The 69,694-nt window shown below is 52.2% G+C and overlaps 1 protein-coding gene and 1 pseudogene across 5 annotated transcripts; one reads left to right on the top strand and one right to left on the bottom strand.

Annotated features, from left to right (window-relative positions):
* The first annotated feature begins 29,575 nt into the window (after positions 1-29,575).
* LOC144987927 (uncharacterized) lies at positions 29,576-61,997 on the top strand. 4 transcript variants are annotated; one of them, XM_078937733.1, is made up of 4 exons: positions 29,576-30,900; positions 30,989-31,090; positions 59,506-60,087; positions 61,102-61,997. In XM_078937733.1, the coding sequence occupies exons 1-4, from the start codon at positions 30,769-30,771 to the stop codon at positions 61,936-61,938; spliced, it is 1,653 nt and encodes a 550-aa protein (XP_078793859.1). In that variant the 5' UTR covers positions 29,576-30,768; the 3' UTR covers positions 61,939-61,997. The 4 variants fall into 4 exon arrangements, 2 of the variants coding, with proteins under 2 accessions (XP_078793859.1, XP_078793860.1); XR_013651615.1 differs by lacking the exon at positions 61,102-61,997 and adding an exon at positions 36,048-36,106 and having other exon boundaries at positions 29,576-33,969; positions 59,506-59,645; XM_078937734.1 differs by lacking the exons at positions 29,576-30,900; positions 30,989-31,090 and adding an exon at positions 33,355-33,969.
* Positions 34,308-35,704, bottom strand: LOC144987928 (serine/threonine-protein kinase pim-3 pseudogene; annotated as a pseudogene). The gene has a single exon (XR_013651616.1). The product of XR_013651616.1 is annotated as a serine/threonine-protein kinase pim-3 pseudogene (transcript).
* Positions 61,998-69,694: the final 7,697 nt, after the last annotated feature.

Here is a 69,694-nt window from a genome sequence, read left to right as displayed (position 1 = left end):
ATAAGTCTCGTCTAGACAGGAAAGCCTGCAGATGGCTGAACTGCATGTGCAGACCAATGAATTGTCAAAATGAAAAACCATGAATGTAAGCAGAAAAATGTCGATTTGGTTCCAGGCATTGTTGAAGCTAAAACTTTTATTATCAATTTATATTTAATTAAAGAGTGAAAAGAATCTCCAAGTTTGAGGAAATTTGAAAATTGTCTGCATTTACCTCAGAAGAAGAAAAATTTTAAAATTTTATAATATTTGGCTTTGACTGTTGTTGTGTTTTCAGTGATATCTTGACCTGTGCAGGGCTACAGATTCTTTATATCAGGTGTGTTCATTGCGTCAATTGATCGCTAAGGATGTGATGGTGGACTGCGGGCCATCAAAGTGAAATAAACAAAAAATAAAAATATAATAAAAAGAAAGCCGTCAGTGAATCATCATCCTCTGCATGAAATATGTCACTTGATTGACATTCAAAAAGGCCAATCGAATGTCCTCTGAAACATACGTCACTGTGTTTAACAACACTGCACACTTTCCTTTTCTCTTTCTTTCTTCCGCCGGTGCACAGTGGGGCTTCTGCCGGCCCTGCTGTGCGGGTCCCCAGCAGAGGGCCACTCCGACCCGTCGGGGCTGGACTGCATGTGTCCTCAATGGGACGCCCCATCTGACCCAGCTGTCCTGCCACGGCGCCTGCTGCCGGGTCCCCGGTTCCCGCCCGAGGTATCAGAGCCCACCCAGGTAGCAGTGTTTTGTCCGGGAGCATGCATTTCTCGAGTGCTGCCCACGGAGCAGGGGCCGCTGTTCACTTAGCCGTAGTTAACCCAGCCGTGCTTTAGAAATGTCATGCCCTCACCCACACACACACAAACAATAATACAGTTTACAGCGGCGCATGAGAAGCGTTTGTCGCTGCTTTCTGTTTTCATAATAAAATTTCTTATCTGTTCTAATTATGAATTACTACAACATAAATATTAATACATACAACACATAGGTTTGTGTACTCTTACTGTGTAGTTTTTGAGTTATTATTACATAAACATAGTATTTTTGAATGAAGAGTTGGTAGAAGTTGTCATCTTTGAAGTTGCATAAACTGATTTTGTCACCCCAAAAGTAGCTTGCATGCCAAAACAGTGTGGGCACCCCTTCTTTATATCAACCTATTTGTTAATGTGCCCAGGTTGGGAGAATATGCGATAGAATGAGGTAAGACCATTTAAAAAGAAATGGAAGGAAAAAGCTTTTGGAAAAGGCCCACAACCTGAGTAACCTGACAGCATGTTGACAGGGAGTATTATAGTAACTTGGCATCAAGGCATAGCAGCTTGGCGTTACAAGAGGTGACTGCACTGGCAGGCTGTGACCAAGTATGGTAGGACTTTGCTTAACGTAACTAAACTCAGCTTGAACGAACAAGTTTTGGCCTCGACACAGCTTGATGTGAATACATGAAAATGACTCGATGAATTGAAAGCTGAACTGCTCAACACTAGGGAACTGCTGCACATACGGGCAGTTACTAGATCATAATCTGACAGAAAACTCACAGAGAACAGGAACCTCAACACAGAGTGGTAGGTCTAACAGGAACAAAACCTGGTGTCAGTCCTGAACCAGGGTGCCAGCTCTGACACTATTTGATGAAAGTAAGTTTGTTGTATGTCCCCCTCTTTTTGTTCACCTCATCTACTGTAGAACTTCATGGAAGAGGCAGAAAATCCCATTCAACCCACAAGAGGCTGACTCTGCAGGACAGCAGGGGTCTGCCACAGGTTGGACAGTTCCGTAAAGTCTTCTCAGGAAGACACTGGGTTGAAATTGCCACCAGACATTGAGATTTGAACCTTGGTTCTCAGATGGGACCCCAAACATAATACCAAGAGGGCTATAATTGTTTGTTTTTATTCCCAACCTAGAGCGATGACTATATGAGTTAATGTAAACTTAACAGGTTTTCTTTCCTCCATAGGCATATCCCGTCTATCCATCTGTCCATCTTATGCTAATTTTTGTTTTGGGTCATGAGGGCAACATCTAAGAGATGCAGGCCTTCCTCTTCCAGACCTCTCTCCTCCAGACCTCCCTAATGTAGATTTCCCTCATCCAGACTTCCCTCATCTAGACGACTCTCCTCTAGACCTTCCTCATCCACACCTCCCTCATCTAGACCTCCTTTATCCAGATTTTCTTAATCCAGACCTCCTTTATCCAGTCCTCCCTCATCAAGACCTCTCTCACCCAGAGTTCCCTCATCTAGACCACCTTTATCCAGAGGTCCCTCATCTTGACCTCCCTCATCTAGGCATCCTTTATCCAGATTTTCTTAATCCAGACCTCCTTTATCCAGTCCTCCCTCATCAAGATCTCTCTCATCCAGACCTCCCTCATCTAGACCACCTTTATCCAGAGGTCCCTCATCTAGACCTCCCTCATCTAGGCATCCTTTATTCAGATTTCCTTTATCCAGAGATCCTTTATCCAGTCCTCCCTCATCAAGACCTCTCTCATCCAGACTTCCCTCATCTAGACCACCCTTATCCAGAGGTCCCTCATCTAGACCTCCGTCTTCTAGGCATTCTTTATCTAAATCTTTTTCATTCAGACTTCCTTCATCCAGCCATCCTTCATCTATTCCTCATTTATTTAGACCTCCCTCATCTAGACCTCTTTCATCTAGACCTCCCTTATCCACACCTCCCTCATCTACAGTAGACCTCCTATATCCAGACCTTCTTCATTCATATCTCCTTTATCCTGTCCTCCCTCATCCAGACCTATTTTCTACAATGATGCTGAGGCTTTGCCAGGCCCTTCAGAGATGCAATTCCTCCAGCATTTACCGACTCTGCTGGCCCATGTAACTCCTCATGGACAAAGTGACATTGCCATCTTCAATGCCCTCCATGATGTGGAGGAGTACTAGCCCCACATTCCATCTGGATGTCTCTAGTTTTGCACCCTTTCTCCAAGGGAGGGCAGAGCCCCAGCATGAAGGGAAAACACTTCTGCCTGAGGCTGTGGCAAAACTCCAGCTCAGTGTCTCTGCAGTGACACCTGGGTGTGTGCATTGCCACGTCAGGAGGAAAGACCTGCCAGTTCAACTGGTTTTTAACAATCTTTGTGTACATAAATGAGGAGGCATACTCTCACAAATGAACTTAGTCATGAAAGGAGAATTTTAAAATTCACACTCTGCCTACCTACTATGGTCCACATTGGTTTCCTTTGTGTCTATTATCTTAAAATGTTCTCTTTTTTATCGTGTTACTCGAAATATCTCATAACCAGATGACAGTAGTTGCCTGTATTCCCTCTAGGACCACCATTGTACTCTGCAAGAACACATCAGTCTCATCCTTAAAAAATCTTGGCTCTCTTATTTACAGTTTTATCTCTTTTTAGAAAAAGAAGGAGAGATTCTGAAATCTTTCAGAACGGCTGATTACAGGTTAGCTTCCATGATGGAGTGATGATTATATATTTATGGGCCAAATATTTCTGGGTGTGAGGAACACAAGAAGGAAGAGGAGGCCAAAGAAGATGTTTGAGAGCTCTCATCGGCTTTTCATTTACTTTGTTCTGTGTGTTGATCTATGGCACCCATAATCTGTTGTTGAGAATCTTTGAAATATTCATGTGGTCACCTTTCCCCCCTGTTTTCCATTTTCTTAAATGGTTACTTCATGTATTTTACACTGGGACAATAGTGCACAAGAGAGCATGAACAAAACAACCATGCTTTCCTTTGTCAGTCAACGGGACTCCAGTACTTCCATTACTACAATGGCAATCAAAGAGGGAGCCAAATGGGAAGCCCTTGTGTCGATACTCCCATGGTGCAGTTTAAAATCCCCGTGAATGTAGCATCCAGATATCTGCGACTGTGCAGAGGAGATGGAGCTAAACAGCTTCCAACTGTTCTCTTTCATTAGAAACTTATTAGACCTGAAAGGGAAAGTTGGAGAGTGAGCCATAAAGAAAAAGAAAACGCCTCAGGCAGCAGCTGAATATCCTGTCATTCTGTCAAGGGCACAGTGCTGTTTGTAGAAGACGCTGAAGATTCCAGACTGCGGCGTGGAACTTGTTTTACTTGCGTGTTGTCAAAGTAGTGAAGGCTGCTATATCATTTATAATTCAGAAGCTGTTTCTTCTGTGTCAGAGCTCACAGTTGCAACAACTGCAGAAAAAAGCACCAAGAGGTTAGTAGGAAAAGTCAACTGGATATTTCAGAACTAGTAGACATAGTTTTACACAGATCCCACAAATCCAGGGCCATTGAAAACAGGGAGGTGCTGAGAGAAGAGGAGGTACTCAGGGAAAAAAAACATACTCTATAATCTGTGCTGGCTGCAGCACAGCCCATGGCTCAGACTATGCCATGTGACTCCAGCTACAAGGGTGAACAACACAAAAGACTGTTTAACTCGTTTTTTAGTCTGCTGAGCCAAAGCCCAGGCAAGCAGTGACACAGCAAGAGGGCACACCCGATTCAGACTGCAATGCAGACGAAGAAGGAAGAGGAGGCATGACTACAGGTGCACAATGAGACCAGGAACTGTCACTCTGGGGTTTAAACTGACTCTCTATGAAGCTAACATGATGAATAACAAAATGCCACAAGATTCTCTCAGGGGATTCCTGCATTCCCAGAGAGACACATTTCTTCAGCCAATCAGATTTCTGCTTTTAAGCATGTCAAATCATCCACATTTCATTCAATTTCTGTACTAAAATTTCAGCTCCGAGTTCTGACTTTTGACTGCCGGCACAGTTTTGACTTTTTAAGTTTAGCTTCAATGCAGATGATACTCTATTGTGTTTAGCAACGGGACAGATCTATAATTTCAGCCAAGTCATCCAGTATGTCCTCATACTTTTTCATATTTTAGGGTGTATTCAGACTGGACATGTTTGGTAAAGTGAGCCAAACCACTAACCCCCAACCTTGTTAAGTAAGACAAAAAACAAAAACAAAGTAAGAACCATAGCTTGTTTTCCTTTGCAGGCTCATTTCAGTCCTGCATTCGGTTGCATTGCTCCTGGTATCTATCTTTATCAGGAGAAACATCAAAGATGAGGAGGACATGGTTTTATTTTAGGTCAGCCTGAGTATGTGCACATCATGCAGCATGCAGGCTTAGCCTCACCTCTCACTGACAAGAATCTTAGAGTAAACACCTCTTAGACCTGTTTGCCTTTTTCCTTGATAAACATGGAAAAAAACACACGAGCGAGCGCTTCTGCATGTTTATAAATAAACACAGCCTTATGGACTCAAGTTCATCAGGAAAATTGCTTCTGATTAATTTATTTTGCTAAATTACCTGAAGTTAATGCATAACTGCTCTAATTATGGCATCAATATGCCAACAGTGAACAAGGTTAGGTTATTTTTTTATAAGAGCTGCAGCACTGTATTTATCTTACAGCCCTATAATTAATTTGAATGTATTTCATGTGTATAAAAAAGGAAATCAGGAAACATAAACAAGAAACATTGAGATGGCACATATAGGAAATCTTGAGCACAATCCCCATGCAAACTGAGGATTTATGGTTTTGATGAGTAATTCCTGTCATTCTGCAACCTAGTTATATCTTTTGAGTGCACACACTGGAGTTTAATACATTTCTCATCCATCAGGAATACAAAAAATCTTGTGATGCTGCTTCTTGTTACTTGCCTTCAGGCAGAAACTGGGGCTGCTCAGGGAGGAAGAGTGAGCGTTTTTGCTCTGCACTGAAAAACAAACATCACTTTCATGTTTTTATCCCAGAAGTAGGTTGCCCTCTCTAATCTGCCCAGTAACAGTTAGGCCATGTAGAAGTTGGTGAGTGTGCATGAATGTGATGGTCGTGTGCATGCAAGCATTGCATGTGTGAAGTGTGCATGCATGCACGTGCAGCCAACAGTGAGTAGCTATTGGAGGAGGAGGAAGAGGAGCCTAGTGGTAGAAGCTTCAACAAAAGCTAAAGATAGCTCCATGCTTGCAGGCACTCAGTGAAGCCTAGCACTCCCCTGTCAAGGTTTTGCAGACATTCACATGTGTGGAAAGGGCCAACAGTGTTCCAGAAGCTCTTATGTCACAATCCAACATGCAGGATTAAAAGCATGATGACAATTTAAAACATTAACAAAGTACACACGTAAGGTACCAGAGAACACTTGGCTTCAAAATACGCTAAAAACAACCTGGACTTTTTAATAACCTTTTTTTTTTTAACCAATTTTGCTTTGCTAACATGTGAAGGTAGAGGATTTAATAGCAACAAAGCCCAAAGAAAGAAAGAAAGAGGTTTTTTGTTACACAAAAGAATATTCAAATCAAAATCAGTCAAAGAAAAACAAAATAAAAATTCAGCACTAAACAGTCTCCGATGACAGAACACTACATTGTGTGCAGCCCATGTGTTAACAAAAACATCAAGTGCGTGTATGAGCTCGTAAAACCTAAACTCGACTCTCAACCCAGCCACCCAAAGTCTCCTAAAGAAAAGCAGGACATCTTCGGACCCAACCCCTCGTTTCGAAATTTACCTCGTCATCCACACAGCCATCTTAGCCTCCCCAACAGAAAGAAAGAAATAAAGTAAGAAAGAAAGAAAGAAAGCACTCTAACTTGTTTGATTTTAATTTAATGCTTTTGCTTCCTCCTTTACCAGAAAGGATAAAACCCTTTCAAAGCTGCCAGAGTGCTCTGCACTAGTGTTTGGAATGATCAGCATCAACAGTGAAACCTGGTGGGCATGAAGACAGATGAAACATTATGATTGGACTTATTTCGATTTGATGAAATGTAGCCGGTCTGTATTGAGATCTGCCATTTGGAACACAAATTGCTTATGAATTTACTTTTAATTCTGTTTTTTTCACCTGGAAAAAAATATCCTGATAAAAAAAATAATATTTTCCAGAAAGTGAAGTAATGTGGATTCAGATGCAATGAATAAGAAAACATTTAAAAAAAAGTCCCTTACACTAAAAAACACATGGCATTTTTCTGATGATAGACGAAGCATATTAAGAAAATTAAGCTAAACATTTGCATTTCTCAATTATTTTTTCAACTGGTTGTGAATCAGGAGTGTTTTCCTGCTAGGAAATTCGCTGGGCAGGCCTCCCTGAGGTGAGCTCTCAGCAACAAGAAGGGGGGGGGGGGCGATGTGTGTATCCTTGCATGCAGTCCCAGGCACAACTCAGAGGTGAAATTTCTAATTATACTGTTGTATAACTGTTATACTGTTCTGCAGAAAAACAACACAGATATTTTGATTTAATCTAAAAATAACATATTCACAAAAAAAGAACACCAGGAATGCTTCAAAAATAAATAACAACATTTAACTAGAAGATGTTTTTGCAGAACAGGCTTCCAAACTTGATGTCAAACTGGAACACATTTTTTTATTTTTTTTAACTAACTAGTCAGAGAACTGGGATAGTGCACCTTTTATCATTATTGTTATCAAATATAGGGGGTAAAAACAGAAATCTAAAAAAGAATTGATTTGAGCAGCTGGAGAACTGCCTCAGAATCCGAAGCTGCCTTTGCCTGGGGGGTGGGAAACCTGTCACCAAGAAACTGGTCTGACTGAAAATAATTATGTAATGCTAATTACTGAGCCCCTTTCACACAGTAGGAGAAATTCTTGTAGTTTTCTATTTCTTTTGCACCAGTTTTAACCTTTTAATATGTGAACAGATTATTTATCTGTTTAAAAACCCAGATGCCAGCATATTGAGACAGACTCTGGTCTCGTTTCTGTTTTGTTCTGTTTATGCCTCCAGACAACAGCATTATTTTAACCCTGTAAAACCTACTACATCAAAAAAATTGACAAAGAAAAAAATATGTTTTTTAAATGTAAGATGTTTTTCAAACCCATTGATGAAATCCACATATTTCATTTGCAAAAGAGATCAAATATAGTATCAATTATTACATGTTTGGGGATTTGATATGTGTTTGCTCACAGCAATTGTAGTTTAAGATGCAAAACTATTGACATGAGTGATCAGGAAAAAAAGCCCCTTATTTACCCACAGTCTCAAATTGGATCCACATACTTTTAACATGGGGTAACTCTATTACAAAGAATTGATTATCAGTTAAGTTGACAGCAAGTAGACTTTAAAAATGAAAAACTGGTTGGTCAGGGGGGCGGGTCCGGTGCCTGGGTGGGGCGGGCGGGGGCGCTGCTTGGTCCTCTGGGCTTGGGTGTGGGGGTGCGTGTTGGGGGGTTGGGGTGGCGGCCTGGCTTTGCTTGGGGGGTTGGTCCCTTTGCCTGTGCTGGGGGGGGGGGGGGCAGCGGCGCTGGGTGGGCTGCCCATCTGCACCTGGGGCTGGGATCAGCCCTTCCCTGGCTCTGGGACGGGACGGGACAACCCTTTTGGGACCCCCGGTCGCTCTGGGGGTCATAAGCTTCGGCTGCGGAGTCTGGGGTGGAGTGGGGGGCTTGTCGGCCCTGTCCTGTGGGGGGGCATTCTGGGGGGGAGGGGGAGCCCACTATTGGTACGGGACCTTGGGGGGTTGACTGGTCGGGGTCTCCGCTGAGGCAATCGGCGGTTGCCCCGGCCGGTTGGCTGCCTCGGTCCCGTCGAGGCCTGACCAGAGCTCTTCTAGGGCCGGCGCTTGGGGGTGGGGGCCTGGGCTTGCTCCGGGGGGCCGGCGCTTTCTGGCTCCTCTCTCTCTGTGTGGGGTGGGTGGTGCTGGGCCGGGGTGGTCGGCGCCTCCGGGGATGGGGCCCCTGGTCTGGGGGGGCCGGGCCCCTATGCTGGGGGGGGCTGGGGGACGGCTGTTTGACCACCGGGGGACAGTCTACCAGCTGTCCCCAACTTACCCCTTTCCTCATATTACCTCACATTAGGGTGAAGGGGTGGGGGGCTTAGCCTGCAATACGCCTTGGGGGGGGTGGGGGGGGTGGGGTGGGGGGCTACTTGGTAGTGGTCCCCCCCTCCCATGGTTGCTGTATGGAGTGGGCCCCCCCTCTTTCGGTTTTATTTGCACCTTAGACATGTAGGGCCCTTGGTGGTGGGGGGGGGGGGGGGGTGCTTGGACATCACTGCCAGTAAGCAGCAGATGTCCTCCCAGCACCCTACCCGCCAATTTTAACCGCACTTTAGACATTTAGGGCCCCTTGGTGGGGAGGGTGAGGGGACATCACTGTGAGTAATCCAGAGATGTCCCCTCAGTGCCTAACCCGCCAATTTTAACTGCACCCCCCTTAGTACACACACCCCTCCCCCCTCAAAATATACATTCCAACATAAACACACACACACGCACACACAGACCCTCTCAAACACACATACACGCACACACATTTGCAAGGAAGGTGGGACCTAGGACCATCAGTCCCCTACCCCTTTCTTGGTGGGGGGTACGGGGTCCTTGGCAACGGCGGCCGTGTCCCCTGGGTGCCGGTTTCCTGGGCCTGGCAGTGCTCTCTCTTCACGGGGGGGGGGGGGGGGTTCACATTACACCTGAGCCGGGGGTGTCCGTGTCCCTGGGGGATGGGTTCGGGTCCTTGCCCCTGGGTGCTGGGCCCCGCCAAGTCTCCAACTGTGGCCGAGCCTGGTCGGGCCAAGTTAACACCCCTAGTGGGCCCCCTTTCTCCCCGGGGCGCTCCCCTCCTGGGTGGGGGCGGCTGGCCCCTGCCTTGCTCCTCCCTGGACCAACCGTGGGCCGGGTGGGTGGCTGCCTGGAGTGTGGGGCGGGTCTCCCTTGGGGGGTCCTGGCCCCAACCTGGGGTTGGGGCGGGGGGATGCCCGGAACTCCTGGGGGGTGGTGGGTTGCTCGTCTGGGGCTGTGAGCGCCCTTCTCGGGTGGGGCCCTGCGTTGGGCTCTCCCGGCGCGGCGGGGGGCTGCCCTGCTGGTTGGGCTGGGGCGGTGCTCCCTTTCCCTCTGTGCCTCCCTGCTCTCTGCCTCTGGGGGCCTCACGGCGGTCCTGCTGGCCCTGGCCTGGGTGGCGGGCTGGGTCGCCTGGGGGGCGGTTGTTCCCTGCCTACTGCCGTGTGGCGTTGGGGGTTCCGGCTGCCGCTGCTGATGCAGCAGGGGTCTTGGTGTGGGGATGGCTGGGCACTGTCCTTCCTTCTTTTCACATTCCACCGTCCATTTTAGAAAAACATAAACACTCACCTGAGCACACGTGTTAGCTCACCTTTGCACTAACAGTTTACATGATTGAATGACTGAAATATTTCACACTAGTTGGTTTAAAGGCATAAGTATGTGTGTGTGAACACTATCTGTTTTGTGTACATGTTGACATGTGGACGTTTTTTCTTTTCTTTCAGCCAGCCGGTGTGTTGATAACATTTGAATGTGTGTGTGGACAGGCCCCGCCCTTTTTGTACTACATTTGAACCTTACCAAAATGATAAAAAACCATTAAACTTGTTGCTTTATGCTGCTTCATGGTCTTATCCCCCCCCCTCCTTTTATCCCCCTCTTACCCCCCCCCTCTCTCTAACATCCCTCTCTTTTCTTCCCTTCTTTCCTTTTCCGTCTGGTCCAACACTAAAGATTTTCAAACCTGATTGAAATTAATAAAGTTTGGCCTCAATTACAAAAGGGTTTATTCAGACAACCTTCGGTTTGTCTGAAGATTAATAACCCCTCTTGTTAAAGTAAAACATGTCCAACACAAGAGGCCGTCAGGTCTCATCTGCCTGCCCAGCTGTTGGACAGGACAAGTTAAAAAAAAAAAAGAAAAACAATAGTTTTCCTCACCATAAATTTCTGAAAATTTGTTAAACTTTTCCAACCAAAAGTACTTTTAAGAGTTCACGGAAGCAACCATTTTGAAATGACCAGGAAAAGGCCTTCCACTGCCTCTAATGGAATGATGATAAACTACAGGGCAGTAAACAGATCAAGTTACAGTTGCAAGAAAAAGAATGTGAAGATTAGTTGGATTTCTGCATTCATTTGTAATAAAATATGTTCTAATCTTCCTCCAAGTCACATCACCTGATAAGCACAGTTTGCTTAAACTAATTCAACAACAAAAAAGTTAGTTTTTGTGTTTTTATTGAACAAAATGTGTAAGCATTTAAAGTGCAGTAAAATATGTGAACCCGAGGGCAAATGGTTAACTGAAGCTAATTGAAGCTAGAAAGCAATGTGATGAGACTGGGTGTGTTGGTTAAAGTTGCCCTGCACGAATAAAAACACTCAACAGTTTTGAGTTTACTGCTTTCAAGAAGCATTGTTTTACATAACTCATGCCTTGCACAAAAGAGCTCTCAGAAGATATACGATCAAGACTTGTTGAGTTTCATGACGCTGGAAAGCGTTACATGGGAGGACACCATGGAGGAAGCCATTGCTGTCGAAAAAAAACCCCAAACAGTGCTGGATACTTGAAGTTTGCAAAATAGAACCTGGATGTTCCTCAGCACTACTGGCAAAATATCCCGTGGACAGATGAAATGAGTTTTTTGGAGGGAAAACACAACGGTATGTGTGGAGAAGAAAAGGCTCAGCACACCAACGTCAACACCTCATTCCAACTGTGAAATATGGTGGAGAGGGCATCATGGTTTGGGGCTGCTTTGTCTGGCCTGGACGGATTACTATCATCAATTCAAAAATGAATTCCCAAGTTTATCAAACCATTTTGGAGGAAAACCTAAAACTATATGTTTGCCAACTGAAGCTCAACAGAGGATGGATGATGCAACAGGACTGTGACTCCATAGAAGTAAATCAACAGCAGAATGGCTTAGACAGAATAGAGATGTGTGCAGATCTCCAACTACAGGAAATGTATAGTTTAATTTATTACTGCTAAATAAAAGTCAAACAGTCATTAAATCCAAAGGTTCACATATTTTCCCCCCTGCATTTCGACTGTCCAATAAAAACATGAAAACTTACATTTTTGTGTTGTAGTTTAGGCAGGCTGTGTTTATTAGGTGATGTAACTTCAGAAAATGAGAACATATCTTATGACAAATTAATGCAGAAATCCAAGTAATCCTAAAGGATTCACATACTTTTTCTTGCAACTTTATACACAGTGTGTTTTTATGGAAAGTTTGGATCATGCTAATTAGATAGGGGTCTCAGAAAGGCTTACCATATTTTCCACACTATGGGTGCACTAGTATACAAGGTGCACTATCATTGAATGGTCTATTTTTGAACTTACAAGGCGCACCGAAGACAAAGAGTCAGAGATAAGTCCATTAGTTAGTCAGATTTTACCAACTGCATTCACATTAAAGGCCCGTTCACACCGGGACGAATTTCGCCGGATTTTCGCCGACGTTTAACGCCTCGTGACTAAACAAAGGGCACCAATGTGAGTGTGCACACCGACGCGAAAAAACGCCACGCGTCAAAGCGTCAAAAAAAAAAAACGCCTCGGGTTCGCTTTTTTTTTTCGACGCGTCGCATCGAAATCTATTCGACCAATGAGAATGCCGCTTTTGCACACGTGTCTGGAGCTTCTGAAGTTACAGTAAAACACAACTTGGGGGCGCTCAAACACAAAACTGCCTTGCTGAGCACACATACCAGCGAAGAAGATAGACGTCAAGTAGCGTCTACACTGCTGCGAAGAAATAATGACGGACATTAAAAATATCCCCGAACGAAGCACCAGTTGGAGCTACTGATGCTTGAAATATTCATGTTTTCTTTTTATTATTCTGACTAGCGCGTAAATACTTGCTCTCTTCTTCTGAGTGAAAAGCGACTTTAAGAAGCCTAAAGTTGCGCAGCGCCACCTTGTGTACAGGAGTATTTCTGTTTACATTAAGCGCCATCTAATGTCAGGGAATGAAATTGCATGTTCGCTCGGCTCATCGTCATCGAAAATCGCCTGGGTGTGAACACAAAAAACGTGGCGAAAAACTCTGGCGAATAATGCCTGGCGAATATTCGTCCCGGTGTGTACGGGCCTTAACTCTGGAACTTGTTTGTAACACGCTGCATGTTAGTCACATTAGAAGCATTATGCACATTAGCGTATTCATACTAACACTCAAACTTGTTTGCAACTCATAAAAAACATTTTGACAGAGCACTTTTACCTTCTCTTAGAATCGCTTCTACATCAGTAAGCACAACCAGAGTCAGTTCATATCTAAGGCACTCGTGATCATAAGACGCAGTGTCATTTTTTGAAAAAATTAATGCTTTTAAGTGTGCTTAATAGTCTGAAAAATATGGTACAGTAAGTATGATGCCAATGGTTATATTGGGTTAAAAGTTAGCAAACTGTTTTTTTTTTTACTTCTCCAAAGCCACAGTTCAGTGTTTGTCACCACTTTAGTCCATCATACATCTCACATCACCTCTATCTTTAGACTTTACCTTACAGCTGTGGTCCAAACTTAGTCTTAATGAATGGACACTGTCCAAAAGACTAGCAATCATGGCCATGAGGTCTGTCACACAGAGGGGGCAGCAGGGACTCCTTTGATTCACTTTGCTGGTTTGCCTCCAAGGCGTCATGTCTGACGTCACGAAACCTCTGATCATGCTTGAGTGTCCTCAATAGTAATAGTCAGCCTCTTTTAGCATGGCAACCTATCATTATGGAGAGAGACATGTCATAGTAGACTGACACAGCCTCCTCTCTGGGAGGGAAGCACCAAAGACTTCATGGTCTGAGCTGTATGATGACTGCTTTCCAGGTTGGAGTGATTTTTGAATTTGCTTCATGAGGTCTGGGTTAATTTGCCACTGAAAGTGATACTGGAGTTTCAATGACCAGAAAAGCTTCTCAACCAACAAAAGGAAGACAGAGACATGAGGCCCTCAACTGGTTTTGATGTGGAAACAGCAAATAAGGAAACACAAAAGATCACGAACTGAAGAATAATCAATACTGGGTAGACTGGTCTGACTACTAGCTGCAGGTCAGAGAGAATCTGAGCCACAGAAGTTCAGAAGAGAAGTAAAACTGGTAAAGTAATGGAAGTTGGGCAAATGGTTAACATCCAATGCTCAAGCTCATCTGAATACAAACTTAGTTAGAAAAGCCAGCAGCCACATTTCAAAGTAAAGTAAAAGGCTTCTGTGTCTGAAACTGGAATCTGTTTTTACTGGAAAGGGTGTAGAAAGTTCACCATGAATGCTACCTGAGTGCCACGACTCTTCTTTCCATTTAAATCAAGATATGAAACATTAAAAGGATGATTGGCAATATCCTTGAGCTGGAAAATACAAAGCTTATCAAAGCTTTTAAAACAAAATTGTTGTCTGCAAGGGGCATGCTCAGAAATAAGATTTCGCTGTGAATTTTGGGCCTTCTTTTTCCTCAAATCCTCACTGATTAACTGTTTAGGTCTTTCAGGAAAGGCTCATTCCAGTCTAAAGGCCTGTTCACACCGGGACGAATTTCGCCGGCGATTTTCGCCGACGTTTAACGCCTCGTAACTAAACAAAGGGCACCAATGAGAGTGTGCACACCGACGCGAAAAAACGGCACGCGTTAAAGCGTCAAAAAAAAAAAACGCCACGGGTTCGTTTTTTTTTTTCGACGCGTCGCGTCGAAATCTACTCGACCAATGAGAATGGCGCTTTTGCTCACGTGTCTGGAGCTTCTGAAGTTACAGTAAAACACAACTTGGGGGCGCTCAAACACAAAACTGCCTTGCTGAGCACACATACCAGCGAAGAAGACAGACGCCAAGTAGCGTCTACACTGCCGCGAAGCAATAATGACGGACATTCTAAAACATCCCCGAACCAAGCACCAGTTGGAGCTACTGGTGCTTGAAATATTCATGTTTTCTTTGTTTGATTCTGACAAGCGGGTAAATACTTGCTCTCTTTTTCTGAGTGAAAAGCGACTTTAAGAAGCCTAAAGTTGCGCAGCGCCACCTTGTGTACAGGAGTATTTCTGTTTACATTAAGCGCCATCTAATGTCAGGGAATGAAATTGCATGTTCACTCCACTCATCGTCAGCGAAAATCGCCTGGGTGTGAACACAAAAAACGTGGCGAAAAACGCTGGCGAATAACGCCTGGCGAATATTCGTCCCGGTGTGTACGGGCCTTAAAGCTCAGGACTGTAGGGTATGATTAAAATCAGGTGGTTGAAGCAAAACATTGCTTTCAGGTCTCTCCTGAAAAGATCTAAGAACAAACAAAATGATAAGAACCAACTAAATGAACAAAAACATAATTGTCATTCATCTTCTAAACCTTTTTTGGCCCTTTATGGTGTTTTTCTATCCTGGCTACTCGTGGGTAAGGCAGAGTAGACCCTGGACAGGTCGTCAGTCTGACACAGGGCCACAATCACACACCCATGCACACTTGCATTCACACCTAGAGACAATTTAGAGTAACCAATAAGATTAACGAGAAATAAACAATGGACATTTCTTTTTTATTTTTTTTAAAACATAAAAAATGTCTACATAGTTAATTTCTTATTAATCTTATTACATATAGGCCCTGTAATGGTAAGGATGACACTGTCCGGGGCAATAATCAGTATTTCAGTTTTGTCTGAGTCTAGCTGAAGGCAGTTGTCCCTCAGCCACTGCTTTATTTGAGAGAGGCAATTAAGGAGCTAGGTTTGTGGGTCTCAGAGGTCTTGAAGAAACAATACAGCTGGATGTCATCGGCAAAGAGTTGGTAAGAGACATGACTGAACTATTGTATTAACTTTTTATAGGGAGCATATACACTAGGAACTAGAGTGGCTCCAGAAATAAGTCCTGAAGTACCCAACAGGTCAGCTTTTTAGGCCCAGATGTTATGTTGTTTGCAGACACATTGAACTCCTGTCAGCTGAATACGAGGAGAACCCCTATAAGACTGATTGTCAGGATATGTCGAGGACAGGCAAAAGAAGCAAACCCAAGAGTGAAGGAAAATAGTCAATTTAGTTTGTGTAAGTCCTGGTTTGGAGCATGCTGATCTGAAGGAGCATGACAACCTCCCACCAGCAGAGGGAGTAGGTAGTTTCACTCCTGAGTCAAGAGAGGAAATCAGCAGACAGAGCAGGGTGGGGGAACGAGGCCTAGATGCTGAGCGGGAAAAATCGGCAAAAGCTCGGAAGAGGACCTCCACTTTATAAAGTCAATGGGGGATTGTGGGCTTGCAACTGGAATCCAGAAGGATTTGGATGTTGAGGTGAGGCATTGGCGAGGCGATGTAATGGCGACGCAAGGCAATGACGAGACGAAAGCTTGACTATCTATGCAGACTGCGCAGAAAGTTAGTAGGATGGCTGGAAGAAAGAGTAACTGGCGTTCCAGCGATGAGTAAGACACAGGTGGAACTTAAGAAGGGGCAAGACCAGGTGATTGTCATAGAGTGTGATTACTCCAACCGGAAGACTGCAAAAGCTAGTCAGTCGGTCTGAGAATTTTTTACATATGACCGTTGATATGGTGGCTGCCATTTCAACAGCAAGGTGGACAAACTGGGATGTATCTGCAACAACAGAAGTTCCCAAAGCTCAGGTATTGTGGGCATTAAAAGCAATAAACTTCCACTACTCTTACAAATCATCGGAAGACGTTGCTCATCTTTTCCATGCAATGTTTTCTGACAGCCAGAATGCTAGAACATTTGAAAAAATGCAGTTATATGTCCACAAGCAGACTAGCCTCGCATTTTAAGAAGCTGATACTGAAGGACGTGTCTCAACAGACAACATATGTTGTGTTATTTGTTGAAAGTCGTAACAAACATTTGAACTTAACATTCATGTTGAACTGTTGGATGGACTAGCAGTAATTGTATCTCAATCTCTAGGACGCTCATCGGCACCCGATGGAATTAAAAAACGGAGCAATATTCCATACGAGACAGGGATGCGAAATCTCCTGCAACTGTCCATGGACAGGCCACACGTTAATTGGAACGTTTTTGAACTGGTTCAAAAGGAAATGAATAAGCTATTGGACAAGGTGCTTCTCAACATTGGTTCATGTGGTCTACAAATCGTTCACAGCATAATTAGAGATGGAATGAAAGCTACAGACTGGGAAATTGAACACACCCTTACAAGCCTGTACTGCAGCACTGCATATTTCATGTTTGTCAGAAGTCACTGTTTCCAAAATCTCCTAATCATTTTTTTTGTATTTGTTCTCTTTCATATGAAAAATGCCACATGTACATGTCAAAAAACTCAGAAAACATTATTTTCTTTAGAGGGGGACTTTTAAGTTTTGCGATACTTAAGCCTGAGGGCATAAACTGGTCCTATTACCAGCGTGCAATGGTCCGGTTTTCACACATGAAAACTTGGTTTTCCAGATCACTTGAAATTGTGCTGGATCTGTTGCAGTGCGGATGACCAGGAACTTATTAACCTGCTCTAGTCAGCCATGAGGTTCATACCCCATAAAAGACAAAAAAAGACACATTTTCAATTGTAAATGGCTTTTATTATATAGTGTTTTTCTGTCTTCTTCAAAGACCCAATGTGCTTTTTTACAGTCACAGCCTCATTCACACACACATTCACACACTGATGGCGGCTCGGCTGCCGAACACTGGCGCCAACCTTCCACCAGTGGCAAGGTGGGGTTCAGTGTCTTGCAGGGACACTTCGGCACATGTGCTGGCAGAGAATCGAACCAATCTTTGGTCGACCACCTTACCGCTGCACCACAATCGCCCAAATTGTTTTAAGTAAACTTAAAACTATTTGTGCTAAAGATACAATAACTGGGGCTGCACAGTGATTTAGTGCTCTTGGCTAACAGCAAGAAAGCCCTGGTTTGAGTTACTTTTTTCACTCTACTTGTGAGAAAAGTGAAGAATGATTTGGTTTAGATCACGGAGAAAAAAATGTTTGTCCTTTATGAACATGTCCAGACAGAGAGCCATTTCCAGTGGAACAATTCCTTCAAGCAAACCAGGCACAATATCTGGTGGATAATCTGATGTGACATTAAAGTAACTCAGTCTAGCAGATGTAGGACATTGTCTTTTGATGCTACAATGAAGGGATTCTTCAGGGTTTTACACTGCAGCTTTAACATACATGACATAAGGGGTTTTTGTACGCAGTGGAAACACTCCTTCTGCTACTTCATGCGGCTGAACTTCTGCATGATCTCCAACACAAAAGCGGCAAAAGCGTAAGGCAGAAAAACATTCAACAAATCCACCCACTGAATGAGCAACTACTGCAAAAACTGTTCCTTTGACTACTTTGCCTAAACTTGGCACAAAGATCTCATCATCTTCAAGTGTTTTCAGATCTTTCAGAAGGGGCTCCAACACCTTTGGATAGCTGTACTTGGTCACATTGTCTAGCAAAGAATTGCTGGAAAGATGGATGTTAGAGTGGATCTTAAGGTGACAGGAATGTCAGCTTCTTGCGAGATGTTCCAAGATGATTGCAAACTTCAAAGTAATCCACAGTAAATATTAGGGGTATCTTAAGTTCATTTCCACCAAAAAAAACCTGTTCTCTTTTAGAAAGGATCCATCCGAAGATGGTATTCAGCAGAAGCACTCAAGGATTTGCATGATTGTATTTTGAATGTGTTCATTGTTCACCAGTTGAGACAAAATAGGCAAAACTGGGATGGATATACTGGATGGTTTTGTTTTTATCCCTATTGAGTAAGAACTCAACTGGCTCAACACGTGAAAAATACTCCATGATTTGTCAAATTTGTGTCGTCTGTATTGAGTTTTTGAAGGTGTTCTTGCAAAGCAGCACAACATGGGTTTAACAGGAAAAGATTGTTAACAAGTTTTGAAACTTCACAAACTTCAAGAGAACAGCCATGTCTTTGCAATGTTCTCAGGGTAATTTCCTTCATGATCTGTGCCCCTTTATGGAGAAATGGCATCAGCTGACTCAGAAGCGGCCGGAAAAAAACTGAAATGTTGAGAAAGATAATTGCAGAGAATAATTATCATCTGAATGAATAAACCTACCTTATCACTGGATAATACGACTCCATTCCAAGCTGTGTGTCTTTAACGTGTTCTATTCTTCACAGCTGCTGCTTTAAACACAATCTCCCCACAGGCGTTTTTGAATACTTTTTCAGACCAAGCTGGTGTAACGGTGGTTGATATATGTGTGTTTTAAAAGACATGTCTGCAAATTCATCCAAAATAGCCTTTAAGTTAACTTTTATCAGGCCCTTAGCTTCTCTTGCTTCAGCTTGTACATCCGCCATAACAACTTCCGGGTGACCGTTGTCTATCAAACAAAAACAAAAAATTAATTGAAACTTTCACAGTCTCTTTGTTCCATTTTCAATTTAATACATAAATGTGAAAACATTTTTTTTTAAAAAACAATCCTTTTTACTTTGTGGTTCAGAAATTAATCATTAAATAAATCATTCTTTTGTTGCTTTTTCATTGTTGGTCTTAATTTAAAAAAAGAACAAATGTGATACTTAGATTCATATGAACACGCCTGGTTAGCTGTTGAAATTGATTGACAGCTTTATCAGCCAATGATGACATATGTTGACCTGGTACATTAGAAGATTCTCACAATTCACCGCACTAATTTCTCTCACAAATATAGAGGGATTCACAAATAAGAAGCGTTTTGTAAATGCACATTCTGTGATTTGTATGATCTGTGAGTTTGTATTACAGGTGTTCCTCAAAATGATATTTGTGAAACAGTTTGTGAACCAGATTGTGTGAATTTGTGAAACAGTTGATGTAAATTCTGAATTTTCATTACGTGTTTGCAAAAATATATATTAGTGAACGGGAGTGTGTGTTTGTGAAACACTTTGTGTGCATGTCCTAGTTATGATACTAAATTTTTTTCATATGTCTAGACTGTCCCTTTTTGGAGCGACTTGATTACAGTTGTTTTCAGTGGTTCTGGGAAATCACCAGATTTAAAGCCAAGTTCACAATCTGGAGCAAGACCGACTTCAGGATCTTTGAAACATTTTTGAAAAAATTTGGGTAGAGTGTCCAGACACCAGACTTCTAGTTGATAAAACAAATGTTTGCCTTATGTTTTTGTTTTATCTCTAAAGAATTTGGCAAGAGTTTGGTACCCCCCCCCCCCCCCCAGGGAGGCATGCCCCATAGTTTGAGAACATATAACGTGTATAAAGGATAATTTACTTTATACATGTCCTCCCTGCGAGGATACTTTCTAAAATATTTCCCAGACAACAGTGCTCAATATGACTGGCTGAGAGATCCATTTATAGAGATAAGCTTTTCTGCTGTTGCCACTTTGAAAACAAAGAACAGAGCTGGGCTCAATATTGAGCACGACTTCAGAGTTGCAGTAACAAACCAGCAACAACGTTTTGAAAAGATGTGTAGCACAAAGCTGGCACATTGCAGCCATTAACATAACTTTTGGTTTCTTTTTGCTCTTAAGTTCAGAGTTTTTGTCCTAACAAAGTGAACGATCCTTTATTTAACTTTTTTCTAGTCTCTAGCAGCAGGAATGTCTAATGATTTGATTATGGTATTACAGTTTAGCATATTTGACTAATTTTGTCACGTTTTTGTTTCGCGGTGGGGGATCAACATTTTTCCTCCTCCAAAGGGGGAACAAGAGAAAAAGTTTGAGAACCACTAACACAGTAATCTTGGAAATGTTCAGACATTTAAAAAGGAATAAATCAAGAATATGCCCTCTTTTGTGTGTGGGCTCTGTTACATGTTGAGTCAACCCAAAATAATCCACAATGTTAATCAGTGAAAAAAAAAGTTTGTATTTTTTTCCAACCTGAAAAGTAAAGGTTGGAAGTGTGTTGTATTAAGAAAACTTCACAAAGCCAATTTTTTAGTTGTAATTTGATCTTTTACTGCCCCAATGTTGTGAATTCAAATAAAAATATCTCAAAATGTGGCTTTTTTACAGCAATTATAAGGCTAAAAGTAATTGCGATTAAAAATAGAATCATAAGATCAAGGAATTACAGGTCTGGATTAATTAATTGCACAAAAAATTTAATCCCATAACAGAATTAGGTTAAATCCATCCTTCAAGCAGAAAAAGCTATCCTCGATAAAACAAATAATCCCTTACTGACCGGCAACAAAAGCTTCCAGCTGAAGCCGGACTGAACAGTGGTCACTGCAAATAAAAGAGCTCAGATTGATTGAGATTCACTGATTGTGCTAAGAAAGGAGCTTGGAGCTGAAATAAAGCCACATGCAGATATGCATTACAATAGAGAGAGAACATAGAGGCATCTGCAAATGTTGCCTCTCTGTTTCACATTCAGGGACCATCTGGATCATTCAGGAAAAGAAAGCTGCAGCCTTCAGCCAACAGAAATGTCAAGAAACAAAGTCACAGTTTACTCCATCTGCCCTTGTACCGGACACACAAAACGTCCGACATTTTTTTTAAACTTTTTTTTTTAAAGTAAAACACAAAAACTGTTTTTTTTTTAATTATTATTTTGAACTGAGTTGTTGCTCATTGTAAATCCTCTCTGAAAGGATTTCTGCCAGTCATGATGAAACATCAAACAGTCACTGATCAGGAACTCCCCCCTGACGGTCACCCCCATCTGACCTGCAGGAGGACTCAGGTGCTGGTCATCCAATTATCTAATCGTGCAGCAACCGCATGTAAGACATGGGGGGTGGAATTGTTGATGAAAAATGGAATCAATCAAGCATCTAAATCAATATTAAGCTCGGGCCACTCTCCACCAGCTGGGACAGCTAGTTCCTTCATTACAGAATGACTGATTCCACAAGTTTAGCAATTCAGCAGCTTTGGGGGGAAAATATTGCTCCAAATTATGAAAATTATGAGGCTGTGTTTCTCTTTAAATGGATCATTGAATAAAAACTGAAAGCTTATAGATGTGAAAAACAAAACAAAGCAAAACTTCAGATTATCTTTTGATTTATCGTGAAAGCATTCCCAGAGATTTTTTTATTTATGATTATGCCCATTTTTAACCAAAATCAAGGAACTTGTGTCATTCTCTGGGACAAAGTTTCTGTGGCAGGAGTTCGTCAGAAATTCACCTCTGAGTTGTGGGTTGGACTGCTTGCTGGCACTCTCTCCCACTATTACAGCCCTTTACAACCCTAAGTTAACATTAGTGGTGCTACATAAATGGCGAGCAATATCAGAGCTACTCAGTTGTACAATTTTGTGCCAGATGCCAGCTCAGACTAGGAAAACAAAAACAATGTATGTAATTGTCTGCCAGTGAATGCATCAGAATGGGTTGGACAGATGAAACTTTAGCCCACACATCTTAGTTGCTGTTTCACATCAGAGAGCCTTTTCTAACTGTATTTTTTTATGTGCTCCTGATTTGTCCTAATTTTGAAAAAAGAAATACTCAGAGATGCAGTTTCAATCTTCAGTTATTTTGAATATGTCTTCCCCTTAGATAAAAAAGGCTGCAAGAACATGCTAAAAACACAAAAACCTGATTTTTATTGGAGTGGGTACAGAAAAATACAGCAATTAAAAGGAAACTTTAAACTGCTTTCAGTGGCATCATGACTAGTACCGGTAGTTGGTTTACGAGGTGCTGCATATTTTAGCAACTAAAGGTCACGTGAAAATGGGGACTAAAATGGCTTCTGCAAAAAGGAATAATAAAAAATGTACTTTTATTTCGTTGGTTGTCTCTTTCCAATGTTCGTGAAAAAGAAAAAAAACGGCAGAAACGTTAGTTAAGGTTTTTATTTTTGGATAAACCCCGCCTCGCAGCAAGAAGGCCCCGGTTAAAGTCCCAGCTGGGGGACCTGAAATCACCAAGAGGGGACCTTTCTGTGTGGAGTTGGCATGTTCTTCCCATGCATGCGTGGGTTTTCTCCAGGGACTCTGGCTTACTCCCACTGTCCAAAACCTTGCTTTATAGGCTTATCGGTTACTCTAAATTGTACCAAGGTGTGACTATGGCACTGCGACAGACTTGCAACCTGTCCAGAGTGTACCCTGCCTACACCCATGAGTCGCTGAGGTTATGGTAAATGGCGTATACTTACATAGCGCTATTCAACATTCTTCAAAGGCCCAAAGCGCTTTACAGTCACAGACCCATTCACACACACATTCACACACTCTGCTACCGAACACTGGCGCCAACCTTCCACCAGAGGCAAGGTGGGGTTCAGTGTCTTCCCCAAGGACACTTTGACACATGGGCGGGCAAGGCGGGAATTGAACCCGCAAATTTACTATCGGAGGTTGACTGCCCTACCACTGCACCATGGCTGCACAATGTTAGGCTTCAGCATACCCTGAAAGGGACAAAACTGCTTCAGAGAATAGGTAGACTGATCTGGAAAACCCTGAGTCATGCCTTTAGTTAAGCTGCTGCTGTGGGGATGGGGGTGGTGCTTTTAGGATGTACTGGATGGTCTTCCTCACCTTATACACTTAAGATCTTTTCTTCTCATATCTAAATACACACCATTATTTATATATATTCCCCTGTTTTGTCTTTAGATTTTCTTTTGTTGTTTTTGATTTATACAAACAATAGAATAATCCTTGGTTGTGTCCAAATTCCTTCACTACTCACTACTTAGTGCACTATATAGTGTCTTTGCTATTTTGTAGAGTTGTCCAAAATGAACAATTCCAAAATTCAGTGCCCTAGAAACTACTCAGAGTTCTCTGTGAAAAACCAGTGCCCATCGATGCTCTCTAGATTTGCAAATATTTACCAAAATGCATTGCATTTAAACAATTATAGATATGATGACACAGCCTCAGTTTCTTTTTGTTTTTGTTCTCAGTCTTTTGTTTTTGGTGCAGGTTAGCTGAGGCTCCTGGGGGGGGCATTCCAAAAAGCAGGTTATGTGACTTACCATGGTAAGTTTGAGGCTAAGGAAGCGGATAACCTCAGTTTTCGGTTCCAAAAATGGAATTATGTTTCAGGGTATGTCAAGTTGTCATAGCAACTCTTGCTCTGAACATAACCTGGTCTGGAGCAAGTTTAGTTGAAGGTTAGTTGGTTTTTAGAGAGGTAAAGGACCATTTGAAGATGATTTAGTGGATGAAGAAGCTCAGATAATACATTTTCCACCGTGAGAGGGTGATAGATAAGACGCTGTAGAGATAAACTTTTTTACAGTAAACTAACTTAATTATTTGCTTCAGTTAATATAAATCATTTTTTGGAGTTCAGTCAACTTAAAAATAACACGTAGTTATCAGACATTTATTTTACTTTCATTAAAGTTAATTCAATTAAGTAGGTGGAACTGTGGTGCTGCTGTTAGATCAGCACAGCAAGGAATTGTGGGATACCATTACCTTTGCCTGTCTGGACGGATTTGGGTACAAGTGTGGGTTTTTGTCTAAATATGTTTAGTTGTGGCTGTTTTACTGTGTTTCTGCACCATGAGTGAGAGGGAGGGAGAGGAAGATTAGCTAATTTAGCACCAGTAGTGTGACAGCACAGTATAAGAACTCAAGTTACTCTCAGAGTCATGATAATAAAATGCATGTTACATATTATAAATTCACATTATATAATTTCTTTTAATTTTATAAAAATGATAAAATCTGCAGCCTCTAACTTAGACACATGAGAGTTCAAGAAGTACAATGAATTAATATGGAAAATCATGTAATTGAATTGGAGTAATATGACATTTAGTTAGATAAATATGTAAATTTGAGATGCAAAAGAAAATATTGAGTTGGATAGACGTAAGAAATTAGGTTAAATAAATTTAACTCAATTACTTGTTACCAGTTGAACCATTTAAGTTTTATGGGTTGTATATATATATACACATCGCAATGTAATTGGAAATAAGTTTAGAAACTCTTGCGTTTACTTTGTCCGTTCTTTTCCACCAAGCAGAAGCTCTTTCTTTTGCTGATGCAGCTGTATTACTTTTTTGATGGGCGTACAATCTTAAAATCTCTGACTCCGTCTCAAAAGTATCGCGCTCTCTTTTTTTCTCCAGGCGTTTCCATGGTGACTCCAGAAATCGGCGATCCATTGAGAATGTCTTTATGTACTTGCCGTGCATGCGCATTAACCCAGGGTTACCAAGTTAAGCGTAATTACGCAAACTCATATCCGCTCTTTTGAAACCGACATACCCTGAGTAAGCAAGTTCAGGTGGACTTCAGCGAGAGTTCAGGGTTAAAGTCAGGGTATTTTAAACATGCTTCCTGGAATACCCCCCTGGAAGGGTCAGACCCTTTACCTTTCTGTATCTGGTGTGGCACACAGCTGCCTACACTTTAGTTATTTTTTTCAATCTGAGCAACATTCCGATAATTTCTACGAATCTGTACTCAGTGTAGACTTTTTGGAAGTTACCTTCTCAAGTTTGGACATGATTGATAGTTTTACTGAAAGAGTGAAGCAACATTTATACTTCATGACACAAAAGTATGGGATTTACTGTAACTGACACTTTATCAGATCCCAAACTCAAAAAAACCACCAACTGCAACAAGAATAATTTCTAAGTAGTTTTCAAAATTCGGAGGTCGGAAGTCGACTGCCCTACCACTGCACCATGGCTGCCCAAGGTTAGGGTTCAGCATACTCTGAAAGGGACAAAACTGCTTTAGAGAATAGATAAACTGATCTGGAAAACCCTGAGTCATGCCTTTAGTTAAGCTGCTGCTGTGGGGATGGGGGTGGTGCTTTTAGGATGTACTGGGTGGTCTTCCTCACCTTGTACACTTAAGATCTTTTTTTCTCATATCTAAATATACACCATTGAGCCAGTTTAGCTCATGCTGGTTTGCGGCGCCTTCCATCCGTGAAACCAGGGTTCGACTCCAGGCTGCTCCCTGTTCCCTTCTCTACCTCTGCCGGTTCCAAGCCCGGTTTGAGAAGGTTGCGTCAGGAAGGGCATCCGGCGTAAAACATTGCCAAATTTACCATGCGAATTGTTTGCTGTGGCGACCCCTGATGGGAGAAGCCGAAAGTGGAAGATCTAAATATACACCATTATTTCTATATATTCCCTCTTTTGTCTTTACATTTTGTTTTGTTGTTTTTGATTTATACAAACAATAGAATAATCCTTCTACTCACTACTTAGTGCACTATATAGTGTCTTTGCTATTTTGTAGAGTTGTCCAAATTAACAATTCCAAAATGTAGTGCCCTAGAAACTACTCAGAGTTCTTTGTGATAAAACCAGTGCCAATCGACGCTCTCTAGATTTGTGAATATTCACCACAATGCATTGCATTTAAACGATTATAGATATGATGACACAGTCTCAGTTTCTTTTTGTTTTTGTTCTCAGTCTTTTGTTTTTCAGCCCCTTTACCTTTCTGTATCTGGTGTGGCACACAGCTGCCTACACTTTAGTTAATTTGTTGTGTTTTATTTAAGCTTCCCTGTTTCTGTGCTCTGTGTCTCAGTCTGGTCATTTTTCCCCCAGATGATTTTAATTGTTCTGAACAGAAAATTAATTCTCATCAGTCATAGTTGCAGGTAGTTTACACGGTTTCTTTTAGTCAGTTTGACATCTTTAGTTTATTTCTAATAATTCACCATCTGGTTACAAGAACATCTAATACCTTAGGTTGTGATTTTGATAAATCTTTATTGGTCTAAAAGAGCACAGAGAAGGCCCAAATATTACAGATTCCAAATAAACACCATTGTGATTTCAATATTTCTACAAAAATAAAGTCATGTTGACCCTAAAGTGTATTTTTTTTCCCATCTGAGCAACATTCCGGTCACTTCTACGAATAACAGGCTTATCTGTACTCTGTAGTTTTTGGAAGTTACCTTCTCAAGTATGGACAGGATTGATAGTTTTACTGAAAGAGTGAAATAAACATTTAAACTTCATGACACACAAGCACGTGATTTACTGTAACTGACACTTTATCAGATCCCAAACTCAAAACACGCCAACGCAACAAGAATAATTTCTAAGTACTTTCAAAATTGCACAACTTTTTCCAGAAGTTGTGACACAATAACGGAGCCTGAGAGTTTGCCTCTTATGACTAATCTGGAACGGGACATAGGTGGGAAAACACGTTGGGTGTGGTGAGTAGGTAACGGTGCTGAAAAAAGTTTAACATTCACGGAAAAGGCAGGAACCTCTCAACACAGAGAAGGAAATTCCAAAAATGGATCCCAAACCGGTTCCATGTTTCCATTTGCAGTATTGAAACTACAAGTCAATCAGGAAATCTTTGGCTACAGGAATGAGAGAGGATTTCTGGTACAGGTGCTGAAGTGTGTATAGTAAACACAACAGTGTAAATATCTCCAGTTCTGATACAGAGCAACAATTCCTCAAAGGTTTATTTTAAGAGGTCAAACTGACGTAAGAAGATGCAAAACAAAAACGCTTTCAAAATGTTAACACATTTTTTTTTCTTGTTACATTTTTTAAATCAGTCTAAAATTATCAAAGTTATATAAAATAAATAAATAATATTATATCAAAAATGTTGGGCTTATAGGCTGTAGTTGTTTCCCGGACTTCCCTCCCCTGGCCATCCTCTCCAGCTCCTCTGGGGGTCCCCGAGGTGTTCCCAAACCAACCAAGGGACATAGTCTCTCCAGTAGTCTTCCCCAGGGCCTCCACCCAGTGGGCCATGCCCGGAACACCACCCCAGGGAGGCGTCCAGGAGACATTCGTACCATATGCCCGAGCCACCTCAACTGTTTTCTCTTGATGTGGAGGAGCAGCGGCTCTACTCTTAGTGCTTTGCTTTCTGGCTCAGCTCTCTCTTCACCACAATGGACTGGTACAGCGACCACATAACGATGGACGCCGCTCCAATCCCCCTGTCTATCTTACAATCTGACCTTACCTAGTGAACAAGACACCAAGATATTTACTTATCCACTCAGAGAGGGCAAATTACCTTTCTCCGGTCAACTGCCATGGCCTCAGATTTAGTGGTGCTGACACTCATCCCAGCCGCTTAACAATCGACTGCAAACCGCTACAATGCATACTGGAGGTAATGCCTCAAAGAAGCCAACAGGACAACATCATCTACAAAGAGCAGAGGAAATCCTGTGGTCCCCAAACCAGACCCAGTCTGGCCCCTGGCTGCGCCAAGAAATTCTGTCCATAAAGACTATGAACAGAACCAATAATAAAGAGCAGCCCTGCCAAGAGTTCAACACGCACCGGGAACAGGTATGATTTACTGCCGGGTATGCAAACCAAGCTTCTGCTCCAGTCAAACAGAGACCAGACAGCCCTCAGTAAGGCTCCCCGGATCCCATACTCCTAGAGCACTCTCCACATGACACCATAGGGGACACGGTCAAACGCCTTCTCCAAATCCACAAAACACAAATGGACTGGATGAAAGAACTCCCACAAACCCTCCAGCCCCCTAAAGAGGATGTACAGGTAGAGCTGGTCCACCGGCCCATGACCAGGACAAAAACTGCATTGTTGTTATTTACAAGTTTTTAAAACAATTTGTATAGAGCAGGAGTAATATTTGTACAAAAGGTATAACACAGAAAAACCCAAATGATCAAAATATTTAAAACATTTAAAAATAAATATTTAAAGAACAGACAGACATATATTTGACTAAATTACCATAAACCACAATAAAAAATGTGCCTACACATTAAGTTCTTGCTTTTTTTGTTGATTGCTAATGTAAATGTTGTCTACTGCATCAGAATACATATTTGTTCAACTTTCTAAAACAAAAACATAACTTTTTTTTATTAAAGTTAAAAAATAAACTTAAGTCAGGATTTTTTAATTCATAGATCAGGAGGCCATGTACCAGATTTTTACACTCTACATTTGAAAAAGGATGAATTTGCAGAATGCTTTCTGCACAACTTTCACACACAACATGCACACACACACATGAACACACTGGTACACACTCCCATGTGCAGACAATCACACACAAAAACACAATAAAAACATATGCATGCAAACACACACACATATGCACATAAATACATGCATACACACACTCACAACGCATATGCACACACACACATATGCATACAAAAAAGGCACACATGTTGCACACACACACATGCTCAGGTGCAACAACAGGAAACTGTTGTTGCCATGGCATTCCCCTGCACCTCCTCAAATTGCCATGGAAACAGTGAAAATACGACTGCCAGAGCTGTGGTTGAAGTGGGTCAAGAGCATCTGAGGAAAGTCAAGACAAAGTACCTGTGGGGTTTCTGAGGAATCCTCAGGCCAGGAGCTGCAGACCTGCCCCACATCCAGCCCTCCTCCATCACGGAACCAAATTCTTGTGGAGTAATGCCACAGTTGTTCATCCCCTTCGTGACTGGTTTATCTAGTTTGAGTTTGCATGCAACTCTGCCTGACACACCAATTAGGTTGCACAACATTAAAAAAGCTTGAACATTTGTTGTAAAATTACTTCTGGAAAACTAGTTTTGTTTTGAGCAGGTCACAAAACAAAGTGTGTAGTGGTGTGTCTGCCTGTGTGTATTTATTAACGAGATGACAAACCAACTAAGATTCATGGAGTCTTTGATTCATTAACCTACTTTTATAAGCTCTCTTTCAAGGTCACCATCAGAATGACTGACTGAGAAACTGCTGATTGTTGAAGCCTTTAATTGTATTAGCACTAATTCATTGTACAACATAGATTGCCTGTCGATATATTTTAGTTTTCTGGCCATTATGTACCTTCTTTCTAGTCCCCAAGTTGAGGGGTTGTTATAACCCTTGTGCTGTCTTAGGGGAAAAGAAAAGCATGGATTAAAAAAAAAGATAAGGAGGGGGGGTCATTTTAAAAACGCATACCCCCCTTTGGTATTGACCCCAGACAGGTACACCCAGACAGGTACACCGCAATCGAAGAGGGTCGAGTTCCTGAAAAATTTTTTTTGTACGTTTCAGGCACCCTCTATATCCCCGACTGGTAGAGGGCGCCAAACCCCCCTTTTCTTTTTTGTCCCCGTCCAGCAGAGGCCGCCATTTCTCCATTTTAGTTATACCCCCAGACCACCAGGGGTCTTGTTTTCCACCGTTCATTTCTATACCCTGCCTCTAGGGGTCACTAATACCCCATTCTCTTTTATTGCCCTCAGCCACCAGGGGCGCCACTTTTTTAGCAACCACCTTCCTCCCGCTGGTTCGTGGGGTTCGATTGACCCCAAGTTTTTTTTTTTTTTTTTTGTGTGTGGCCACTGAGGGGATTGGCGCTGGCTCATGGGGTGCGATTGACCCCAAGTTTTTTTTTTTCTTTAGCATTCACTCTTCTCTCATGGCCCACCACCGGGGGTCTCGTTTTTCCGGTTCCCTTTCACCCGCTGGCTCATGGGGTGCGATTGACCCCAAGTATTTTTTTTTCTTTAGCATTCACTCTTCTCTCATGGCCCACCACCGGGGGTCTCGCTTTTCCGGTTCCCTTCCACCCGCTGGCTCATGGGGTGCGATTGACCCCAAGTATTTTTTTTTTCTTTAGCATTCACTCTTCTCTCATGGCCCACCACCGGGGGTCTCGCTTTTCCGGTTCCCTTCCACCCGCTGGCTCATGGGGTGCGATTGACCCCAAGTATTTTTTTTTTTCTTTAGCATTCACTCTTCTCTCATGGCCCACCACCGGGGGTCTCGCTTTTCCGGTTCCCTTCCACCCGCTGGCTCATGGGGTGCGATTGACCCCAAGTATTTTTTTTTTCTTTAGCATTCACTTGTCTACATCACCCTTGAGGCTTTTCGAAGTGTACTGTTTGTGTTTACGTTTCTTTTTTTTATGTGATCAAGAAAGGTCAAGAGAAACAAATGAACAAACCTAAATGGTTTTCTGCTGCTTTTTTTTTTTAAAAAAATAACCGGAAGCAATTTCGGCTTCCATAGTTTTCTTCTTCCGGTACTAGCTAGCTAGTTCAAACCAATTTGGTCTCCAGAGAAGATGCTCTGGTTGTTTTTGCTGTCCTGCAGTCTGGTTCTGTCCAATTCCGGACAGACAGTCAACGGTGAGTGGCTCGACCCGTTTGACATGCTAAACTACGAGGCCAGGACCAAAACAATGAAGAACTCTGAGGTTGGTCAACGTGGGATGTTCGTCAAATCCAACTTCTTTGAAACAACTTATTTTTTTTGATATTCAGTTAATCTTACTTGCCCCACAGTCACAAGCCAGCAACACTGGTGCTGCTGATCCGCAGCAAAGGGAGAAGGAAAACCAGCCTGTGGCCCACTGTAACCCACATGTCATGGATCTACAGAAACAGGTTCTTGTTTGAGCTTTCAAAGAGAAACTGATGGTTCCAACTCTGTACGGGGTCTCACGGACCCCGCGAGACAGCGCGAGGTGCCACTGTTTGGTTCCAAATCGGTACGGGGTCGCTGGGACCCCGCGAGAAAGCGCGCGGAGCCACTGTCTGGTTCCATTTCGGTTCGGGGTCTCACGGACCCCGCGAGACAGCGCGCGGAGCAACTGTTTCGTTTTAGTTAGTGTTTGGGGTCTCACGGACCCCGCCAGGCAGCGCGCGGAGCCACTGTTTCGTTTTAGTTAGTGTTGGGGTCTCACGGACCCCGCCAGGCAGCGCGCGGAGCCACTGTTTCGTTTTAGTTAGTGTTGGGGTCTCACGGACCCCGCCAGGCAGCGCGCGGAGCCTGTGTTTCGTTCCAATTCTGTACGGGGTCTCACGGACCCCGCTAGACAGCGCGCAGAGCCTGTGTTTCGTTCCACTTATGTTCGGGGTCTCACGGAACCGTGCGAGACAGCGCGCGGAGCCTATGTTTCGTTCCAACTCTGTACGGGGTCTCACGGACCCCGCAAGACAGCGCTCGGAGCCACAGTTTGGTTCCAATTCTGTTCGGGGTCTCACGGACCGTGCGAGACAGCGCGCGGAGCCTGTGTTTCGTTCCAACTCTGTACGGGGTCTCACGGACCCCGGGAGACAGCGCGCGGAGCCTGTGTTTCGTTCCAACTCTGTACGGGGTCTCACGGACCCCGGGAGACAGCGCGCGGAGCCTGTGTTTCGTTCCAACTCTGTACGGGGTCTCACGGACCCCGCGAGACAGCGCGCGGAGCCTGTGTTTCGTTCCAACTCTGTACGGGGTCTCACGGACCCCACGAGACAGCGCGCGGAGCCTGTGTTTCGTTCCATATCTGTACGGGGTCTCACGGACCCCGCGAGACAGCGCGAGGTGCCACTGTTTGGTTCCAATTCTGTACGGGGTCTCACGGACCACGCGAGACAGCGCGAGGTGCAACTGTTTGGTTCCAAATCGAGATGGGGTCGCTGGGACCGTGCGAGACAGCGCGAGGTGCCTGTGTTTCGCTCCAATTCTGTACGGGGTCTCACGGACCCCGCGAGACAGCGCGCGGAGCCTGTGTTTCGTTCCAATTCTGTACGGGGTCTCACGGACCCCAGGAGAGAGCGCTCGGAGCCTGTGTTTCGTTCCAACTCTGTACGGGGTATCACGGACCCCGCGAGACAGCGCGCGGAGCCTGTGTTTCGTTCCAACTCTGTACGGGGTCTCACGGACCCCGCGAGACAGCGCTCGGAGCCACAGTTTGGTTCCAATTCTGTTCGGGGTCTCACGGACCGTGCGAGACAGCGCGCGGAGCCTGTGTTTCCTTCCAAGTCTGTAGGGGGTCTCACGGACCCCGGGAGACAGCGCGCGGAGCCTGTGTTTCGTTCCAACTCTGTACGGGGTCTCACGGACCCCGGGAGACAGCGCTCGGAGCCTGTGTTTCGTTCCAACTCTGTACGGGGTCTCACGGACCCCGCGAGACAGCGCGCGGAGCCTGTGTTTCGTTCCAACTCTGTACGGGGTCTCACGGACCCCGCGAGACAGCGCGCGGAGCCTGTGTTTCGTTCCAACTCTGTACGGGGTCTCACGGACCCCGCGAGACAGCGCGCGGAGCCTGTGTTTCGTTCCAACTCTGTACGGGGTCTCACGGACCCCGCGAGACAGCGCGCGGAGCCTGTGTTTCGTTCCATATCTGTACGGGGTCTCACGGACCCCGCGAGACAGCGCGAGGTGCCACTGTTTGGTTCCAATTCTGTACGGGGTCTCACGGACCACGCGAGACAGCGCGAGGTGCAACTGTTTGGTTCCAAATCGAGATGGGGTCGCTGGGACCGCGCGAGACAGCGCGAGGTGCCTGTGTTTCGCTCCAATTCTGTACGGGGTCTCACGGACCCCGCGAGACAGCGCGCGGAGCCTGTGTTTCGTTCCACTTCTGTTCGGGGTCTAACGGACCGTGCAAACAGCGCGCGGAGCCTGTGTTTCGTTCCAATTCTGTACGGGGTCTCACGGACCCCAGGAGAGAGCGCTCGGAGCCTGTGTTTCATTCCAACTCTGTACGGGGTATCACGGACCCCGCGAGACAGCGCGCGGAGCCTGTGTTTCGTTCCAACTCTGTACGGGGTCTCATGGACCCCGCGAGACAGCGCTCGGAGCCACAGTTTGGTTCCAATTCTGTTCGGGGTCTCACGGACCGTGCGAGACAGCGCGCGGAGCCTGTGTTTCCTTCCAATTCTGTAGGGGGTCTCACGGACCCCGGGAGACAGCGCTCGGAGCCTGTGTTTCGTTCGAACTCTGTACGGGGTCTCACGGACCCCGCGAGACAGCGCGCGGACCCACTGTTTGGTTCCAGTCGGCGTTGGGTCTCACGGACCCCGCGAGACAGTGCGCGGAGCTACTGTTTAGTTTTAGTTAGTGTTGGGGTCGAACGGACCTACAAGAGAGCGTGTGGAACTATTTTTTTTTTTTTAGTATACATTTTTAGCAGATTTTCACTGAGACTCTTTTTGTGAGAGAATAGGGTCCAAAGCTTCCTCTGATGGTCTGAGTCTCAGAACTCAGGTCAGTGTCCCTAAACTTGGGTCGGAGCCTCTTTGTAAGCCCCCTTGTATCTAACGCTACAACTAATTTTGTTTCTTTTGGTATTTGGTAAGTAAATACCATCGACTTCTGCTGACTTTTCCAACACACTCTTGTTTTGTTTTTGTTTTTCTTTTTGAGTAGAGCTGCATGAAGGTTCTTTGGACCGTTTCATTTCCACCCCACTCTGTTGGTGCTACGGCGAGCGGGAGGACTGGGTCATCAAAGTATCGTCACAGCAGACAGCTCTGGCTGTCATTCCTTGTATATGGTAATCACTTCATTTAACCTGTGTATATGCTGACCAAAATCATGAAACCTTTGTGTGTGTATATGGTAATCACTTCATTTAACCTGTGTATATGCTGACCAAAATCATGAAACCTTTGTGTGTGGTAATCACTTTATCTAACGTGTATATGCTGACCATTATACGATTAAAAATGTACACACCAATGTATTTTTTTTTTTCAATCTTTAAAAACCGAGATTGTTGTGTGATGTATCCAATAATTAGAAAAATGTCTCTTCAAATAGTCATGTTGGGACAAAACCCATGAGCAAAAAAGAAAGTGAATATGCAATGTTGAGGTTCCAGTTTGACTTTTATTCGAACAAGGCAAAAAAAACTGTACAGTAGGCATCAGGGAACAAGCTCTATTGAGTTATCATGGAACTGGCATCTATACAACATGAGCAGTTAGCCATTTTGTTCAACATCCTACATCCTACTCCGTTTTTGGGAGCTCTCCCTGACCCGGACGATGAGCTCCGCTCTGCGAGACCTCTGAGTGGCAACGAGCCTCGGTAAGTCCTGTCTCTGCGGCGATACTCCCCTGACGACTGGGAAGTCGGTCGAAGGACGGCAATCTCCTCCAGATTGATTCGAAGCCCTCGGAGCAGAGCGTCGCCATCGCCGGACGAAGCTGCTTTTCGTTTCCCACGGACGAGACGGACCCTCGACGGGTCGGCGTGTCGACATCGTGGGCTCGGGCCGCCAGAGCAGAGCTGGGCTCCGATTGCTGGAGATCCCCTCGCGTGGGCTTCGGGGCTCCAGCCGTGGCGTCGCCTTCGTGCGCCTCCGAGCCTCGCTTCAGCATCCAAGGGTGGGCCAGTATGTCTTTCAGCATCGGTCTCTCTTCGGGCGTCCTGCTCAAACACCATTTTATCAGGGCCACGCAGTCCTCAGAGAGGTCTTTTTCGAATCTAAGCTCGCCCAGTAGGAGCTCCCTGTCGTTTCCAAATGGTATGTCCCCGTGCACCATGTCGTACAAAAGAATCCCCAACGACCAAACCTCAGATGGAAGAGCTTTGTAGCATCCTTGTGTGAGCCGTTCGGGGGGCCCATATGCCGCAGTCCCGTGGAACATGTCGTACACTTTGTCGGGTTCAAGAAATTCGGCGGAGCCAAAGTCGATGAGTTTCAGCTCGAGCGTCGTCAGGTCCACCAGCAGGTTTTCGTCTTTTACGTCCATGTGCACAACACCGCGGCTGTGACAGTGGAGCAAGGCCTGGATGACCTGACCTAAAAATTCTCTGGCCGTGTCCTCGCGCAGACGCTTACTGATCGTGATGTATTCGTACAGATCTTGCGTGTTCTCTGGCTTCTCCGTGACTATCACCCAATTATACGGGGTCTTGTAAAAGTCCAGCATGCGGATGATCCCAGGAAACGGAGGGTCTTTGGAGACCATTTCCAAGGCGACAGCTTCGAATGGCTTACTGGTCCCATCAACCTCGCAGCATCTCGTACGCGAGAGCGGGATAATCTTCAGGGCCACGGAAATCCCGTCGCTTCGCCTCTTTCCCAGAAACACTTTGCCGAAGCCCCCCTTGCCCAGGCAAAAGCTGGTCTTCCAGTACTTTTCCATGGCAGAAGGATTGATTTTTCTTTTCTCTCTCTCGAACTGTCGCGCTCTTCACGGAGCAACTTCCCTCCAGTCTTTGTTAAACTCGCGTAAGGTTACTATGACCTGTCTTGGTTTGCACGGAACAAGTTTTAAAGGGCCTGTGATCCAAATCTTCTGGTCTAGTTTCCGTTTCCGGTCCGCCGCACTCCCGTCAGACTTCAGCGAGGCAGAGTCAGACAGAGAGGGAGAAGGAGGACACAGAAGGTGGGGCCTTCATTCTGAAGGAGGAGGAGGCTGATTGTAAGCCCCCCCACACCCGCTGCAGGGAAAGAGGGAGGGGCAAAGAGGACAGTGAGGTCCAACCACAGAGATTAAGACTCAGTGTAGCGTGGCAGATTTCTACCAAGGGCCCGTGCAAAGCCAGTTGTCACGCTGCAAAGAGCAACACAGAGGAGGGCAATCTTTCCTTTGCATACTCCCCTCTTTTTCCACTTTGCAGAATCTCACAAGGCTTCGTGTTGCTGAACCTGGATCGCACAGCTTAGAGCTCAGGACCACGTAAGTGAGTTCATACTTTAAATCCTAATTGATCAACGGTTGGCTTTTCTCTTTTTTTTTTTTTTCTTTTACAAAACAGTCGCCCTTTTCGAGCACAGCTTATCGTACCTCGAAGAGTCTAAAGCTGCCTTTGTCCGGGGTGAATGAGGGTCACTGCTCCAGAGGCGTCTCTGTGTAACATTTCCAGCATGTGTCTCCAGTTGTAGTAGAACGCGGGCTTGTAGCTTCCCACGGAACCTTGAAAGTTGACAAGGAACCCTTGGTAGTCTCTCACCGATACCTCAGGCAGGCCCACGTCTGGTGCGAACTTCACGTTGAAGTAGTACACGGGGTCCGTGCGGGGGGTTTCGAGCCGGAGGCCCTGCGAACCGCACATCTGCGCGACCGCGGCGGACTGATTAAACAGCAGGCACAGGACGCAGCAGGAAGGCTGCGGCACGATGTTCGGCTCGCCGTCGCCTGAGCGCTGCACCTTATCTCGTTCCAGAACATATTGCTTGTAAGCCTCTGGCGACATCAGAGTCGTCAAGGGGCCCGTCCGCACGTTGACCAGCATTCCTTTGCAGGAGTTGCGATTAGCGCACCTAGGGAGCCCTCTGTCATTCAGCATCTCCGTGAGCAGGGCCCTGTCGTACGTGTTACGGGCCAGGGCTCGTCCCGGCACCGCGCGCTCCGCGAAAGATGCCATGAGCGGTTTCGGGTTCCTGGCCAGCAGCTCCAACACGGCCAGCACGGGGGTGCAGCGTGGGCACATGGGATTGGGGTCGCCGTTTGCCTCGCACGAGCATCTGCCCGGCCGAGGCTCGCACTCCGGGAAGAGGACGGCGAGGTCGGCAGACGACAGGTGTCTTCTCTCTGCCGCACGCTCCAAGACGCGAGCCTTGATCAGCTCCCTGCCGTCTGAGACTTTGCCCTCGTCCAAACATGGGGCGTCCGAGGGAGGCTCCGCAGCCCGTCGACCCGGATCCGCCGCTTCGCACCAGAGGGAGCGACGCGCGGATGGCTTCCCGCGAGGCACGGGTTTTGAGCACAGCGAGCAGGAGACGCCCTTCTCTCGGACCCCGTCCGAACAGCCCGGGCACATCCAGAGGCAACATGGTTTCTCGACGAGTCCTGCAAAACAGGCGCACGCGGAACAGATGAACCCGCGGAGGGACGGGCAGCTGCTGAAGTGAGGCTCCGTCAGGTACCAGTGTGGGTCATTCACGAAACAGGTCTCGCACACCCTGGCGTCGCAAGGACATCGGAGCTTGACGCCGGCTCTGCTCCTTTGCTTGCTGCCTTTGACCAAGGTCACCAGACACGACAGGCACTTTGCGCACCCCGACCGCTTGTCGACCCTCGCTCTGCCGACCTTGGACGCTCCGCCGACGTAGCTGATCGTGGAAACTCTCCTGTATAGATTCGTAGACTTGAGAGCGGCCTCCACCGAGGCCTTCTGACGCTTTCTTTTACACTCCATCAACAGTTCGACGGGTACCCTCCCTGCAAAGGCGTCGTGAGGGCCCTCTTGAGGAGCCTCCCCCCCTCCTCGCGACATCGTTGACGTAACACCCGTGGCCCCCTCCGCCGTCCGAGGAAGCTCAGTCCACGATGGAAGCGAAGCGGGAGCTGTGCTGCTCCCTGTACAGGGCCTTGGCGCTAGACCCCGTGCCGGTGATCGGCGGCGTGCTGTACGCCCCCGGAACTGAAGGCGTGAGCCTGAGGTCTCTCGGAGAGGGCACGACCAACTGCTCCCACCACAGGTTCAACTTTAGGCATGCAGTGGACGCGTTGCTGCGACATGGCACGAAAGAAGGGCCCTGCACTTGCGCGCAACGGCTTAGCGCGTCCGCGGAACAGCGCTACAGAGGGGGGGACGGTGCAGATGTTCCGAACCCCGAACGCCGCCGACGGGGCGCCACCAAACCGGGCGGGCAGGGCTCCTCCCGCGAAATCGCCAGAGCCCAGTCAGAAGTCCTGTGGGCGTACGAAATGGAGCCGGTGGCAGCGGCGTACAGGTGGCTGATGTGCAACCGGAGCGCGAGATACCCCAAATGCTGCGACTCTGTGTTGGTCTACCAGGTAGACCGTTCCAGGACCCTGCCTCCGGGACTGTACGTGTACAAATCACGCCCATCCCACTTCGGATGCACCGCAGAGAGACCCCTCTGTGTGGTGGACCAGTTTAATTTTCGTGTCCAGAGACGGGGACCGGCTTCGGTGGAGGAAGAGCCGCATTGCTTCGAGAGTGCGCTGCCCAAGGAGATAACCCTGGAGCTCTTCCCGGGCCGCGACAACTTCAGCGCCCTGTACGTGATAGGGCGCGCCATCACGGCACCCACGCCCGAATACGGAAACAGGCTTTTCGGAGAAGCCCTGGCGCTCGACCTGGTGTCTCCGGAGTCATGCGAGAAAGCCGTCGCCTGCAAGCACCACCTGATCGGCATGAGAACGGAGCAAGCCTGCGTGATAGACCTCCGCTGGAACTCCTTCGACGTGATGAGCGCTTGCATGAAGGCGGTTCCGAAGATCAGGGGAATGCAGGCGGTGGTCTGGTCCAACCACGTGCCCGACCCTGTGAAGATCGAGTCCGATGTGCTGGCCTGGCTCTTCGGGTACGTCACCGTGCTGCCCGCGGCCGTCCGCAGCGTAGACTACAAAAACGAGAGTCTCGGCGTGCGCTACATCATCGTAGACGTGGATGGTTTTTCGGGGACTCTGCCCGAGCCACCCGAGGGTGAAGCCTCCTGCTTCGCGCACACGTACTTCGAGGGAGATGTCGGGCTCGCCGCGGCGGCCATCGGTGAGCTCCCAGAGGCCTCGAGCAGGATGGGCTCCCCGCGGGCAGGATCTCCCGCTTTCTGGTACGAGCTGCCGGCATCCCTGGGCACCCTGAAGCCCACGCCTTTCAGCAGCGGCTCCAGGTCTCGCCGTGTGTGTGAGCCGCAAGGCTTTCGGGACCAGTTCAGGACCTGGGCTCTCGGGAAGACGGACGGGGCTTGCTGCCTCGCCATAGCCGTGCAACACACCCTGTACTACCACGCGAGAGACAGAGAGTACAGACTGATGGTAACGCACACAGTGTTGGACGGCGACACCTCGCTGAACATTTACAAACTGTGACGCCGAGTCAAGATGACAGGGGGGCGCTCGTGATGCTTACATGGCGGGCGTCACGTGAGGGATATTAACAGACTTTTCAGACTTTTCTTCGAAGCGCGAAGCGATCCAGTGAAAAGGACGAGGCAAAGTTATAAAAACGCAGTGAAAAAAAAAAAACTAACCGCGTCTGTGACAAATCATAATCATTATCATCATCATCATCATCATCTGAGTCCTTTCCTCTGTCTCTCACCCCTGCCCAACCATTCCTCTGTGTTATGTTTTTTTTGTCAGTTGCGCAGCTGAGCCCATGGATCCAAAGGACGGCGTCTCCAAGTGGCTGGTGGCAGCCGCAGCACTGCACGCAGGTGCTCTGGAACTCCACGTCGACCGAGACTGCTTCGACTGCGTCGAAGAGGCCATCTGTTACCTCTGCAATCGGGCTACGTGGGAGATTCCACCGGGGGAGCGGGACCGCCTCGCAGCAGAGCGCAGAGATTACTTCTACCACCCGCAAGACCTAAGGGGCTCGATCGGACTAAGTTCGTTTTTCGTCTCAGGCCAGTGCAAATATTGTCAGCTGTGCAGAGGGGTGAAAATACGTTTCGAACCATCGTTGTGTCGCCACGTGCTGGAGGTGGAAGATCGCTGCGATAACCGCGCACCGCAAGAAGTGGGGCTGAACCTGCGGCGGTTGGAACACTTGGCCACCCTCCACACTCCGTACTTCGTAATGCTCTTCGTCAGCCTGGCCAAAAGGAGGCGCTACACGTTTTACAGATCCCCCGGCGAGTTGAGGGACGTCGCCAGGCACCTACTTCTAGCGCTAGGTCCCGACGCATCCCGGCGCTCGCCTCACGACCCAGAAGAGGAGCTTCACCTTCATGCCAGCATCCTCAAGCTCTGGTGGAGATATCAGGACAAGCAGAGCACCAGGCTAGGCGTTTCGATTCCCTACTACTTCAACCTGGGCTCGGAGCTGGAGAGCTGGTCGTGGACCCCGTCGACCGACCGCTTCGAGCTGAGGATGCCCGAACCCCTCTACGGCTTTGTGAGGAACCATTGCCTGTTTCACGAGCTGAGGGCCGCGCCCGGACCCGAAATGACGAGCCAAAGGACACAGAGTAAGCCGCTGGTGAGGGTGCGCGAGGTGCGCACCTCGCTCCACGGGGACGTCTCCGTCGTCCTGAGTGTGTTGGTTTCCAACAAACACCTGGAGCAAACCTTGCACGAAGCCGCGAGGGCTTACGAGAACCAATGCAGAGCGAGGCGGATGGTCAGGCTGAAAGACGAAGGACAGGTCTTTTCGCCGGGGGTCGGGCAGCACTACCCGCAGCTCGATTGCATCGCGCTGGAGCAAGCGGGAGGAGCGCCGTCGACTGTCATGCACGTGGTGACAACGTCGGGGGCCGGGTGGCTGCCGCTCCACAGCTGGCTGAGGGAGACCCGAGGAAAGCAGGTCCGCGACGTCGTGGTCCGCAGAGCGCTGGTCTGCGTGTTGGACTCCCTGAGAGACCTCCGCTCCACCGATCGCCATCCTTGCAGAGTTCTGTACCAGAACGCAAAGGATGACGACTCTCACAGCCGCACCTCCAAGCTCTCATGCGCCTTCGTCATCCACCGACACACAGGGGAGACAATGTCGCTGCTCCCCTTAGTTTCCATGCCCGGGCTTTACAGGGCCTCTGCGCTGACCGACGACGAAGACAGTTTTCGTGCCGCGTGCTCCAACTTGGCGCTGAGCGTGCTGCGCGCCGGAGCGCTCCCGGACGATGGCTCGACAACGGAGGCCGCCATCTCTGAGTTTTGCAGGACGGGCATGGCGGACGCTCACCTCTGGTCCACGGTGCTGGATTGCCTCGGGAGACCGCCGCGGTCCGAAGAGACGGGGCGCTGGCCGCGGGCCACGTGGCTGGGGCCCGGGTCCAGGGATCGCAGCTCTTTGAGAGAGCGGTTCGACTGGTTGACGCGGTGCGACGGGGCCGCAGCGGCGCCCGGGCTCGCCTGCATGATAGAGGTCCTGAAGGAGGACGAGTTGTCCTCGCTGGGGCCAGCGAGGAGGACACTGGAGCGCTGTAAGACCCTGGCGGAAATTCTGTCTTGCCAGGCTTCGGGACGCGCCCGTGCCACCAGTCCAGCCCGAACCAAGACCGGCAGGAGGAAGCGCAAGAGTAACACGCTGAGCAATCCGCACGTCACAAAAAGCATGACGATGGATCCCTGTCAGCCGCTTTTTCCAGAGGCATCCCAGTCCGCGAGCCAGCGGACGCTGGAAGAATGCTGCGGCCTGGAGCACATTATGAAGATGAGCAGCGATCTGACAAGGGAACTGGCTCTCTCTCGCGGGTCGTCGAGCGAACCTTCGAGCAAGCCGCGGACCGTGACCTACCTAGACGCGGACGTGAACCCCGTGAACGAGGGCCTCCTCTCTGCGAAATGGGAGAGATTGACAGACTGTGACAGAGGCTGCCACAGTTCGCCCAGTGCCAAGGTCGAAAAGCGGGACGCCCTCGCCGAGCTGCAGGACTTCGGACTTTGCGACGAGGACGAGGCGAGCTCCCTTCGCTCGACCGGCTCCCTCCACACGGCAGGCTCCCTCCACACGGCAGGCTCCCTGGACTGCATTGTGACAGACAACACTACGAATCTCTTCTTCGCCAGAACTGACATCGACAATTTCCAGAGCAGCGACATGGTGTACAGAGTCTTACAAGAGTCCTTTTACCCCGAGCAGAGCACGAGTGCGGACACGACTCTAACCCTTCTTCGCCTAAAATCGGAGGACCCCTTGCCAGAGACGACCCGGTGCGACGGAGAAGAGGCGCTCGTCGCTTCGGGAGGACTCAACCCCTCGGGAAGCGCAGATAGGCAGTCGCTTCAGGGCCCCATCCGAATGGAGGACAGTCGCGGCGAGGAGGACAGTCTCAGCTCGGCCAAACGCGAGCGGGTGCAGAAGGCTAATTGCATGAGATGGAGGTCCAGAGGGCTCTCGCGGCGGGAGAGGCAACTGTCAGACTGCGCCCGCTTTCACCCCGTCACTTACCTGGTTTCGAGGGACATAACCGATTTGATCAGCAACCTCACCGTGAAACGTCACTCAGAGGAGGACTGCGTCAGCAGGCCGTGCCACGGACTCAACAAGCCGGAGCGATGGGATGCGTGGGGCCCGGGCGCAAAGGACAAGCAAATGCAGCGGGGGCCAGCTGTATTGGACCTGGTACACGGATCAATCACTTGCCAAAGGTTTCTGTGGAGGATGGGCAGAGAGTACTCGCACAGGGACGGGGATATGACGAGACGGGGGCACGCCCGGTGCACGAAGCTCTCATGGCCCACAGAGTTTGCCTACGTGCCGGCGGTGGAGCGCACCGTGCTCAACTGCGAGCTCTCGGAGCAGTGGTACTTCACCGTGGACCTCTCTGCTCCGCCGGACCGGGGTTTCAGGCTCACGGAGATTCTCGTGGACAGTTTGCCGAGCTTGTGCAAGGAGGACACGCCACATCTCCTTCGAGTGCTCGGGAAAAAGACCAACTACCTGGGTGCCGTGTGCACCGTCCAGGACGTCCAGGGCTTGATCATACACAGGATTCACATGGCCTACGAGTCTCTGGTGAATCTGCTGGACATGCACACGCGCCTGCAAGTCCACTCCTTTGCTGCACGCACCTTCGCCCTACACTGCGTGACCAAAGACACGGAGGAAATGGCGCTCGGGGTGTTTGTGGGCGAGAGCCCCGGGTCTGTGAACCTCGGGTGCTCCAAGGGGTCGCTCGTGTCGTGGTTCTACGACGACAAGGTACTGCTGGCCTACCACGTGCTACAGTGCCTCCTCAGAGTTCAGATCCTTTCCCTGAGGGTTCTCGGCTTCACCATGAAGCGCATACAGCCGGCTCGCATTTGGAGGGTCAAGACGGGATTTAGGGTCGACCTGCTGGCGTGCCTTGTCGACACGCTGTACGTCTGGGACGGGAACGGGCCCGCATGGGGTGCTTTGGAAGGTCTGGCCGCCGTGTGGGAAACCCTCTCCCAGCTAAACCTGCGACAATACGTGCCCGACGCGGCAGCTGACAAGCTGAAGCGGGCGTACATCGCCGTTTTCGGAGCGTGCCCGCACTCAGCCTACGGCTCTCCGATGTGCTCAAAGGGCGGCCGCAGTAAGGAGCGCAGCTGCGTGTCGTGGCTCCAGGCCGGGGATATGAGAAACTACTTCAGAGAGTGGACTTTGCCCGAGGACGAGGAGCTCATCCACCAAGTGTACGGGCTGTGCGGCTTTTCCGAAAGAGCCACGGGACCGCGAAGCCCGCTGGAGGACGTGCTGGGTAGAGACGGACGATACGAAATGCTTTCTCTGCCCACGGAACAAGGCTTCGAGGTGCAACCCTACGGCCCGTTTGTCGTACGGATACAAAATCAAGTCATCAAGTGGAATCGGGTGATTGTGGTCGAGCCCGCTGTCGCCGGGCCCGTGACCCTCGCTCAGCTCAACCCGTTGGAGAGGTACGACCTGGTCACCAGAGCGCTCGCCGCCGCCTTTGCCAATCAGAACGAAGAACTCGACGGGGAAGGAGTGGCTGGAGACGGGTGGACCTCGAGAGGGTCTGAGCACACGCACGGTGACGGGGCGGGGGAAAGCTCTCTAGGGCTCCCTCAGCGGGAAGAGGACACTCAAAGCAGCATGTACTATTAGGTTTCATCCACTTCAATTTGCTTCAATTTGTAGCGCACGCACCGTCTCTCACTCGGCAACGGGGCAGTGTACCGAATGTTCCTTCTGACTGTGTAGTGACCCGTGTCGCTTCTACCGAGAGCAGTCGCCATGTACCATTTTTGCAGTTTACTTTATCTCGCATGAAGCAAAGAAACTCACCCTCTGACTGCATTGCGGTTGTGTTCATGTACTTGTGTTCATGTACAGTATTTCCAGTGTATTCCTTTTTCACAAAATAAAGAATTCAGTCGTGCACCACAGAATTTGGTATGTCTTTGATTTTTATTTCCATCACCTCATCGAAACAACAAGGAAAAATAAAAAAAAAACATCTGACAGAAAACAGCATAGCTCAGCATCGTAACACTTTGGGTTTCAAGGGCTCGTAATGGTTTCGGGTCCACACGATGTGAGCGCAAGCCCTATCGTAGATCGGGTACGACGTCTCCGTGAGGAGTCCCAAGCGTTTGCCGTGAGCTTCTAGCATGTATTTTACCTCCTGTACACTGAGCCACCTCTTCTCCTCAGACAAGAGTCGCTTCAGCTCAGAGACGTTTTTGGGTCCGTTGACTGTCAGGTACGTCTCTCTGACGTCTGCCCTTTCCGCGTTGAGAAACACAAACTCGGCCGTCCTCGTCACCAGGGACGCGCGGGTTTCCCCTCTGGCCGTGTCATTGAACAGGAGCTGGGCTACGCTGTGGAATCCGCAGTAACCGTCCGAAGGAACCTCGATCACATCGAGGTCGTGTAGCCTCGCGTAGGCGCGGAGCGAGCCCGCTCTGTGATTCGGTCCACTCTCGAACAGAAGTTCGATTGGAGTCGTGTGCGGCGGCAGGCCCCTCAGCTGCCACGATGATCCGTCGCATTCCAGAAAGCCCTGCACCCACGAGTTCCCGTGATGGCTGTTGCAAATGTGAAAGAAGGTCCCCTGCGAGCAGACCGTGACGTTGCGCCCGAACAAACCTGCCGCTATGGAGACGACGGGCAGAAACTGTTCCGGCGCTGCGTACAAGTCGCCGCACAGGGCCTTTATGTCTTTGCAGGGCCCTAGGCCTGAGGTAGAATTTCTATCGATGATTTTCGAGGCCAAGTGTACAACAACCGCGAGGGCTTCCACCGTCAGGGCAGCCGAGTCCGACTCTCGGCGTCCGTACGCGCCGACGAACATCAGCCAGAGCGCTTCCGCCAGGGTTTTGCACGGGCGCGACGCCGAGCTGCATACGGCAGGTTCTGAGCTCGGCACGGCGTCCCTGCGCGTCTTGGCGAAAGTCGTATTCCACACGTTCGTCAGGCAAGGCTTTCTCAGACTCGGAACCGAGCTCACCCCAACAAAGCCCGGCCATTCGTTCGCGTCCGCGGTTTCGCTGGGAAAAACCTTTTGGTGCGCAAAGCCGAGACTATCTGGAGAGTCCACCACCAGCAGCGTTTCCAGCGTCGACCGAGGGCAGTCACGCTGCGCGAGTGCCGCGCTCGGAACGTCTTGATCTCCGGAGGCGACCGGGGGGTCTCGAGGGGCGCTCTCAGAGCAGGTCGCTACTCGTTCCGTCCCGTCTGCAGTGCCTGGATGGCGAGCGGTCGAATCGACGTACTGGTTCCCTGGTTCCACCTCGTTTTCCCAGCAATCTGGGTCGCTCTGAACAGACATGCTCTCCAGGTCGCGCGTCGCGCAACTGAGGATAGAACCCCAGTCGTCGTCGCTCTCGCTCAGAGACAGGAGGCAGCCGTGCCAGGGGTCTGAGGCTCGAGCGTCGAGGCTCGCTGGAGGAGCCGCGACGGGCCGCTCGTCGCCGCGATCTAAGGCGCCTCTCATACTGCTGCGAATCCCGTGGGCAATGTCGCCCAGGTAGGCGTAAGGCGGGTCGTTCGGAGACGACTCCGCGTTGCCTAGGCGGGCAGCGAACCACGAGTCGCGTGCCTCGATCGCGCTCTTCACCGTACAGGGAACGACGTTTAGGGCCATGAAGAAAGGCAGCTGAGCCGTGAGCTCGGGCACGTACAGCTGTGCCGCGCGCAGCACGGTTCGAGCATCGAGCAATCCCTCAAACACGATCAGCATGGCTCTCACGATGCTGCGGTCGTTGTACCCGTGGACAGAGTAGCGGCAAGACGGGTCTGGGCCGACGTCGTCCTCTCCCCAGTCTCCTGTCGTGGCGCGTCGGTCGATCTTCAGTTCCATGGCCGCACGCAAGTGCCTGTCTGCGTCCGTTCCTCCCGGGTTGCGAGCCAGAACCTCGAGAGCGCTGGGACGAGAGTGCAGAGCGTTACCGTACACCAGCACGTACCACGCCGCAAAGTACAACAGACCCGCCACGGTGACTCTCACCGCGGACCGGCCGTCCGCCTCTACTCCTCGCCGACCCCGCTCTACTCCTCCAAGGTGACGAGGCGCAGAGAGTCTCAACCCGCTGGCCGCGAACGATAGCGCCAGGGTGGAATTCACAAGCGCGTCGGGTAAGCTTTCCCCTTCGGCCGCGAAGCACGGCAAAACGCCTCTCGCCAAAGCCTCTTGCATCGCCTCCTTTTCGCTCTCACTCGTCAACCCTGCGCGCGTCAAGAGGTCCAGGGGGCCCTCGAAATAACGTTCGTAATGCTCGCGCTCCACAGCGACCCACCCTCCGGAGGCGGTGGGCAGAGGCGAGTCTGGTCGCACGAGGTCCTTCACCCGTCGCCATCCTCGCGCCAACGTTTCTAGCGCGTAAGCGGGACTCGGAGACGCGGGCAGAGCCAGGGCCTTGAACAGCTTGTGGCAGGACCTTGTGGGGTTGACAAACACAGGCCAGAACAAGCTGGCGTCAGCCCTGAGCGAGCTGGGTCGAGGCACTTTTAGGCTCAGACGGTCGAGAGCGCACGGCGACACTTTGGGAAAGTGAAGCGCTATGGCGGCCGCTATCGCTTCGGGATCCTGAGCCCGGGCCTCGGTGTGACTGGGGATCTCCGCCAGGGCGACCGGGGTCCCGGAACCCGAGCGACGGAATGTCCTCGGTGCAGGGAGCTCGTACAGCACTTCTCCGGCGGGGGGGACCCGCATGTCCCGCTCCTCGAGGCGATCCCTCGGGTCGAGCCCAGGAGAGACGAAGCCAGTGTTCAGCGCTGCCGTCTCAAACAGTCTGGGGTCCGGCGACACGCTCGTCGTCAGGATGCCTTGTCCCCGGGCGTCCTGATCGTCGAGGAGCATGGGGAGATGATCGTTTGCGTACAGCACCACGATCTTTTCCAAATCCAGCGAGCCGTTTCGCTCGTAGGTTTGAAACGCGACGCAGTGCGCGGCCACCGAAAAAGCCCAAGCGTACATCGCAGCAGCCCCTCCGTGCTGGCGCGTCTCGCAAGCCGGCAAATCCTCTTTTCCTTCCCCGTTCCCTCCTTCTTCTCCTCGTCTGGGGATTTCTCCTTCTCCTCCACCCCCATCTTCTGATTCTGCAAAGTTTTCCGATACGCAGCAGGCGCCCGAAAGGTCCGTCGCAGGGAACGCGGCTTGCTTCTCGAGCGGAAGGAGGGAATGAACGACCCAGCACAGTTGAATCACGGCCTCGTTGCGGACCAGCCAGTCGCGTTCCCGAGAAGCCTCGACCGCAGCGCACTCCATGAGAAATGCGCAATGGGTAAAAATCACCCGACGGCACTCGGAGCACGACAGCTCCAGCATGGAGCTTTCGCAGCGCCGCACCGCCTGCACAGCGGACCAAGGGGTGTATCCGCAGAGCCTCATCTCCCTCACAATGGCCCGAGCCACGACGCCAAGGTCCTTCGCCTCCCCCGGCTTGCAACAAGGACAAGTCGGGTGGCCCACGAACCTCATCTCACTGTCTGGCGAGCGCGGGACCTCGCGAGCGTCGTAGAACTCCTGAGCCCAGCCCGGTTTCAGTTCGTTGCAGGTGCCACAGTTCCGTTTGCGCATAACGAGCCAGTCAGATCTCAAGATCTTGTGAAGAACCGGCGCGAAAGCCACATCGACGAAAAAGGGCCCGAACATCTCGATCCCGACGGTTGCGTGTTCGCCCCGCCTGAGCCACTTGCTGGCGAGGTGCAGCAGGCCATCGTCATTTTTCTGCTCGAGCACAAATCGTTTCAGGTCGGGCAGGTGAGAGCAGACGTGAGCTGCGCTTCGCAACCGGCCGAGTGCCGCCGCACACTGGTCCACCTCTGACAGCCAGGTTCCGTATTCCGCCGCGTCTCTCAGGTGGACGCTGCCACGGATCGAGGCGAGGCAGTTCCGCACCGTGTAGTAATGCGCGGTCTTGTCCCCGTCCTCCGGGTCGATGCCGCGACCGTCCCTTGTCTCATGCGAAAGCACGTAGGGGACCATGCTGCCGGAAGAAGCCTCCTCGAAAGTGACCGGCCTGACCGAAATGGAAGCCGGGACCCCGTCAGATTCCTGGTGCGCTGGCTGGTACACCAATGCCCTGCGCAGGGAGCGCGCGGAGGAGCAATGCGGACAAGAGTCAATCAGACCGTCAGGTTCAGCGTCGACACCGCCGATCGTCAAGTAATCGCAGTCGACGTCCATGGTGAGGGGGATGGCGAGTTCGGCCCGTCGCCCTCCGCGTTAAGTATCTTACCGCGTCCCGTCCCACCCCCGTACGCGCACCTTCAGAACGCGGAGTAGGAGCTGGCGGCCTCGAGCTGGCGTATCGACGCTCGGGCCTCCGCGAGCTCGCCGCGTGCCCTGCTCAGGCTGAGCTCCAGAGAACCTTCGTTCCTCACGACCTTTCTCAACTGAGAGATCAGCAGGGATCTCTCGTAAAGCAGGCTCTTGACGGAGATGTCGCCGATGCCGATTAGGCTCTCGAGAACCGCCAGGTCGCTCCTGATGTCAAAGTAGGCATCGTTCGAGTGAAAATCCCAGCTCCACATGCCGGAGCCCGCCTCGTCGAGACGCTCGCGCACGTTCTCCACGTGCCCTATGAGGACCCTGTCCCGACCCTCTGAGCTCTGAGGTCTGGCTCTGGACAGTTCGAGGTCCAGCATCCTGAGCGTCCGCGCACTCGTCCCCGACGCGCCTGGGCACCAGCGAAGATGCCTTGACGAGCAAGCGACCCACATACGCTCTCGCCTCGCTCCACGGCTCACCGTGGCTCACCCCGGGCCTGTCCCGCACGATTTCCACAAACTCCAGTGGCGTGACATCCCTGGAAATCTTGGCGCACATCCCCCTCCACACCTCCATGTACCTCACGTACAGGTCGGTGTAGCGCTCCAGGATCATCCGCAGCGCCTCGCCGTCCGTGTAGCAGGAGTTCAGCGCTTCGCACACGGTCGCCGCCGCCGCAGACTCTCGACAGGACTCTCGACAGGACTCTCCCCGCCTGGATTCCCCGAGCGCGCGCTCGTGAGTCCTCCTCGCAGAGAGGCGGACCATTTCTCGGACCAGGTTGTTACGGCCCAGCGCGGCCTGAACCATGAAGTGCAGGCGTTCGTCGCCCGTGTCGACCCTGAGCTCGGGATACCTCTCCAGCACGGTCCTGAAGCCCAACATGAGCTCGGACACCGTTTTCGTGTAGCAGCCCAAGGTCCTTCTGTAGCTCTCAGCAGCGGACTTGCAGTGGGCGTCGTAGGCTTCGCACTTGAGGCACCGGGCGGGCCCGCACGGAGGATCTCCCGGACCGAGGCGTCCGTCGCTCAGAGAGTCTTCGCGCCAGCGTCTTTCCCGTCTCACGGGTACCCAGGAAATGCTGTATTCGCGTTCGTCCCCGGGTTCGCCCTCGGGTTCGCCTTCGCTTCCTTGAGAGAGCACAGACATGCTCTCTTCGCTTTCGCAGCGCCTCAAGTTCACTAAGGACCTCTCGGACGGAGAATCCAGATCGAACGACTCGTCCTCTGTGTTCATTTCGACCTCCTCCGGTGCGGACCATCCGGTTCTGCTCTCTCTGCGCTCCCCTCCGCTAGTCTCACGCTCCGTTCGTTCGATCTTCCTCCAAGCGGCAGCCCTTTCCTCATACCTCCGAAACGCAGACTCCACGGCCTGGAACAGCGTCGTGCGCTGCGATCCGCCAGCATGTCCGGCGGCCCGGCTCCACGCGGAGCAGAAAGATGGGGCCGCGCCCGTGTCCATGGGGTAGAAGCGTTCGAGAGCAGCTCCCTCGAAGCCCGTTCGCCTCCGAAAATTTCGGGAGGAGGCCGTTCGGGGCCCCCCGTCCGCATGTGTGATAAGTACATCCGCTACGTGTACGCATGCCTCCGCGCCGGCAAGGCAGAACTCTCGGAAGACGAGCTGGCCTACCTGTTTGGGACGCGGGGCCGAAACCTGCGAGCCCGCCTCCATCCGCAGTGGCTCGAGGGCTACCGGTCGAGGTGCCGCGACGCGTACGAGCGGGAACGTCGGCGGCGCCTGCGGCCTAGCCCCCTGAGCATCTCGAACGCTTCGTCGCTCTACGCTGCGAGGCTGGGTGACGGTGCGCTGATCACCGCCGACGAGGATGGAAGACTGCTGAGCATCCAGCGATTCGCGGAGCCCCGTCCTCCCAGGAGGCTGCGGCCCGCAGACAGCGCGTTCGCCGTGTTCAGGGAGACCCTGTCTGTGTTCTCGGACGTGGCCTTCAGGGCGCTCGCAGGCGGTGGGGCCGAGCCCGCTTTGGTGATCTCGAAGCGCTCAGAGATCGAATCGGGCGGCTCTTCCCACTGGTGGCCAGAAACGAGCGTGGGCTACGAGGTCGAGGAGAGGGACGTGAGCGGAGCCGAGGTCGTCCCGGGTATCATCTACGCTTCAGATGGCCTGTCGCTCTACCAGGTGGTGTCTTCTTGGAAGGCTCGCGTTTGCCTCGTCTTCTCGCCCGACTGCCGCGAGGAGGTTGTCCGCACGCTCTGCGCCCTTGCCTTGGGCGACTGCGGGCTGGGGACGCGGTTCGCCCTGCGGTGCGTGCTACCCGGAGAAGGCGACCGCGCGTTCGACCTGAGGGAACTGGAGCCGAAAGATCCTTGGTTCCCGGGGCCCGCGCTAGGCCCCGGCGCCAGCGGGAGGCAGGGATTTCTACGGGAACTGGACGGAACGGCGGAAAGTCGCCACGGCGCATTCTCCGGCCTTGCGGCTCTGAGGGAGGTGATCTCCACGCCACTGGCGTTCTCGGTGCTCGCCGAGAACGACCACGTCGCCGTGCTGAGGCACCTTCTCAGGGATGCTCTGGTGATCGTGCCCAAGTCGAGTCCGAACGCCAGAAGGGGCACGGGCCGCCAGGACATTGCAGGTGTGAGCAGAGGCGGGAAGACGACAGCACGGGAAACCCGGGAGGCCGAAAGCAAAAGCGAGAGCAGATTGAGGACGAGGACAGCTGCGGAAGGCCCGAGCGGACGGCTCACCGAATGGTTTCCCAGCGGGCACTCTGTGCTGGAGATCGAGACAGGCGCGCCAGGGGCGCCCCGCCTGCTGATATCCTCGCCGAAGGTCGTCCGAGGGAACTCTAGATCACCGTCTGCAAGCAGGACGCCCACGTTGCGTGTCTACAGGACCCCTCGGTACAGCGGTGTCATGCCGCAGGGCTTCAGGTCAGAGGCGTACCTCTTCGATCGGGCCGTGTGTCTGATCCCCGGGGGCATGGACGTGATCGCTCCTCCTCAGCTCGACGGCGCGAGCTGCGCGGCAGTGCTGTACGCGCTGGAAGTCTTCGCGAAGCTGGCGGGCCCAGACGTACCGACGAGCCTATGGTTCTCGGGGCCCTTGGAGTGGACAGAGGCGCGGGCACTGGTCCTTTCTTACCTACGCATGGAAAACGCGGGCTTCGAACGAGGTTCCAGGGAAAGCAGCATTCGCTTCGAGGCGAGCGACTGCTCCATTCTGTCGAAGCTCAGGCAGATCGTGTCAGAGCACGTACCTGGCACCTGTCCTCGCCTAGCGAGTCTTGGGCCGTCCGAGTCGCCCGAGCGCCCGATGCACGAGGATTTGGATGGGGACCTGGCTCTGCTGCGGGGCACCCCGAGCAGGGCGCCGCTCTCGGACGCCAGGGGCATCAAAGAGGCAGATCCGCCGGCCCGCGTGGATTCTCCGTCGATCTGCGAGAGGACCACGGGCCACATCGTCCTTTTCGGGAGGGGGCTCGGGCCGAGCTCTCGTTTCAAGTGGGTCACGATAGGCATACGCACGCTGGGGCCCGCCGACTTGAACATACTGAGGGTCTGCGGGGTGTTTCACTCGAGACGCGGCCGTCACAGGGCCCTCCTGAAGATTCCCGACACGCAGGGCGTGCGCCCGGGCTCCCGCGCATCAGGTGGCGCCCGTTGCACGAGGCTCACCGAGGACTTGCGCGAGATCGCCGCCTCCTCGACTATCCCGCCGCCCGACTGCTACTTTCAGCTGAATTACGCCCCGGAGACAGGGAGGGAACGTATCTGGAGCCGCTCCGGCCACGAACTGGAGCGCTTCCCGCTCACAGCAGACGCCGCGTCCAGCCTGGAACGGGCCGTGCGCAGCGATCAGGCCAGGGGTTACGAGGAGCGCAGGCTGTCGCGCATTTTCAGATCTTCCCGCCGGACGGCCGGGCGTTGCGAGCTGGAGCTGGCCGTAGACGAGCCTTTCGCTCGAGGCCCGTGTGGAGGAGAGCCCCCACACACGCGTTCGTGGCTCAGGTCGCCGGCGGCGGACCGACAGTGCCACAGCGCCATCGGGGACGGAGAGTTCTTCCCCACGGTCGAGGTGGCGAGGGCCGAGAAGGAGTCGAGCGGGAGCGTCTCGGAGGACGCCCTCTCCCATCCCCTGCGTGAATACAACCTGAACCTGGCGGCGAACGCGCGCCCTAAGCGCTTCGCGCTGGACAGGGCCGACAGGTGCCCCGGAGAGTGCGGCTCTGCGTACGAAGCCTGCCTGGATGAGGCTGTGATGCTGGGCCACTGCGCGAGAGTCCTGGCGACGAGGGGGGCAGAGAAGGACTTTGACGTGAGCGCCTGCCTGACTCGCTTCTACAGAGCCGTGCACCCTTGCGTGCCAGAGATGAGCCGGGGTGACGTGATGCTCGACTACGAGTTCGTCCTGCACGGACAGGGCCTTCTGCCCCCGGCGCACGCTCTCCTGGGCCACCTGGCCGAGAGCTGCAGACTGACCTGCCACCCGGCCTGCAAGCTGTTCACGCTGAGCAGGCACAGGGGTGCGTCTGCCTGGACCAGGGGAACGGACGCAGAGGTCCGCCACTCGCGCAGCCTCAGGGTCAACACAATCGGAGCCTTCCTCTGCTCCCGGGACCACAGGCTGGCTCCGCTCCTGGCCAGGTGCTGCGAGCCCAGACCCCTGAGCGCTTCCGAGCTCTGCCCCGGGAGCGAGCTGCTGCCTCGGGGGGATGAGGAAGACCTCCTCCTGAGGGCGTACTCTGAGACGCTGGGACCCGCGCTGGTGTTCGAGAGGGTCGAGACCTTCCCGGGCAGAGTTTCGACGAGCCTGGGGGACTGGAGCTTTCTTAGGCTGGCGAGCGAAGGGGCCTCGAGACCCGAGTCGACGGCGTCCGCCAGACGCCCCGGCATGTCCGTGATAGACGGGCACACGGTGGCGTTCGCTTCTGAGTCTCCCCTGTTCTACCTGAGGGGCAAAGGCCCATTGGTTCAGAGGCTGGAGTCCGTGGCCGTGGTCGCGGAGAACTGTTCGCTGTTCCGGACCGACGCGCTGACGAACGAAGACCCCGCGTGGCCTGCTCCCGAGCCGCTCGAGGCCAGGGCACGCATCAAGTGCCTGGACAAAGCGTCCGCCATCGACAAGATGTTCATGCGTCGGGGGCGCAGGGATCCGTTGGAGGGCTACGCCACGAGCGAGAGCTCCTGGGAAAGACTGAAGGACGCTCTGTGGACTTTTGCCAAAGTCCCGGCCGAGACCTCGCGCCCGAGCGACTGGGAGCGAGACTACCCGGTGTCCCGGAGCTCCAGGTCCGCGGGCCCGGAGGGCGCAGGGGTCGAGATCGTCAGATGGCTCTGCGGGGCTCCGCCGGAGGAGTTCACGCACCACGGCCGCCCCGGCGAGGGCCTCGGGCGTGTGGAGATGGCAGACGGGCACGCCAGGGCCCTGAACCCAAGAGAGTGGAGAGGGTTCGACGTGCTGCGATCGCGCGTTTTGACGTGCCCCTCGGAAAGAAGGTGGACCAGAGGCCTCTGCGTCGTCACGAATAGAGGCACCAGTCGGTTTCAGCGCGAATCTCGCATGCCCATCTCCAGCCTGATCGAAATAGCGGAGCCCGGAAGGTGGTACGCGAAGCCGGTTCCAGAGGACGACGGCCGCGAGCCGGAGGCCGACGGCGAAGAGGAGCTCGAGAGCTGGAGCTTTCGGGCCGAGGTGAGCTCGGCCGGAGAGTTCGCCGACTCGCTCGCGAGAGCCATGCTCTCGGGGAACACTCACGCAGAGCTGGAGATCAGATGCTCGAGACGCGGTCTGTACGGTTACCTGCAGCGCGCGGTGGCTTGGTTCGCGGGAGCCACGGGCCCCTTCAGGAGTCGCGCCGTAACTGTGTACACCCCGGAGGCAGACTCGCAGACTTTCGCCTGTCGCTGGACCCACGCGCTGCCGAGGGACTTGGACGTGCTGAGGAGCAGAAGGACGGGGTACCTGGTGTCACGTCCGGACGGCCCGCGGGAGGACGATGCTATCGCGCTTCTGGTCGAAAGGTCCAAAGGGGTCATACCGGTGAGACACTCTGGCAACTTGGTGCTGCATTCCGAGCCCAGGACCCTAAGGGCCGCAGCGATACGGGGCGATCCCGGCCTGCACGTGCTCGTCAGCGCACCCGAGGACGCCGAACCATCGGAGGAGCAGCAGGAGACTCTGCGAATGCGCAACAAAGATTCGCTCATGGCCTTCTGCGAAATGAACGGAGTGCCTGGGGGGATACGAGGCCCCGAGACCTGGAAGGACCCCTCGCCGTGGTCAAAGAGACAGCCAGGATCGTTTTGCTCAAAGGTGGCCGAGCTGAAGTTCAGGTGGGAGTCGGGAACCGAAGCGCCGCTTGAAGCGCCAGCTCGAGGACCTTGCGAATGGCTTCCCCGTCTACGTTCGAGCCCTCCGAGATGGCAGAGGAGCCCAGACGGTCGACTCGTGCTCAAGCGAGACAGGTTTTGGCATTCGGTGGACACAAAGGCGTCGCTCGTCGAGATGAGGCGCCGAGCTGCCTCCCTGACGCTCAATGCAGAGGCGGGAAATGCACAGGTGCAGACCGAGAGAGCTGAAAACGATGAAGACGAACGGGTAGAAGAGGAGGAGGATGAAGAAGAAGAAGAAGAAGACCAAGATCTAGAAGGGGTAGCTGTGGATGAAGGAGAAGAAGGAGACCCTGCGGTACCAACGCCCGCGCCCCTGAGAGTAAAGTGCGACTTTCGAGAGAGAGGCCTTTCGAGTATCCTCACGTTGAACTCTCGACTGGAAATCGAATTGGTTCCAGACGTCCCTGCCGTGGAGGGCCACGTTTTTTTCGCACCCGCTCCCAACCCGGCCTGGAAAAGGCATTTCGATCTGACGGAAAGAGGCAAGCTCGTACGCTATTACAGACCCTGTTCGTTTTCACCCCTGACGTATCACGTTCACACCGTTTTGACGTTCGGCTGCGGCCTCAGGCCAGTGTTTGAGCACGGATCGGCAGACCCGGCGGGGGATAAGATCTTGGACCTGGTCCTTTGCGCTCTGGCGCTGGGCAACGTGCTATCGACGGACGCGCCCCCGGGACGGTTCGGTGTCACGCTGGTGGTGCGCGGAGGCAGAGGGGAGATGCTGAAGCGTGCCCGAGAGCTCTCCCGTTGCGTGATCGTGACGAAGGCAGGGGCCTACGAGTTCGAAGAACTGCCCGAGAGATTGGACCGCGAGTTGGCCGCATCGCCGTCCTCGTCGAGCTACGGGGCGCGACCCGTCTACGGCGAACCCAGGCGGTTCCTCTCAGAGAGCGGAGCGGCCACGTTCGCTCAACTAACAACCCTCTGGCCTCAGGCGGGGCTCAGGTCAGACGTGAAGCACCCGTCGTGTTCGGGGGACCCGCGATGGATAGGACTCATGGTTTGTCTGGCCGAGTGGCAAGGTCACCGGCTCGTCGCGAACGCGCTGGTTCCGGGCGCCCTGGAAGCCCTGATGGCTCCAGAGATGAAGCGAGAGCCGTGACGGCTCGGAGGTCCGTGGCCGAGCTGTACGACAGAGCCTGTGCGGCGCGCCTGCTGGGCCACGCGGACGCAACGCTGCTAGAATTCGCGAGGACTTTCTCCGAGCCCCGCACGGCCGCCTCGACCCCAGCGGACCCGGGTGGAGAGCGAGTGAACGAGTTCACCCTGTGGCTCGCGGTGCGAGGCATAGAAGAAGGAGAAGCCATCGCCAGGCGGCCGGGCCAACCCCTCACGTTCTCCGAAGCCCTGGAGGTGTACGCGAGGCTGAGCAGGGAGTTCGGCACAATCTCGACCGAAGAGTCGTTGCTCGCGCTGGACTCTCTCAGGGACTTTTTCGCGTTGGTGCTGCGCTACCCAATGATTCCGAGGCTGGTCGCAGACACCAAGGAGTGCCCTGAGTGCTATTTCGAAACCGACATTACCCTGGACACTTGGGAAGAAACCAGGAGAATGTTTTCCTGCTGCCACTTCACGCTGAGGCACGAGGGCGCGGAGCCCCCCGTCGACCCGGACTCTGCCGCGTCGGCCGCGCTGGACTTGGGCAACAGCGAAGGCTTCGGGGAGGTGGCCGGGGCCAGGCCGAGCGGAGGCGCGTTTCCCGGGACGGAGCGGCCCCCGGAAGGTACGGGTGGTGGCCCGAGGTCCGTGAGGTTCCTCGAGCAGCTGGAGTCGATCAAGCGGCGGGACGAGATGGACAAACAGATAGCCCTAGGGAAAGAAGTGGTTCATCAGCTCCGATCGTACGTGCGCACGCTGGAGGAGCTGGAAGCCCCGAGGTACCTGAGCACCCATCCCGTGCGCTGGCTGCACCGCTTTTACGGTTCGCTGAACAGGAGCCGAGAAAGGGCCAGGCTCCTGGCGACGCGTTGCCCCGACCCGGCGAGGGAGGACTATCGCACGCGAGCGGGCCTCGAGGTGGAGCAGCTCAAGCTCTCTTTGGCCTCCGTTGCCTCAACGGGTACCAATGACAAACTGCTCTCATACGTGTGCATGGCCTCGCTGGACCCTGTCCGCAGATACACGGACAGGTACAACGGGACGGCCGAGAGGATCGTTCTGTTCAAGCACCTGGTGGCGTCGGGGCTGTCGGTGGAGACCTCGTGGAGCCTGGTGAGGAGCGTGTCTCGGGTAGCGAAGGTTCCGCTGATCGGAGCGACTTTGAGCGAGGGAGTGGACAGACAGCTAAAACACACGACAAGACCCACGTCCTATAACAGAAAGATCGCTTCTCTGGTCTGGCTGTTCGCTCACATCACATCGTACTGCACACTGCGCAAGCTTCCTCATGGATACGTGCTCATGGGAGACTCGCCCGAGGAACTGTCTCGGGACGGGATCTACGTGTTTGATGACGACCACGTTGGATTCAGGCTGTCTGCGAGAGGACAAAGAGGATCGGACTCGGCCCAACCCGTGGCCTCAGCCCACGTGCCCTTCGAGCGCATCGCGGAACTGCTTGCGATGCGAGATCGCGTTTGTGAGATTTTTCGCCGATAGGCTGGCGAGGGCCAACCCAGAAAGCTCGTACGACGCTTTGGTGCGATTCGGACACGCGCCGTTGACCGCCCTGGTCAACCTCCAGTGGAAGAGGGAGGCGCTGCAGAAGCTCAAATCGGATCGTGCTCTGCGATTCTTAGAGCTGCCTCTGGAGAGCGCGGCCCTACGGGAGCAGGACGCGTCCGGCCACGTGGAGACGAGAGAGGCGAAACGCGCGAGGCGCAAAGGGGTGGAATGGAAGAGACCTCTGTGCTCCAAGCGAAAGAAAGGGAGGAAACTGAAAGAGAAGAGATATGGGGATGTCTAAGGCCCTCCTGTGTCTTTGTGCTGCTGTGGAACGTGTGCGAGTTGCTGGTTCTATGTTTGTTGTTTTGTTTTGTTTTTTGTTTCGTTGTCTTTCGTTTCATCGTTTCTTTGTATCATTGGGGTGACATGGTTGGGAAAATAAAGCCGATACACCAAACCTGAATTTGAACAAGCGCTGTTTTGTTTTTTTTCCGTTCTTTTCTTAAGGGGGGATGAAGGGGTAGAAAAGATGGCAAGGCATGCAAACCAACACATCAGACACATTTTCGTTGGAGATTTTATTGAAGGTAGCGTAGGTACAACACAGCAGAGAAACAACAGCCACGAGGTACAATGTTCAGCGTGAGATGCGAAGACATCGGACGAAAGGTAGCATGTCGTCATCCCACGCGGATTTGTCTGGATCGCTGCGACGAGGGCGACTCGTCGCTCACGCGGATTCTCTTCTCCTCGACCCTGCCTCTGTGGACCTCGTAAAAGCCCGCCGGAGAGGGCATCCCCCTTTTGCCTCGGGAGCGGCATCGGAGCGCGTTTCCATTTTCTCCGAGCGAGGCTCGGACTGGCTCGCGGCCCTTACTGTGGCCGGGAGGCATTTCAGCTCGCTGCTCTGACCCGATAGAGAAACGTAGTCGTCCAAGGCGGCCCTCACGACCAGTGGCAGGAGTCTACCCGGGTCGGCGTCGGCGAGCGCTCTCTGAAACTGAGGCCGTTTCACGTGCAGGTGGACGTTGGTAGAGAGCATGGACCACTGGTTGTGCCTGGCGAGGGTCTTGTCGAAAAACATGAGCACCAGGGTCCTGTTGTCGAACATTTCGCTCAGCACGGCGAGTTTTAAGTAAGGGAAGAAGCAAAGAGAGGCCATGATCACCAGAGTGTAAAAGCCGTCTCTCCTCGAGTGCTTGTCGCTTTGCTTGTTCACCATTTTCTTCACGAAGCGCTTGATCCTAGCTTCGGGTGAGCAGAAAAGGGTGGACACGGCGGCTGCGCTTTTGAGAGCGGCGTCCCTCACCGTTCCCAGATCTCCTAGGTCCGCTCGGACCCGCTCGCCGACGGTCCGGAACTCGATACAGCCCGCGAGCCTGAACACTCGAGAGGTCCATCGGCAGCGCTGCGACGGGACTTGACCCTCTCCGCGCTCAACGGTCCGGTACTCGTCTGCAAATTCCCGCGTGAGGATGGTGGAGAAAAGTGCAATCATGGCCGGCAGGCAGGATTTCAGCACCCGCGCCGATACGCCGCACTGGTCTTCGACCCACGGACCTCCGCGAGGTCCGCCCGTCCGCGGGTCAACTTCCAATGCTCCGTAGCCCACCGTCGCCTCCGTCCCAGAGTACCAGGGCCCCCTGAAGTCAGGGTCCTCCCTGCGAAATGCGGCTAGCCCCACCACGGGGCAGGAAAATTCCCCCGACGCCGAGGCGTAAGAAACTCGGGCGGCCATAGCCCGCACGAGGGCGCAGTCGAATCCCGAGCACGAGTGCTTGCTGAGGTGCGCTGAGCATACGTAACAGCCCGGGATGTATCGGTCGTCAAAAGCGCATTCCTCCTCCACGCAGTGGCTCACCCACTGCGGATCGTCTATTAATTCTGAAGGCCAGCGGTCCATCGGCGCTTCCCTTAGCGTCTCTCGATTCTCCTCCTCTCCCTTCGTATTTCCCTTAGCGTCTCTCGATTCTCCTCCTCTCCCTTCGTATTTCCTTTCTCTGTGTTCTTCTCCTTTCCCTTTTCTTTGTTCCTTATCAATTTTTATTGCCTCTCTTCACAGGCGAGCAGGGGACAGAGCGCCGACCTCATCCTGGTGGACGAAGTAGGCTTCGTGAATTCCAAGGTGCTTCTGGCCGTCCTGCCCAACATCGCGTTCAGAGGACGGAAACAGGTTCACATCACCAGCCACGTCAACAACACGCCTTGGCTGAACAAGGTCGCGGACATCCGCGACGACCGGGGAGGCCCTGCTTACCACGTGGTGTCTCAGAGTTTCAAATGCGCATACCACGAAAGGGATCCGGGGCTCACCTGCTGCTGCCTCGGCGTCTACTGCCCGCAACACATTTCGGTGGACGGGCAGCTCAAGGAGCTCATGAACATGGTCTCACCCAAGGGTTTCGAGAGCGAGGTCACAGGCAGCAGCAGCACTTCGTCCGAAGACATCAAGACCGACACCACAGTCCCGTTCGAGGCTTCCGTCATCAACAGGTTCCTGTCCAACAACTGTTGGGCCCTGGAAGATGTGGCCCGATCGATCGTGACCAGGGCTTACTTGTGTCTGGACCCAACCTTCGGGGGAGGTTCCAGGTCCTGCGCCGGAGTTTGTTGCGCCGTGGAGATCGCTGGAGGCAAGCTAGTGGTAGGTCTCCCGCCCACGATCGGCGCCTCCCTCCTCTGTCCCCCCTAAACCGGACACCAGAAGATCTCTAAAAACGTACCCGTAATCGGGAGCCGGCCCGGGAAGAGCTCGCTCCTCGGGCCCGGGCTTCACGTCCATCAGGGTGCAGATGTACGCGCTTACGCGGTTCTCGTCCTGCACGCTGAGGGAGGTCTCCGCATCTGGCACGGAGCACGAGATGAGCTCCAGGGCCTGTTCCCAGACCCCGCACTTGCAACTCCCCGCGCTATGCCCCGACAGCTCCATCAGCCAGCCCGTAATGGCGAGCGCCACCACCGTGTGCAGAGAGGCCACGTTCCGGGAGCTGGCCTTTACCAGGGCCAGGTACTTAAGGGGCCCGCCGCGCACAGACTCTGCAGAGGCGAAGGCAGAGAGAACCATCTCCTCATGCCCACGCCACTCATGCTGGCTCATGCAATCGTGCACAAAACGTCTCGGCACGCTGTTTCCGAGGGCAAGGGTCACTGCCTCCGAAAGCTCCACAGGGACGCGCGGGGCCGAAGCCAGAGCTTCTCGCCCCGAGTGCTCGTTCCTCGAACTCAGCACGTAATGAGAGACGAGCGAGTCTGTCACCAGTATTCTCGCGGGCGAGAACGACACCACCTGACTGTACGCCGTCCTCAGTTGCCCGATGTCCATCTCGACGAACAGGTCCATGTTGCGGCGGAACGAAGCGAGGGCTACCATGAACTCGTACCGGGAGAGCAGCAGCTCCCACGGCATGCGCATGAGGCTCAAGAGTTGTCTTCGAGCCCTGCGGCACGCGGGACAGAAAGACATGTTGACAAAGCGTAACCTTCGTCTTACTCGAAGGGTGATATTGCAACAAGTGATGATGATGATGATAATGATGACGATGATGATGATGATTAAGAAGCGGAATGTGATCGTGTTGAGCAGCCAGCGGTTTCCTATGTGCAATTCGTTTTTCGCCACAAAGTACCTAAACCTGCTTTCTCCCCCGTCTCTTTGCAGATCATGTCACTGGACGAGCTGGAGATACGTGACCTAGATCAAGTCACCAGGGTGTACGCGGCCCTTTTGAGCGCTCACGTCAGGCTGCTCAAAGTCCTTTTGCCCTCAGCGCACTGGAAAGAGGTGCCGGTGGTTGTGGTGTTTGAGCAAAACACCTACGTGAACGCGCTGGCCGACCTGAAGGAGCTGCTCGAACACGCTCTGGCACGCGCTGGCTTCAGGGTTCTCTTTTACAGCAAGTGGTCCCAGGTCAACTCCAGGTACATGCTGGGGAAACACGTCAGTGCCAAGACCAAACTGGCCATGGTGCTCAGCACCGTGTCCGCCATAGAGAGGGACGATCTGGGCTACTGCGAGTGCGTCATGTCCCTCGGCTGGGCCGTGCTGGCCGAGGCTGTGGGGAAGGGCAGAGCCGTGGAAGCCACCCTGGGCGTCTCTCGGGGCGCCGGCTCCAGCACGAGAACCGGCTCCTCCATGGCCGTGCACATGTACAGGAGGTCGAGGAGCGGTATCAATTTGGCCACGGACGCGACCGCTCGAGCTCTGGAGATCCGAGACACCATCTCCCTACCCGACAGCAGGTTGGCCGACAGGTTGCACGCAGAGCACGGGAAGCGGCTCTTGGGCAAACTGAGGGAGGAAATGGCTGCCGTCTCGATCAAGGAGTCAGCCAAGGGCGGCGGGGGGACCGTGGTCACCGGAGGCAAAAAGTCCAAGGGGGGCGAATACACCAGGGACGACGTGCTCTCCGCGTTTCTGCTCCTTTGCCACACAAGAGACGAGATTCACGGGGGAGAGAGCTCCGTGAGAATATGCGGAGAGGTTCATTGTACGTGAAATGCAGCTGTGTTTTGTTTTGTTTCACCTCAATAAAATGAAAAGGGAAAAGGCTCAAACGCTTGCTGTTGCCGGTGGTCACGTTTCTTTATTTCATTTTATGTCCCCCATTTCAAACTCCCGGCGTTAGGGTTTCGAACCCATGCTCCCCCTAAACCTTTCACTGCACGAGCGTCGGGAGCTCTCGACAAACCCAAGCACACTGGTTATCAGATAGCAGAACCTTTATTGAGTCTCATAAGATAAAGATGGTAGCGAAAATGTGAACAGACACACACACAGCAAGCAGAACTTCAATCGTCGTCTTCAAACACGACGCCTTTAGGCTCAGAGAAGAGGGGGAAGGAACCCGGATCGAACCAGTATCCTTCTTCGTCGATGGCCAGGCCCAGTCCTCGCATGTGGTCTACAACGTCTGGGTGGTGCCACCGGAGTGCTGGGTCGTAGCGATCATAATTTTCTATGCTGCTGTCTTCCTCATCGTCATCGGAGGAGCTGTAGATCTCGCTTCCCGATGAATCGGACGGGGGCTCGAAATCGATCCGCGGCTCTGCGATCCCAGGGTTCGACGAGAGCTGGAGGTAAAGGACGCTGTCCGGTTCGGCCTCGGTCTCCTCAAGGCCCGAATCGCCGTCATACTCCGAGCGGGCCATCTCTCTGGGCGAGAATACGGGAACAACACCGTCTCCTTCGGGACTGCGGGCCGTGGTGAACGATTCAGTGTCCGTTGTGACCGTGAAGGACGATGCCCTGGTGCGCGTCACATCCGAGGAGTACAAGTCTTGTTCTGGAGTGGTTGACATTGCTGCAGTGGCGGATGGGCTTGTTGTATCAGACTGCTTTCGTGTGAGTGTACGCTCCAGAAACAGACAAGTAGACAAGACCGAGGCTTCGTCTCTTCGCTCTTATGCTGCTTATGGGCTCAAGTAGACGGGAAAGGCTCGTCCGACCTCGTTCATCTCCACGGAACATAGACCGGAGCTCTGAGGTGTAAAGTGGTTCCGATGAAAATGGGTAGAAAATGAAATAAAATTTAAAAAAAATTTATTACACACACTCTAAATTTCTAAATTCAGCCCCATTGCCTTGCGCTTGTACGGGTGCTTGCTGCGACGCTCAGGACTTGTTATCTCGGCAGCCCCACGAGTATCCATCCTCTTCGCTGTCGTACTCCGATGGACCTTTCGAATCCGTGACTTCCTCGTCACCACAATAGATCGAACGGATTCCCCTGGCGAAGAGGCGCTCCACGGGTTTCAGGTCTCGACGGACTGGAGGGGGGAAGCCAGGCCAGCGTCTTTCGGATGGGTCGAGGTCCCAGTTAGCCAGACTCGGGCTGACGGGGCGAGCGGCATGGCGGTGCTGGACTTTCACACGATCCGTTGCCCCGAGCCTGAGGTTGCCAAAGCTTTCCCGCAAGCGGTCTCGCTCATCGCCACTCTCGTCGTCCTCGGTCGATCGGTCGCCATCCTCGCATCTCCGCCCCGAGTTCAACCACCCCCCGGCCCTTCGATAGTCCCCGACGTCCGGGATCGTCTCTCCCTGGGGCCGGCTGTCTTTCTCGCGCTCCAAGAGCTTGCGTATCACTTCGTAGTCGTGCCGCGACGCCTCGTTCTCATCCTCGTTGTCCTCCTTCCCCACCACCTCGTCCTCCCGTTCGTCCTGTTCGGAAATCGTGTCCTTCACGCACAGCTTTATCACGTCTTCCGCCGACTCCCCCAATATTCTGGACTCGGATTTCGAGTAGGCGTACCACCCGGCCCCGTCCGGGCGCTTGCGCACCTGGTACTGGACCGTGCAATCTCTGCCTCGCACCCACACGTCGCACGCAGCTTGCTTGAAGACCACGCGGTAGCTGCCAAAGCGGGTGCTGAGCATGGACCTAATCGTTTCTTCCTTGTCTTCGAACTTGGGAGGGTCCATGTCTTCGGTGGAGCGAGAGCTGATCACGGCGGCCTTCGCGGGTCAGCGTCCAGGGTTAATGAGCGGCGGTTTCTGCGCCCAAAAGACCTGCCATGCTCAACAGTCGGAGAGAAAGAAAGCGCAGGCGAACGCCAATCTCGCGAACCGACTGTCGCGCAGCCTGACGGAGAGGCTCAGCTCCGAAAACTCTTCTCGAACCAGCCACCTCGCCCCGAGGAGATCCACTCTGCGCCAGAGCTCATCCAAAGCCGGGTCCCCCTCCACCAGGGCGAAATACGTGGCGTAGAGAGGTGCGAGGATCGAGAGCAACTCCTGACCAGAACGTATCTCTCGAGCGGAGACGTCGCATTCCTCGACGGGGGCCTTACGATTCTGGGGAGGTGCGGAAGCGAGGCCGCCTCTTTGCTTCTCCACGGGCAAAGGGTACCTGGCGTACAGGTTGTAGAAGCGGCCTCGGCTCAGGCGGCACGCGTCCCCGCAAAGCCCGATCAAGGCTGAGTGCGCAGCGCTCGAGTCCTCGGTGAGCCGGGAGCACAGCTCGGGCTGCACTTCCCAGAGAGCCAGGGCGTCCGTGAGATTGCGGTGCCTCAGCAGAGACAACTTGGCGTCTTCGAAAGGCGAGTCGACGACGACCAACCTTCCGTCGGTGGTGAGCCAGAAAGATTTCATCCCGAAGACGTCCGAGAGCCTTCCCTCGCAGCAGAATTCGGGATCGCCGTCTCCCGACATCATTACGCGGTTGAAGCGAACTCTTTCGAGATCTGTTAAAACTCCCGGCAGGCACGCGTCTCTCGGTCGCGCCGCATCGCTGACGGGAATCCCGGAGAAGAGCCAGCAGTACCTGAAGTGGATTTTGAGCGGCAGCACGAACTCGCTCACGGCGGCCTTGCAGGGACGTCTTTCTGCGTCGCGGGTTCGGCGAGCCCAGGCACTGTGCGCGATGAGCTCCGCCGGACACAGCGCCTCACCCGCTGCCCTCTCCTCGAGCAGCGAGCTCACGCGTGGACCTAGGCCATTGCGCCTCGCGCGCCCTGGCCTGTCGAGAGCTCCGTGGAGAACTTTGTCACCAGACCCTGATGACATCCTTTGGTTGCGAAGAGAAATCGTGCGCGATCCCGTGCCTGGCTCCAGGCCGCCGGTGCCTTTGGCTGTGGCTGTGGACTGCGTACGGCTCAGGCTCTACAAGGATCAGGTCGAGGAGGAGAGCAGGCGCTCCGAACGGGAGAGGGTCTCGGAATACAATCGGCTGATGACAGACCGAGTGGCGCAAGCCGTCTTGATTCGCGAGCTGGGTTTGGAAGGCGCGAAGGCGAGGGTGCGCGAGATACGGGCCTCTGGAAATCTAGAAGGGGACGCCTCCGATCGCCTCATGTATCGATTTCGGCGCATGGTAGAACGGGTGTTTGAATATTTCCAAACGAACGGCATGCGCATGGAGCCCTTTCAGATGGAGCTCTTGAGAGGAGTCGTGCTGGGCGTCACCGAGGCACAGTTCGGAGACGAGCTCTTCAGGCACAAGCACGCCCTGCTGAGCACGCTGAACCTCGCGCCTCTGGGTTCCGAGAGCTACGATTACCAGGACCCGGCGCGCAGCCACCTGCACGAAGTGGAAAAGGAGTTTGCTCGATACGCCAACCCGTACACCCTGTGCCTCGCCCCGAGGCAGTGCGGCAAGAGCCTGGCGATGAGGCTGATACTGGCGGCGGTGCTCTTGCACTTGGACATCAACGTCATGGTGCAGGCTCAGAACAAACACATGTGCACCACACTGAGGCTAGGGGTGGAAGCCGCCATGGAGGAACTCCAGAGACTCCCATCCTTCCTTCAGACCGAGAGGACCGTGAGCGTTCACGGAAGCCCCGAGAACCGGGTGTACAGATTCGATCCCGGGTACAAGGGCTCGTCCTTCGCTCACTTTCTGTCCAGCAGCAACGACGTGAGTGGGCACTCTTTTACTAGTCCTCCTCGTCCGTCCCTATCTATCTCATTCTCTGTCACCTCGCTCCTACTTCTTGCTGTCTTTGCTTTTTTCTTTCTCTCTCTCTCCTTTCATTTTATTTCGTAACACCAACTTCAGACATCTGTGCCAGGTAAGTGACTCTTTATAAGGCTCCAGGATTCTGTTTCACAAACATTTTGCAGCCAGGCTCGCATCAGGTGTCAAACTAGTCCAGGGGATGGAGCGACGACAGGGAGACGAACCTACGGTCTACAGCAACATCGTCCGCAGGGACGGCGTGTACGTGCCGATCGGCCTAGACCCGTACTTTGACGTCTCCATGTCGCGCAGGCTCGAGTGGTTGAACAGCACAAATGGAGGCCGAGACGTCCACCCGGACGACAATTCGTATTTTGCGCAAGAAATGGTACGGCTGGGAATGCCCAGAGAGAACGATGAAACGGGTATTTCGCAGGCCGCCCAAGGCCGTGCTCCCGCCGAGCCCACGGGGCACAGTCGATGTTTCTCCTGCGGCATGGACGTGGTCGTTGCGGCGCCAGGCGAGACCTATCTGAACCAGCACGCTTTCGTCTCGGGAGGCGCTTGCCCCGTCCTGACTTCAAACTACACACCTGAGCGCATCGCCATTGAGTTGGGCCAAGCCAGGTTCACTAGAGGCCTAATCGCTCACCCTCAGGCTGTGTGGGTGCCGGCCGGGACGGACATTTCTCTGAAAGTTCATCTCACCCACGGGTTATACGTAACGTTGTCCGAGAAACTGTGGTGCTACATGTGCGGCCGCTGCCCAGGGGAGCACGGGCCTCGCTGTTATCACAAAATAAGAGTGCTGGCGGGCGCTCTACAAGACACCCTCCTAAATTCGGTTCTGTGACGGGTCACCGAGCTTCGGAGGCGAGTTCTCTAGGCGCGAGCGAGCCTCACCCTGCGCCTCGTCCCCGTCGGGCCCGAGAATCTGAGACGAATTTCACTTTGTGGATTGTTACCGAAAGAGAAGGAAAAAAAAAAAAGTAGGAAAAGAATATCAGCAACATCGCACCCTCTTGCAGAACGTCAGTCACACGATGAAGCGTGCGAAAAGAAGGGTGAACACGGCAGAGCAGCAGCAGCAGCAGCAGCGCTCTGGTCCTCTGGGAGGAACTCAGAGGCCCTCGCCTGACCGCGTGTACAAACCCGTCTGCTACCTGACAAGAGGATCTGAGGAGAATGAGTGGAACGTGTGGAACGCGTCGTCCGAAGCTGTGAACCTGCGCCCCGGAGACAAATGCTCGGCGAGGATATTGGATCGAAACTTTGAGAGCTGCGCGAGCATTGTCGTGCAAGCACTCGTAGACCTCGTCCTGCTCGGGTGCTCTGGCAGAGCCTGCGCCCTCGATCGAGATGTGCGCTTTCACACAGACGCACGCGGCGTCCTTCAGTGCGCGGCGCGCCAGGACGAGCTCACGAGACTGTGCCTGTCCAAAGGAGTGGACTGTTCTCTCTTCCTGAATTGCTACGCGCAGAAGCCCGAGGACGAGAAGGGCGAGGACTCAAGGCTCGGAGCCCGGCTTCAGGTCTTGTTTGCGCGCTCCGTGAAGGAGATGCTCCGCAGGCAGTACGACGTGACGCACCATTACCCCCTGTTCCGTCGAGCTTTGAGCCTGCACTACACGTCCGAGGTCCGGTCCGGGCCGCCCGAGGTGGAGGACATGGTGGCGCCAGGGGGGCTGCTCGACCGTAGTGCGGAGGAGCACGTCACTCTGCACGGTGTACCACTGGTGGGTTCGGACCGCTTTTCGTTTTCTCGATGGAGGTACTACGAAGAAGACGAGGACCCTGCGGAGGACCACCGAAAGGGCGAGGCTCGGGACGGCTCTGTCGACGAGACAGAAGGTGACAAACTCGACGTCGAAGAGCCCGGGAGCGCAGAGGCTGAGGGGGAGACCCCTATTAGCGGAGGAAACGGGAGCTCCCGCGAAGAGGAGGTCGGCGGCAATGATGGCGAGGACCTCGCGAGCGGCGAGGACGAAGACGTGGCCGCAGTCGATCCGGGAATCGCTCACGGGGTCGGGGAGATCTATGCCGCCTTCAACAATCTGTCCGGAACGCTGACGGACGGCCCGAAGGGCTTTCCTTACGCGTTCACTGTGTTCACGGGCGCGGAGCTACGCTTCAACGACCTGGTCGACTACTGCCTGAAACGAGCCTCGGGACCCCTAGGTCCCTTGCCCGCGCGCTGTCACTGGGGATCGATAAACCCTGTGCTCCTCATGGAGGACCCGGTTGATCGCGACACGGGGAAGGTTTCGCGCAGGTACACCGTAACCTCCAGAGGCCACCTAAGCACCCTGATCGCAAGATCATCCTCCTCGTCGCCTTGCGACCGACCGCCTCCTTGTTACAACGAGGTCTTCCTGCCGGGCAGACCCGTCAGCAGGCTGAACTTGGACCTGGACCTCAAGTGCTGCCGGGGATGCAGCGAGAAGTTTTCGAACAGGACCGACCGAGCCACCAAGGCTCGCCTGTGTCAGAACGTAGTCTCGAGCCTCGTCCTCGTCGCCGCTGAATCTGTGCTCGGGCTGGCCGGAGTGAAGCGCGCGGAGGTCGAGGGAAACCCCGAGCTTTCGGGGGAACTGTGCCGATCGCTGGGCAAGTTCGCAGCGTACCAGAGGGTGTCCACGGCCAAGGCTAAGCTCAGCATGAGGATCCTGTGGTACCTGCCCGTCGAACTGTGCAGCTTCGATGGGATCGAAGTTTACGGGCGGCTGCTGAGAGAGATGGAGAGAAGGTCCCTGCGCTACTCTGTGCTCTCATACCCGGACGACCAGTCTCAGTGCGGGCTGTGCGATCTCAGAAGAGCGGTCGGTGAGCGGAGGGTGTCCGGGTCGGGATGGCTGAGGACCGAGGACCCGAACGCCGGCTCGCGCAGGCGCTCGGCGATCGACAAAGCTCCGTATTCTTGCAGAAAGTGCGTGAGACTTCCAAACTGCAGCAAGGACGGCTTCGCTTTCGAGTACGTGGACACCTTCAACGCTCGAGAAGACTTAGAGGATCCTCGCTTCGAGGACCCCTGCGCTCTCTCCGTGGGCCTCTCCTCTAACCCCATCGCTCCCGACGTGACGTCGCTCGGCGCACGCTTCGAGTGCGCAGTCGGGGCGGAGAGAATCTGGCCTGGTCCCGAAATGGAGCGACCAGGGGCCCCGGATCGAGCGGTGGCAGAAAGCGAGGCTCGGAGACTGTCAGATCAGTGGGGCGTGCCGGTGACGCTGAGGACGACCGGATCGGGGCTGGTGTACGTGCAAGCCGACGAAAAGTCTGAGACCTACCCGTGCCCCATTCACGGAAGGGTACATTCCAGGACCAAGCTTTGTGCCCTGGTCTTTGACTCACACACCAAAGCCAAATGTTTTGTGGCTTGAGGAAGGAAGACGGGTCAGACCTGCTTGTAACTGATGCTCTTAAGGGACTTACTGGGGGAAACTGGGGTTGTTTGACATCCGCTGCTTTTTTTTCCGTTTTTTTTTTTTTTTCTTTTCTGTTCTGTTTCTCTGCTTTGAAAATCAGTGTCTTACAAATGGATCAATACATATGTGTGAAATAATAAAGTTTGCACCAAACCCCATTTGAGTCTTATATGTGTTGCTTTTTTTTTTTTTTTGCTTGTTTTTCGAGTGTCAACATTTTATTTCGCCTAGGTTTGCACTTTGGATGCAAATGCATTGACCCTGTGAACAAAAAATAAAAAAAAATAAAAACAGACGAGGTTAGACAAGAATCACAGAGGGTGCTGTTTTCTAGTCAGAGCTTTATTTGGAACGCTCAGCAGAAACTGAAGCAGCAAGCAAAAGAGTGTATGTGTACAATCGCCCAGACATCTCAAGACAGGAGACACAGAGC

This window comes from Oryzias latipes, chromosome 19 (genome assembly GCF_053564925.1).
Source record: "Oryzias latipes strain Hd-rR chromosome 19, Olatipes_Hd-rR_3.1".
Lineage (NCBI taxonomy): Eukaryota > Metazoa > Chordata > Actinopteri > Beloniformes > Adrianichthyidae > Oryzias > Oryzias latipes.
Note: the sequence above shows the minus strand (reverse complement) of the source record. Positions and strands in the feature narration are given on the sequence as shown.

What these genes read in the sequence shown, in the direction of transcription:
- LOC144987927 (XM_078937733.1), top strand. Translation starts at nt 30,769, where the DNA reads ATGCTCTGGTTGTTTTTGCTGTCCTGCAGTCTGGTTCTGTCCAATTCC. An exon ending in AAACAATGAAGAACTCTGAG is followed by an intron (nt 30,901 to 30,988) that starts GTTGGTCAACGT and finishes CTTGCCCCACAG; the next exon opens with TCACAAGCCAGCAACACTGG. An exon ending in TCGCTGGAGGCAAGCTAGTG is followed by an intron (nt 60,088 to 61,101) that starts GTAGGTCTCCCG and finishes GTCTCTTTGCAG; the next exon opens with ATCATGTCACTGGACGAGCT.